A 72089-nucleotide genomic window follows, 5' to 3' on the forward strand; every position below is an offset into this window, starting at 1 on the left:
TAAGATGTCAGTTCTTCCCAACTTTATCTATAGATTCATTGCAATTCCAATCAAAGTCTCAGTGAGTTACTTTGTGAATATTGACAGATTCTAACATTTGTACAGAAACAAAAAAATAGAATGGTCAATACAATATCAACGAAGAAGAACAAAATTGGACTACATACACTACTCAACTTAAAGACTTGTTATAAAGTACAGTAATTAAGACAGTGTAGTATTGGTGAAAGAGTAGACAATAGATTAATAGCCATTTCTGCCTTGTCTCACAGGGGTCCTTGGGGAGGGCTGGCAAAGGAACTGGGAAAATACCACAGGGAGAAGGAAATAGAGAACCTAGAAATAGACACAAATATATTCAACTGATCTTTGATAAAGGATCAAAGGCAATTCAGTGGAGAAAGGATAGGTTTTTTTCCAACAAATGGTGCTGGAATAAGTGGACTGCCACATGTTAAAAAAAAAAAAAAAAGAAAAAAAAATCTAGACATGGAAGATATCTGGAAGAAAATGGTGGATAGGAGGCAGGATCACATTGCAGCTCTCACTTGGACAGACAGAGCAGCCTGTGGAGACTTGCACTGTGAAATTTTGTTCCAAGATCTACTGCAAGAATATACCAGTAAAACTGAGAGAATCCACGGACCTTTTGAAGGAAGTGGATTGCTCTTGCAAGACCTAGGAGAGATCCCAAATACGGCAAGTGCCCATACTGAGAAAATGGGAAAGGGGAATTGTCCACCCACAAACACACAACCTCACTGGGGAACCTGAAGGTCCAGATCACAGAAAAAGGATTTGACTTTATCTGGAGCTGAGACAATTTAGGGAGCCAAACAAAATACAAGGGTAGAGGAAGCAGTAGGAAAAGCCCTGTGGGCTCTCTGGGTCCCAGGGAAGCCATTTCTGCCTTGTCTCACAGGGGTCCTTGGGGAGGACTGCCAGAGGAACTGGGAAAATACCACAGGGAGAAGGAAAACTCCTGCTGAACTTTATAACAATTCCAACCAAACATGAAGTTTCCTGGCCAGAACTTGGGGGAGGGCATAAATCCAGTGTGCAGACTCCACAGGCAGGGAGGCATGAAAGCCCTGTTTGCTTTCTCAGCCAGGAGACTGGTACCCTGGGGCAAGTTCTTAGCCCTGCTCACCCATTTCCTAGAAACAAACTCGGTGCTATTGGAGTGAGGGCATGGTGGGAGTGAGACCAGCCTTTTGGGCTGCACAAGAGCTGGGTGAGGCCTATAACTGCTGGCTTTCCCCTGCTTCCCTGACAACCTGCATGACACAGCAGAGGCAGCCATAATCCTCCTGAGAACATAACTCCATTGACCTGGGAAGCACACCCCCATCTCCCACAGCAGCCACAGCAAGCCTCGTCCAAGGAGAGTCTGAGCTCAGACATGCCTAACCCTACCCTTCCCAATGGGCCTTCCCTCCCAGCCTGGAAGCCAAAGACAAAGGTTATATTCTCTCAGGAGTTCCAGGGCCTCACCCATCACCTGATCCTCCCCTATACTGCCGTAGCTAATGCTCTCTTGAAAGTTCCACCTCCTGGCAGGAGGCCAACCAGCACCAAACTACAACTACCACTAAGGACTCTCAGAGTCCATTTCACTCCCCTGGCACCTCCAATGGAGCAGGTTCTGGTATCCATGGCTGAGAGACCTGAAGGCAGTTCACATCACAGGACTCTGTGCAGACACTCCCAGTACCAGCCCAGAGCCTCGTAGCCCTGCTGGGTGGCTAGATTCAGAAGAGAATAACAATCTCTACAGTTCTGCTCTGAGGAAGCCACATCTCTAGGAAAAGGGGGAGAGTGCTACAGCAAAGGAGCACCCCGTGGGACAAAAGAATCTGAACAGCAGTCTTGAGCCTCAAATCTTCCTTTGACAGAGGCTACCAAAATAAGAAGGAACCAGAAAAACAATTCTGGTAATATGACAAAACAAGGTTCTTTAACACCCCCCTAAAAAAAAATCACACTAGCCCACCAGGTCTCTCAGCTGTGGATACCAGAACCTGCTCCATTGGAGGTGCCAGGGGAGTGAAATGGACTCTGAGAGTCCTTAGTTGTAGTTGTAGTTTTGTGCTGGTTGGCCTCCTGCCAGGAGGTGGAACTTTCAAGAGAGCATTAGCTATGGCAGTATAGGGGAGGATCCAAAACAAGAAGAAATCCCTGAATTGCCAGAAAAAGAATTCAGAAGATTGATTATTAAGCTAATCAAGGAGGCACCAGAGAAAGGTGAAGTCCAACTTAAGAAAATCAAAAGGATGATACAAAATATGAGGGGAGAAATCTTCAGTGAAGTGGATAGCACAAATAAAAAAAATCACAACTTCAGGAAATAAAGGACACACTTAGAGAAATGCCCTGAAGAGCCTCAGCAATAGAATTGAACAAGCAGAAGAAAGAACGTCAGAGCTCAAAGACAATGTTTTCGAAATAACCCAATCCAATGAAGACAAAGCAAAAAAAATGTTAAAAAATGAACAAAGGCCTCCAAGAAGCTTGGGATTATGTTAAATGACCAAATCTGAGAATAATTGACATTCCTGAGGATAAAGAGAAATCTAAAAGTTTTGAGAACATATTTGGGGAAATAATTGAGGAGAACTTCCCTGGCCTTGCTATAGATCTAGACATCCAAATACAAGAAGTTCAAGAACACCTAGGAAATTCATCACAGAAAGATCATTGCAGAGGCACACAGTCATTAGGTTGTCTAAAGTCAAGATGAGGGAAAGAATCTTAAGAGCTGTGAGGCAGAAGCACCAGGTAACCTATAAAGGAAAGCCTATCAGATTAACAGCAGATTTCTCAGCAAAACTCTACAAGCTAGAACGGATTGGGGCCCTATCTTCAGCCTCCTTAAACAAAACAATTATCAGCCAAGAATTTTTGTATCCAGTGAAACTAAGCTTCATAAATTAAGGAAAGAGACAGTCTTTTTCAGACAAACAAATGCTGAGAGAATTCACCACTACCAAGCCAGCACTATAAGAACTGCTAAAAGGAGCTCTAAATATTGAAACAAATCCTGGAAACACATCAAAACAGAACCTCTTTAAAGCATGAATCTCACAGGACTTGTAAAACAAAAATACAATAAATATAAAAATAAATAAACCAAGGTATTCAGGCAACAAATAGCACAATGAATAAAAGAGTAGTTCACATGTCAATACTAACTGAATATAAATGGCCTAAAGGCTCCATTTAAAAGATACAGAATTGCAGAATGGATAAAACTTCATCAACCAAGTATTTGCTGCCTACAAGAGCCTCACGTGCTCATGCCTTAATCCCAACACTTTGGAGGCCGAGGTGGGTGGATCACAGGCCAGGAGTTTGAGACCAGTCTGACCAACATGGTGAAACCTCATCTCTACTAAAAATACAAAAATTAGCCAGTGTAGTGGCAGGCACCTGTAATCCCAGCTACTCAGGAGGCTGAGGCAGGAGAATCACTGGAACCCGGGAGGCAGAGGTTGCAGTGAACTGAGATCGTGCTACTGCACTCCACTCCAGCCTGGATGACAGAGTGAGACTCTGTCTCAAAAAAAAAAAAAAAAAAAAAAAAAAGCCTCACTTAACACATAAGGACTCACATATACTTAAGGTAAAGGGGTGTAAAAAGATATTTCATGCAAATTGACATCAAAAGCAAGCAGGAGTAGCTACTCTTATATCAGACAAAACAAACTTTAAAGCAACAGCAGTTAAAAAAGACAAAGAGGGACATCACATAATGATAAACAGCCTTGTCCAACAAGAAAATATCACAATTCTAAATATATATGCACCTAACACTGGAGCTCCCAAATTTATAGAACAATTACTACTAGACCTAAGAAATGAGATAGACAGCAACACAGTAATAGTGGGGGACTTCAACAAAGAAACAATAGATTTAAACTATATCTTAGAACAAATGGGCTTAACGGATATTTACAGAACATTCTACCCAACAACTGCATAATATACATTCTATTCATCAGCACATGAAACATTCTCCAAGATAGACTATATGAGAGATCACAAAGCAACTTTCAACAAATTTAAGAAAATTGAAATTATATCAAGTACTCTGTCAGACTACAGTGGAATAAAATTGGAAATCAACTTCAAAAGGAACCTTCAAAACCATGCAAATACATGGAAATTAAATAACCTGCTCCTGAATGATCACTGGGTCAACAAGGAAATCAAAATGGAAATTTAAAACTCTTTGAACTGAATGATAATAGTGACACAACCTATTAAAACCTCTGGGATACAGCAAAGGCAGTGGTAAGAGGAAACTTCACAGCCTAAATGCCTACATCAAAGAGTCAGAAAGAGCACAAATAGACACTTTAATCACCCTCAAGGAATTAGAGAAACAAGAACAAACCAAACCCAAACCCAGCAGAAGAAAAGAAATAACCAAGATCAGAGCAGAACTGAATGAAATGGAAACAAAAATACAAAAGATAAATGAAACAAAAAGCTGATTCTTTGACAAGATAAATAAAATTGATAGACCATTAGCAAGATTAACCAAGAAAAGAATAGAGAAGATCCAAATAAGCTCAATTAGAAATGAAATGGGAGATATTACAACTGATACCACAGAAATACAAAACATCATTCAAGGCTACTATGAATACCTTTACATTCATAAACTAGAAAACCTAGAGGAGACATACAAATTCCTGGAAAGCTACAACGCTCCTAGCTTAAATCTGGAAGAATTAGAAACCCTGAACAGACCAATAACAAGAAGGGGGATTGAAATGATAATTTAAAAAAATACCAGCAAAAAAAAAGTCCAGGTCCAAACAGATTCACAGCTGAATTCTACCAGACATTCAAAGAAGAATTGGTACCAATCCTATTGACACTACTCCACAAGATAGAGAAAGAGGGAATAATCCCTAAATCATTCTATGAAGCCAGTATCACCCTAATATCAAAACCAGGAAAGGACATAACAAAAAAGGAAACTACACACCAATGTCCCTGATGAACATAAATGCAAATATCCTTAACAAAATACTAGCTAACCAAATCTAACAGCATATCAAAAAGATAATCCACCATAAACAAGTGGGTATCATACCAGGGATGCAGGGATGGTTTAACATATGCAACTCAATAAATGTCATACACCACATAAATAGAATTAAAAACAAAATCACATGATCATCTCAATAGATGCAGAAAAAGCACTTGACAAAATCTAGCATCGCTTTATGATTAAAACCCTCAGCAAAATCAGCATACAAGGGACATACCTCAATGTAATAAAAGCCATATATGACAAACCCACAGCTAACAAAATACTGAATGGGGGAAAAGTTGAAAGCATTCCTCTGAGAACCGGAACAAGACAAGGATACCCACTCTCACCACTTCTATTCAACATAGTACTGGAAGTCCTAGCCAGAGCAATCAGACAAGAGAAAGAAATAAAGGGTATCCAAATCGGTAAAGAGGAAGTCAAACTGTCACTGTTTGCTGATGATATGATCGTATACCTAGAAAACCCTAAAGACTCCTCCAAAGGCTCCTAAAACTGGTAAGTGAATTCAACAAAGTTTCAGGATACAAAATTAATGTGCACAAATCAGTAGCTCTGCTATACACCAACAGCGACCAAGCTGAGAATCAAATCAAGAACTCAACCCCTTTTACAATAGCTGCAATAAAATAAAATAAAATAAAATAAAATAAAATAAAATAAAATACTTAGGAATATACCTAACCAAGGAGATGAAAGACCTCTACAAGGCAAACCACAAAACACTACTGAAAGAAATCATAGACAGTACAAACAAACGGAAATACAACCCATGCTGATTGATGGGTAGAATCAATATTGTGAAAATGACCATACTGCCAAAAGCAATCTACAAATTCAATGCAAATCCCATCAAAATACCACCATCATTCTTCACAGAACTAGAAAAACCAATCCTAAAATTCATATGGAACCAAATAGGAGCCCACATGTGCAAAGCAAGACCAAGCAAAAAGAACATATCTGGAGGCATCACATTACCTGACTTCAAACTACATTATTATAAGACCATAGTCACCAAAACAGCATGGTACTAGTATAAAAATAGGCACATAGACCAATGAAACAGAATAGAGAACCCAGAAATAAACCCAAATACTTACAGCCAACTGATCTTTGAAAAAGCAAACAAAAACATAAAGTGGGGAAAGGACACCTTATCCAACAAATGGTGCTGGAATAATTGGCAAGTCACATGCAAGAGAATGAAACTGGATCCTCATCTCTCACCTTACACAAAAATCAACTCAAAATGTATCAGGGACTTAAAGACCTGAAACTGAAAATTCTAGAAGATGGCTGGGCGTGGTGGCTGTCGCCTATAATCCCAACACTTTGGGAGGCCCGTGGATCATGAGGTCAGGAGTTCAAGACTAGCCTGGCCGACATGGTGAAACTCCATCTGTACTAAAAATACAAAAATTAGCCGGGTGTGGTGTTGCGTGTCTGTAATCCCAGCTACTCAGGAGGCTGAGGCGGCAGAATCGCTTGAACTCGGGAGGCGGAGGTTGCAGTAAGCCAAGATAACGCCACTGCACTCCAGCCTGGGCAACAGAGCAAGACTCTGTCTTGGGGAAAAAAAAATTCTAGAAGAAAACATCGGAAAAACTCTTCTACATATTGGCTCAGGCAAAGACTTCATGACCAAGAACCCAAAAGCAAATGTGACAAAAACAAAGATAAACAGGTGGGACTTAAAATAAAGAGCTTCTGCACAGCAAAAGGAACACTCAGCAGAGTAAACAGACAACCCACAGAGTGGGAGAAAATCTTCACAATCTATACATCAGACAAAGGACTAATATCCAGAATCTACAACGAACTCAAACAAATTACAAGAAAAAAAATTCCATCAAACAGTGGGCTAAAGACAGGAATAGACAATTCTCAAAAGAAGATATACAAATGGCCAACAAACATATGAAAAAATGCTCAACATCACTAATGACCAGGGAAATGCAAATCAAAACCACAATGCGGGCAGGGCATGGTGGCTCACACCTGTAATCCCAGCACTTTGGGAGGCCAAGGCAGGCAGATCACCTGAGGTTAGGAGTTTGAGACCAGCCTGGCTAACATGGTGAAACCCTGTCTCTACTAAAAATACAAAAATTAGCTGGGCATGATAATGCATACCTGTAATCCCAGCTACTACTTGGGAGGCTAAGGTAGGAGAATCACTTGAACTCAGGAGGCTGAGGTTGCAGTGAGCCAAGATCATGCCACTGCACTCCAGCCTGCATGACAGAGCAAGACTCCATCTCAAAAAACAAAACAAAACAAAAACCCTGGCAGCCAGGCGTGGTGGCTCATGCCTGTAATCCCAGCACTTTGGGAGGCCGAGGCAGGCAGATCACGAGGTCAAGAGATCAAGACCATCTGGCCAACATGGTGAAACCCCATCTCTACTAAAAATACAAAACTTTGCTGGGCATGGTGGCACACGCCTGTAGTCCCAGCTACTCGAGAGGCTGAGGCAGGAGAATGGCTTGAACCCAGGAGGCAGAGGTTGCAGTGAGCTAAGATGGCGCCATTGCACTCCAGCCTGGTGACAGAGCAAGACCTCTGTCTCAAAAAAACCCCAAAACCCCACAATGCAATACCACCTTACTCCTGCAAGAATGAACATTAAAAAAAACCCAAAAAAACAAAAACAAAAACAAAACAAAACAGACAAACAAACAAAATACATAGATATTGGTGTGGATGCAGTGAAAAGGAAACACTTCTACACTGCTGGTGGGAATGTAAATTAGTACAACCACTATGGAAAACAGTGTGGAGATTCCTTAGAGAACTAAAAGTAGAACTACCATTTGATCCAGCAATCCTGCTACTGAATATCTATCCAGAGGAAAAGAAGTCATTAAATGAAAAAGACACTTGTGCACACATGTTTATAGCAGTGCAATTAGCAGTTGCAAAAATGTGAAACCAGCCCAAATGCCCAATAATCAATGAGTGGATAAAGAAACTGTGGCATATATATATACAATGGAATACTACTCAGCCCTAAAAAGGAATGAATTAACGGCATTCACAGCAACCTGGATGGATCTGGAGAATATTATTCTAAGTGAAGTAACTCAGGAATGGAAAACCAAACATTGTATATTCTCGCTCGTAAGTGGGAGCTCAGCTATGAGGATGCAAAGACATAAGAATTTCATAACGGACTTAGAGGACTCGGGGAAAGGGTGGGAGGGAGGTGAGGGATAAAAAGACTACAAATTGGGTTCAGTGTATATTGTTTGGGTGATGGGTGCACTGAAATCCCACAAATTACCACTAAAGAACTTACTCATGTAACCAAATACCACCTGTTCCCCAAAAACCTATGAAAAATTTTTTAAAAATCTAGACAAGGACATTGATTTTTACCCACTGTCAGACATCAAGTTTGCGATGATGCTTGTGATGACAAAATAATATATATGGATAAAATTAAGACTCTGCTATCAAAAGGTCATAGTTTAATGGTCTATTGATCCTTGGCACCACAGTTGTGGTTGGAGCCATTGTGGAAGGCTGGGCTGGGTGTGTTCAGACCACAAAACTTAGACTGTAAAAAAATTTAACTCAAGCTAATTGAGGCTTCCTGTCCATCTAGATTTCTCATCAATCATGAAAATTTCAGTATAGATGGTGGGCAGTCTCCAAAAAGCCTATTGTCATCATCGTAATTAATAAGTAAAGTGCTTTCAGAGTGACACCAGCACCAGCTGGTTTATGGCATTGATAACTCAGCAGGGAAGGAGAGACAGGGAAATGACAAAAAGAGCACATTACAGATGGGCATTAAAAAACCTCGAGATCAAGGAATCTGACCTGAATTAAACGAGCAGATGCAGAACGGGGGTGGTTCCTTTGGAAGCACCCTATAAATACCACAGCCTTCCCGACGGGACTGGTATTAATGGTCTGACTAATGTTTTGTCCCCTCTTTGTTTTATTTGGATGTTCTGACTAATCTGAGTGTTTGGCTCCAGATATGCAGTGGGCCAAGGGGAAAAGGAGCCCCGCAAAGTGGGTTGACAGGAATCGAATTTGGGATCCAAGTCACTGCTACTTGACTCTTGGGATGGGAAGAAAAATTGGAGAGTTCAGCACATTGCTGACTGTTCCCCCAAATTTATTCTTTGTTTTCATCGTGATATAATTTTAGCTAGGTACAAGATGACTCATCGAGAGACTACATTTCTTGGACTCCTCACAGTTATGAGTGACTACGAGGCCAAGTTTCTTGCCAATGAAATGTGAATTGAAGTGATGAGTGCAGCTCCTATGTCACTTGCCTAAATAGAAATTGCTTGCCTTTCATATCTTCTCTGCCTACTGGCAGCCCAACTTTAACCAGGTACACAAAGACCACACCCTGAGAAAGGGCAACAAGACAAAGGGCACTTCGTCCTGGAGGAGATTCCCATCAGCCTGGACCACTCACCTCTAAGCTGTTCCATGACAAAGAAATGCTATTCTATCTTTTTATTGATCTTTCCATGGTTCCATTACAAGCAGCTTAAATTGTAGGCTTGGCAATATAGTGAGTAAAGAAGCAGCTGCATCAGGAACTGAAAAATGGCTCTTCGGGTCATTGTTCCATCAAATTCCTTTCCTTTGCCTTTTTAATTGTCCCTTATCCCCCACCTGGAAAGGACCAGTCCAATGCTGGGAGATTGTGTTTAGGCACTGAGCTCAGAGCCAGAAGCAAACTTGGTGCACTTGTGCAGTCATCCCTCATTGGTTCCAGGACCCCAAGGATTCCAAAATCCATGGATGCTTAAGTCCTTTCATAAAATGGGGTAGTATTTGCATATAACCTTCGCACATTCTTCTGTATACTTGAAATAACCTCGAGATTACTTCTAATATCTAATACAATGTAAATACTAGCAAGTAGTTGTTATACTGTATTAGTTTTTTGAATTTGTGTTCTTTAATTGTTTTTCTATCCCCAGATATTTTTTATCTGTACTTGGTTGAATCTACAGATGTAAAGCCCACGGATGCAGACGGCTGACTGGCTAGAAAATGTGCTGCAGGGAGCACGTGCAAACAGCTGATGAGCACGTGCAAACAGCTGATGAGCACCTGCAGCCACTGTCTGGAGCAGCTCGGTGTGCTGCCTGCAGTTCACCCATCAGTCAGTGAGTGCCTTGTGTGTGGTGTTGGGTTGGCTCTGAGGGCTTGGGGCAAGGGGACATTGGATGGCCATAAGAATATAAGCTGGAGTTAAGTACTGCCTGGTCCTTCCTCTGCTGATGAAATTATTGCCCTGGAGACCCTGCATTGCTGCAGGGAAGGCCATGATGGCTGAGGAATAAAAAGGAGAGTGATAAGAGAGAGAAGGCTGGTATACTTAATAAAGGAAAAGAAGAGTTTTGTCAAAAAATAGTGTTTTTGGCCAGGTGCGGTGGCTCACGCCTGTAATCCCAGCAATTTGGGAGGCTGAGGCAGGCGGATCACCTAAGGTTGGGAGTTGGAGACCAGCCTGACCAACATGGAGAAATCCCATCTCTACTAAAAGTACAAAATTAGCCGAGCCTAGTGGCGCATGCCTGTAATCCCAGCTACTTGGGAGGCTGAGGCAGGAGAATCACTTGAATCCGGCGGGGAAGAGTTTGCGGTAAGCTGAGATCGTGCCATTGCACTCCAGCCTGGGCAACAAGAACAAAACTCTGTCTCAAAAAAAATAAAGTATTTTTAAAAATTGGTCTGGAAGTGTTATAGTTCATTAAGTCAGTCTGGATCCTTAATATGCTCTGATGCTGGCCCTAACTGGTTCTCTCAGGCCTCTTTACAGATCCCTCCTACATCCTTGTCCTATAAAAAGGGCACAGATACTCTCCGCATTAGAGCCATACGTTGTTAGTTGGAAATAACGTTGATTAAGAACATTTACAAGCAGCAAAGTAAGGAAATGTCATGGCTTTCTGAGCTCTCATGATAGCAGTAAGAGGGATGCATGGTTGGCTCGAGCCCAAAGCAGTAAGGGCTCTAAGACAGGGCCCCTCCCCTCAAGGTTCTGCCATAGGAACTTCCGGGTGGAAGAAGTGGCCTTGTTGCAAATGCTCAGCAGCTGGTACCACCTGTCCTGCCATCAAGCTAACTGGGGACCTGCTGAACCAGCTCTCTGCTTAGCTAAGAGAGGGTAGGAAATGCGTGTTTGAGGCCTTCTGGTTTGCTCTCTTTGGTTATGCCCAGGCTCCTGGCTCCTGGAGCTAGCCCAGGATCCTCTAAACAAGAAAGAAAGATATTTTCCAATCTGGGCATTAGGAGCCATGTCCTTTCTACCTCCCCAATTTAATGCTTTATTGTACTGTTCATTTTGATATACTCAGCCCCAGAATATCTCCCTTTAGACAATTTGGTCTTTAAATCAGCAAGTCACTACAACTTAAGTATCTAACCATGCTTAGCTTACATTGACCTCGGGAGACATCACATATTCTGCCTTTATTTCTATATGTTGAATGTTTTTGACATCTATTAATTGAAAGTACATTAAAGGATGATTCATATAAGAGGATATAATCATGACTCTCACATAACTATAAAATGAACAGACATTGAAGATTTTATTTAACTCATTATTTAGTTAAGGGACCAGTAAGATGTTACAACTGGTTCAAATAAGGACTTGATTTATAGAGATTTATACTCTCCACAGCACAAAAGGAATAATTTGCATAGTTATGGACAGGAAAGATATGCGTTACTATCAGTTTTCTACGTGTTAACATCTACTATTAGAGAATTGTAAAATAGCCTAAAGACAATCAAAGGCATACATCCCTATAGGATCAGACAATCCCTGGAGGTCCCGCTGGACAAGGCTCAGCATTCTATTGAAAGAACACCCAGTAATCTATTTTGCTCATTTCAAAGTTTGACAATTTTTCCTGACCATCTTCCCTCTCCTTGTTATCATATATAATTCTAAAGATTATTCTTGATCACAAAAAAAGGCTGGGCTCCTTAGGTTTGGCTAACTACTTCTACAGTGCATCAAGAGAGTTATGCATCATAGAGGCCTCCTTCGAAGTTTGCTTTGCAAAACCTAGAGTCATACAGTGTTGAATGATTCCAAATTAGCTTCTGCCTAGAAGTTATCATAAGGCATCTTAGAGTGGACTTCTAAAAGTGTCTATTCTTTTCTTTTTTGGGGACGGAGTTTCACTCTTTGTTGCCCACACTGGAGTGCAGTGGCGCGATCTCAGCTCTCTGCAACCTCCACTTCCCAGGTTCAAGCGATTCTCCTGTCTCAGCCTCCTGAGTAGCTGGGATTACAGGCATACGCCACCACATCTGGCTAATTTTTGTATTTTTAGTAGGGACAGGGTTTCATCATATTGGCCAGGCTGGTCTTGAACTCCTGACCTCAGGTGATCTTCCCACCCTGGCCTCCCAAAGAGCTAGGATTACAGGCATGAGCTACCATGCCCAGCCATGTCTATTATTTTCTATCCTGCTAAAATTAGGAGACCAAGCCCAAGAAACTCCACCAAATTTTACCTGCAGTGCCTATAGATTTGAGTGAATCCCTTTCTTCTAGACATTTCAGAAAAATATCCCCAAGTACTTGCCTGGAAGTGACTTTCCTTACTAACTGTAAGACTGGACACTATAAACTGGACCTACCTCAGTTTTCCTGAGAGGACATTGTAGGCATTGGTTCCGTAAGTACAGCCAACCTTTATTCCTTAAAATGGCTTGTCACCCTTCACTAAATTAACATTATTCTCAAATAGGGCATTCAATGCAAGGCTTTCGTTGCGTAACTGATGCTTCTGTGTCCGGAATTGGTGGGTTCTTGGTCTCGCTGACTTCAAGAATGCAGCCGCGGACACTTGCGGTGAGAGTTACAGTTCTTAAAGATGGTGTGTCCGGAGTTTGTTCCTTCAAACATTCAGACGTGTCTGGAGCTTCTTCCTTCTGGTGGGTTTGTGGTCTCACTGACAGGGGTGAAGCTGCAGACCTTCGCGGTGAGTGTTACAGCTCTTACAGGCAGCATGGACCCAAAGAGTGAGCAGCAGCAATATTTATTGCAAAGAGTAAAAGAATAAACCCTCCACCTGTGTGGAAGGGGACCCCAGTGGGTTGCCACCTATAGCTGAGGCAGCCTGCTTTTATTCCCTTATCTGACCCCACCCACATCCTGCTGATTGGTCCATTTTACAGAGAGCTGATTGGTCTATTTTACAGAGAGCTGATTGGTCCATTTTACAGAGAGCTGATTGGTCCGTTTTGACAGAGTGCTGATTGGTATGCTTACAATCCTTGAGCTAGATGCAGAGTGCTAGATGGAGAAGTTCTCCAAGTCCCCACCAGGTTAGATAGATACAGAGTACCAATTGGTGTATTTACAAACCTTGAGCTAGACGCAGAGTACTGATTGGTGTATTTACAAATCTTGAGCTAGACACAGAGTACTGATTGGTATATTTACAAACCTTGAGCTAGACACAGAGTGCTGATTGGTGTATTTACAAACCCTGAGCTAGACACAGAGCGCTGATTGGTGTGTTTATGATCCCTTAGCTAGACATAAAAGTTCTCCAAGTCCCCACTAGACTCAGGAGCCCAGCTGGCTTCACCAAGTGGATCCTGCACCAGGGCTGCAGGCAGAGCTGCCCGCCAGTCCTGAGCCGCGCCTGCACTCCTCAGCCCTCGGGCAGTTGATGGGACCGGGCACCATGGAGCAGGGGGCAGCTCGGGCTGTGTGGGAGCCCACTGCAGGGGAGGGCTCAGACATGGCAGGCTGCAGGCTCCGAGCCTGCCCTGCAGGGAGGCAGCTGAGGTCTGGTGAGAACTCTTCCCCTAAGAAGGTGCAGAGTCCTCCTTTCTCAGCAGTGAGGAGGTCTAGGCCTCGGTGGTTTTGGAGAGTCACTGCTGCTAAAGAGTCTATTTGGGATTGTAAAGTAAGGATAGATTTTGTTATTTCTTGCAAACTGTCTGAGAAATCCTTTGAGAGTGTGTGGTAGTAAGATAATGAAGTAGATAAACCAGCTATTCCGGTTCCTGTAGCAGCAGCCATTCCTAACCCTATAAGTAGGGGTATTAGTTGTATGGCTCCGTGTTCAGGGACTTGAGCTTTGAGGGGTACTGATAAGGTCTGATTTCCTTGGGCAATATTAATATTGGGACTTAGAAAGACTAAGATGCAGGTGCCAGTCCAGTTACTGGGAAGGCAGATACAGGCCGACGTTCCACATAAGAAGAACATGCCTTGGCTGGGTAGACATTTAGAAATTTACCTCGGGGGCTTTTTTTTTTTTTTTTTTTTTTTTTTTTTTGAGACAGAGTCTCGCTCTGTAGCCCGGGCTGGAGTGCAGTGGCCGGATCTCAGCTCACTGCAAGCTCCGCCTCCCAGGTTTACGCCATTCTCCTGCCTCAGCCTCCCGAGTAGCTGGGACTACAGGCGCCCGCCACCTCGCCTGGCTAGTTTTTTGTATTTTTTAGTAGAGACGGGGTTTCACGGTGTTCGCCAGGATGGTCTCGATCTCCTGACCTCGTGATCCACCCGTCTCGGCCTCCCAAAGTGCTGGGATTACAGGCTTGAGCCACCGCGCCCGGCCACCTCGGGGGCTTTTAAAGGAATAGGGTACACTGTTTTTTCTTTACTACTTCCATCTCTCTTTCTTTCTCTTTGACTTCTCCTTTGTCTCTCTTTCTCTCTGACTCCCTCTTTGTCTCTTCCTCTCTTTCCTTCTTGCTGGTCTTTCCCTGCCTCTGCCAGCTGCTTATGCCGCTGTTCTCCCCTCTCCTTCCCATTTTGATGGCTTTGGCAGTGTAAGACTGCCACCTCCTTGGGTTTTTGCACTGTGTGCAATAACTCTGTAATTTCCTTGTGGTATTTAATGGGGCTTCCCCCAGAGGTTAGGAACTCCCTTTCTTTCCATATTGCAGCATGGGCATGTAGCATTAGATAAGCATACTTGCTATCTGTATACACATTTATTCTTTTTCCCTTTCCCAGTTCTAAGGCTCGGGTAAGTGCCACTAGTTCTGCTAACTTCGCACTGGTCCCTGGGGGAAGAGGCTTACTTTCAAGTACAGTTATATCACTAACTATGGCATAACATGCCCTTCATATCCCATTCTTCACAAATGAACTTCCATCGGTATATAGGTTAAGGTCAGGATTAGCTAAGGGGACTTCTAAGAGATCATCGCGGGTGGCACAAGTCTGGACTATAATTTGGTGGCAGTCATGCTCGATTGGTTCCCCATCCTCTGGGAGAAAAGTGGCAGGGTTGAGGGCCACGCACATATGTATTTGAAGCACTGGTCCCTCAAGCAGTAGCACCTGGTATCTAAGCAGGTGGTTGTCTGATAGCCATAAACTTCCTTTGGCACCTAGTGTGCCATTTACATCATGAGTAGTCCAGACAGTGAGATCCTTTCCTTGTATTATCTTGATAGCCTCTGACACTAAGACAGCCACTGCCACAACTACCCGTAAACAGTGAGGCCAGCCTTTTGCTGCTACATCAATTTCCTTACTTAGGTATGCCACTGGTTGTGGGGTTGTCCCACGAGTCTAAGTAAGGACTCCAAGAGCTATACCTGCTCTCTCTCTGACATACAGAGAAAAGTTTTGTCCTGTGGGAAGGCTTAAAGCTGGAGCTTGTACTAGGGCTTGCTTTAAAGTTTTGAAGGCTGTTTCTGCCTCTGGTTCCCATTCTACTAGATGAGTATTTGCCTTCTGTGTTTCCTTGATTAGAGTATAGAGGGGCCTGGCTATATTGCTGTATCCGGGGATCCATAGTCGGCAAAAGCCGGTAATTCCAAGGAACCCTCACAACTGTTTTAATGTCTTAGGGCAAAGATAAGTCAGTATAGGCTGTATTCGTTCTTTGCTGAGGGCCCTGGTCCCCCTGGCTAAGATTAGGCCTAGATATTTGACCTGCTGTAGGCAAAGCTGGGCCTTCAACCTAGACACCTTGTATCCTTGATTAGCTAGAAAGTTCAAGAAATCTAGAGTAGCCTGCTGGCATGAGGCTTCCGAACTGGTAGCCAAAAGTAAATCATCCACATACTGAAGGACCAGAGTGCCTGGAATTGAGAAGTGGCCTAGATCTTGGGCCGGTGAATGACCAAACAGATGAGGGCTATCCCTAAACCCTTGGGGCAAGACCATCCATGTAAGTTGGGACGTGTGGTCTGTGGGATCCTCAAAGGCAAAAAGAAACTGAGAGTCAGAGGGCAGGGGAATACAGAAAAAGACATCCTTGAGGTCCAGAACAGTGAACCATTCTGCTTCCTCTGGTATTTGAGAGAGCAAGGTATAGGTGTTGGGTACAACTGGATATAGAGGAATTACTGCCTCATCGATGAGTCTAAGATCTTGCACTAGTCCACTGACCGTTCAGTTTTTGTACTCCTAGAATTGGGGTGTTGCAGGGACTGCTGCATTTCCTTACTAAACTTTGAGCTTTTAAATGTTTAACAATATCCTGTAATCCTTTATGAGCTTCAGGCCTTAAGGGATATTGCCTTTGATAAGGAAAAGTGGTGGGTTCTTTTAAACTGATTTGGACTGGGTGGGCACTTTTTGCCCTTCCAAATTATCCTTCCAATGCCTAGACTTCAGGGTTGATTCCCTCCTCAAGTAGGGGACAACAAATGGGTAACTTGTTCCCCATATTCATGTAGATAATAGCTCCAGCCTTGGCTAATATATCCCTCCCCGATAAGGGTGTGGGACTCTCAGGCATAACTCTCACACAGGGGCTGCAGGCAGGGCTGCCTGCCAGTCCCGAGCCCTGCCTGCACTCCTCAGCCCATGGGCGGTCGATGGGACTGGGCGCCATGGAGCAGGGGGCAGCGCCCATCTGGGAGCCTTGGGCCGTGCAGAAGTCCACCACAGGGAGGGGGGTACTTGGACATGGGGGGCTGCAGGTCCCCAGCCCTGCCCTGCAGGGAGGCAGCTGAGGCCTGGCGAGAACTCCAGTGCAGTAGTGGCCCACTGGCACCCTCTGCAGCTGCTGGCCTGGGTGCTAAGTCCCTTACTGCCCTGGGCCAGCGGCGCCAGCCAAGCCCGCAACCGCGCCCTCTGGAACTCGTGCTCGCCCGCCAGCATCTGGCACAGCCCGGGTTCCTGCCCACGCCTCTCCCTCCACACCTCCCCGCAAGCAGAGGGAGGTGACTCCAGCCTCAGCCAGCCCAGAGAGGGGCTCCCACAGTGCTGTGGCAGGCTGAAGGGCTCCTCAAGCGCCCCCAGAGTGGATGCTGAGGCCGAGGAGGCATTGAGAGCAAGGGCTGCTAGCACGTTGTCACCTCTCGCTTCCAGTTGTATTTTGGCAAAAGAGAGGACAGATTCTTACTAAACCTATGCAAACAACTATATTGCCAAGAAATGTTAAGAGACTGGGTAAGTTTCTGAATTCAAACAAGGAGAATCGTGTCAGTGAGAATCATATATCATTCAAGAATACTTCATTTTGGTTTATAAAAGCAGAATTTAAAAACTTATTGTGAATTACAGATAGCATAAGAAGAGAAAGACAAAGCTTCTTACGATCTGGAAACAGAACCTTAAAACAACTACATTTCAAATAACCCCAACAAAATTTCTCTCATCAATTCGTTCAGTCCTGTGTAATTAATTCTCATTCTGTTGTATCTTGGGTTAGCAGTTGTGTGAAACTGCTTTTCAGCTATAGAGTTCTGGGAATCCTGACTCAGTTTACCGGTACAGTCTGAAAGTTATCAAAACCATATCAGCTCAGCTTTGAAGAGATAATAGTTTGGAGTACCTAGAACAGTCTCTTTCACGAGGCTCTGAGACTGTCTTTTGATGAAGACACAAACTCTGGCCTGTAGATTATAGCAGAGTCTTGAAGTAAGCATCAAAGCAAAAGAAAAACTATCTATAAATAACACAGACTTGAGGCTAAAATTAATTTATTACTGGTATTTTTGAAATGTGGAAAGTGCAGTGAGGTTCATGATAAGAATAATGCAACTGACAAGGAAATTTACTTATTTCTGTGCCAAACAAAGACAAAAAAGCCTCTTCCCCAGTTGCCCTCTCAATCTCAGCCATATACACAGCCCACGCAGGTACCAGGCCCTGGGGTTTCAGGGATTCAGCCACAGGAAGTGGGGGCAGGGAGCTGTTCAAATCCAGCCCTCAGCTAAAGCAAATAATAATGGCTGTAAGCTTAAAATAGATCCAGGGAGGAGCTCATTAATGTGAACATAGAAAGCAGTTCTGCACCTCTGGCCTTATTCCTTTTGGAAACTGCTTTGGTCCATTTTTACTTTCCTTTTATTCAATGCACCAGAAAGTAAGACTTTCACCAACATTTTTACCACATTTGATGATGAACTAATTTAGACTGGCCAAAATAATTGTTCCACTGGGACACAGGAATTCAACCTCAGTTCAGAAAATCCCTGACATCTGACGTAGGAGGATTTATAGGTTTAGTGGAAATTGCTTTCTCCTGCTCTCCAGATTGCATCCTGTGGGTTGATTTTTTTTGCATGAGTAAACATCCTTCTAATAATGAACAGACCAATAATGTCTTAAAGAGAGAAAAAGAACAACATTTTCCTTTTTGCTGTTTCTGGAGAGAGCTGTTTGAATTTGGAAACCCATGTTGACTGTCCCAAATATGAAATTTGGCATCTTTCTTTTGTGGTGGGGATGGGTTTTGGCCACTGAAAGCAGAGTGCACTGGCCTGGAAGAGAAGTCCACGAGATGTCTAAGAAAGGCAGGTGAGTGGACATTTACGGATAGAGGATTTAGGAAAAGAGGGTGCGCAAAGTGAGCTTACAGTATTGTTCTAGAAACTGAGCATCATTTCCAGCATATGGTGTTTTGTGTAGATGCCTTTTTCTTCCCTTTCCCTTTGTTCTCCTGCTGCCCTGCTTTTAGAAGGTTAGAATTACGTTTTCTTTTTAAATGATGCTAGATTAGATTATTTTATCAGTGCATATTTAAAAATTCCTTATGAATTGTCCTAGGTGAAAGGTAGGTTCTGGAAAATAGAATATATGCACATTTAAAAAAAATCAAGGGCAATTATTTGCTGTCTGTGTCCTAGGGTTAGAACAAATCTGTGAATTTTCAAATTACCAATGGGACCTATATTTCATGAGAATGATTCTGCTGTAATTATTTCTGTTAGATTTGTGAATCACTTTTTAATATTTTAAAAGAAAGCAGCTTTCTCCAAGCTGTATGACTAGAAGGATCATTATTAGATGGTCCACTACCTGTAAACTGGGAGGGCCATGGACGGAGGTGCCTGCAGGCAAGTGCTTGCCTGTGGTCAACACCAAAGGTGCATGCTGCCCTGTCTGCCAGCACTTGCAGAGGGAGCTTAGACAGGAAACCAGGTTCCCCACCAGCCCCTTAGCACTCAGCCTCGCCTGGGCCATTCTGATGGCAGCACTGGCAATGTCTAATCTGGGATGCACACCTGCTTGCCCCGCATCAGTCAATAATACAGGAGACTTGGAGACAACCTAATCCAGTGCTGTCTTTGTACTGATGAGGAAATGGAGACAGTAGGGCATTGTTGATTCTTGGTCCTTTATTAGCCTTAACTTCAAATTGAACTTCACCTTTCTTTGAGTGTAAATATAAATAGAGTCTGAGAGATCAGTGAATATGAAAAGAAATCTAGCTTTTGGGAGTTTGGGGTTAGGAGGAGGGCTGTGTGTCTAGCGCCTCAGTGTCCTCCCTCTGGGGCTGGAGGGAGCCCTCCTCACATGGGCTCCCAGACAGCCAGCTGTAGCTCACAGCATTGTTTCAAGCTGTTCTTAACAACATTGCAAAACTAGGAGCTGAAATATCCAGTGGTCATGGTGAGCCCTGGGATACTAAGGGAGGCCACTGTGCCCTATTACCATCAGAGTCAGAAGGTGCTTGGGCAAACACTGGAACTTGTGGAGTGGTACAGCCATAGAGATTATTTGATCCAAATGTGCTTATAGGGATTAAAAGCCACAACAACAACAAACTCTGTTGGTCTTCATCAAAAACTTTTCCCAAGTCAGAGTTAGAGTGGCAACCTATTCACAAATATCGGTGATTAAGAAGTCTAAGAGAGTGAAATAGACTTTCTTTTAAATAATTTATTTTAAACATTTATATTTTAATTGACAAATTATGATTGTATATATTAATGGGGTACATACAAAATGATGTAAGGATATATACATGCAATGTGGAATGATTAAGTTTAATTAATGTATCCATTACCACAAATACTTACTATTTTTTTGTGGTGAGAACATTTGAAATTTACTCAGCACTTCTGCAATATACAATACACTATTTTTAACTATGGTCACCCTGCTGTGCAATATGTCTCAAAAAACTATTCCTCCTGCCTAACTGAAACTACCTCTTGGCCAACATCTCATACCCTCAATCTCCCAGCCTCTGGTAACCATCATTCTGCTCTCTGTTAATATGATTTCTATTGTTTTAGATTTCACATACAAATGAGATTATACGGTATTTGTCTTTGATGCTTGGCTTATTTCATTAAGCCTAATGTCCTCCAGGTTTATCCATGCTGTTGCAAATGACAGAATTTCTTTTTCTAAGGTTGAATAGTATTGCATTGTATACCACATTCTCTTTATCCATTCATCCATTGATGGACACTTAGGTTGTTTCTATAACTTGGCTATTGTGAATAATGTTGCAATGAAAATGAGAGTGCAGATATCTCTTCAACAAACTGATTTTAAGTGCTTTGGATATGTACCTGGACATGGGATTGCTGGATCATATGGTAATTCTGTTTTTAGTTTTTAGAGGAACCTCCGTCTAGTTTTCCATAAAGGCTGTGCTAATTTACATTTCCACCAACGGTGTTACAAGGGTTTTCTTTTCTCCACATCTTCGCCAATTCTCGTTATTGTTCATATTTTTAAGTTTGTTTTGTTTTTTGTTTGTTTTAGAGACAGGGTCTTGCCCTGTTACCTAGGCTGGATTATAATGGTTTCATTAATTTATGAATACCTGGCTAATTTAAAAAATTTTTTTCTATAGACAGGTTCTCACTATGTTGCCCAGGCTGGTCTCAAGCTCCTGGCTTCAAGTGATTCTCCCACCTTGGCCTCCAAAAGTGCCAGGATTACAGGCATGAGCCACCATGCCTGGCCATCTTTTTGATAATAGCTATTCTGACTGGTGTGCGATGATATCTTATTGTGGTTCAGATTTGCATTTCCCTAATGACTAATGATGTTGAGCATTTTTTCATATATCTGTTGGCCACTTGTATGCCTTGTTTTGAAAAATGTCTATTCAAGTCCTTTGCCCATTTTTAATCAGGTTACTCGTTTTCTTGCTACTGAGTTGTTTTTCTTCTATATTTTAGATATGAACCCCTTATCAGATGTGTATGCCTTACAAATATTTTCTTCCAATCTACAGATTGTCTCTTCACTGCATTAGTTATTTATTCTGCTGTGCAGAAACTTTTTAGTTTGATGTAATCTCATTTGTCTATTTGCTTTTGTTGCCCAAGCTTTTGGAGTCAAATGCAAAAAAGTCACTCCCTAGACCAATATTGTGTAACTTTTCTCCTATGTTTTCCTCTATCAGTTTTACAGTTTCAGGTCTTACACTTAAGTCTTTAATCCATTTTGAGTTGATTCTTGTATATGGTGTGAGATAGAAGGTCCGATTTCATTCTTCTGCGTGTGGTTATCCAGTTTTCTCAACATATTTATTGGAGAGACTTTTTTTTTCCATTGTGTGTTTTTAGGACCTTTGTTGAAAATCAATTGATTGTAAATGTATGGGTTTATTATTAGGCTCTCTCTTCTGTTTCACTGGTTAATGTGTTCGTCTATATTCCAGTTCCATGATGTTTTAATTACTATAGCTTTGTAATAGAGCTTGAAATCAGGTAGTGTAATGCCTCTAGCTTTGTTTTTTTTGCTCAAGATCATTTTGGCTATTTGGGATCTTTTGTGGTACCATATGAATTTCAGGGTTTTTTTATGTTTATGAAAAATGACTTGGAGTTTTGACAGGGATTGCATTGAATCTGCAGATCACTTTGGGAGTATGGACATTTTAACAATATCAATTCTTTCAACCCATGAACATACTTTTCCATTTATTTGTGTCTCCTTTAATTTCTTTCACTGGTGTTTTACAATTTTCATTGTACAAATTTTTCACTTCCTCAGTTAAGTTTATTAGTCTTTTTTTTGTAACCACTGTATATTGGATTTTTTAAATTTCTTTTTTTAGATAGTTTGTTGCTAGTGTATAGAAACACTTCTGATTTTTGCATGTTGAATTGAATCTGCAACTTTCTTGTATTTGTTCATTAGTTCCGACAGTTTTCTTGGTGAAGTCTTTGGGTTTTCTATGTATAAGATCATGTCATCAGCAGACAGCAACAATTTCACTTCTTTCTTTCCTATTTCTATGCCTTTTCTTTCTTTCTCTTGTCTAACTGCTTTGGCAAGGACTTCTGGTACTATGGTTGAATAGAAGTGGTGAGAGTGAGTCTTGTTACTGATCTTAGAGAGTGAAATAAAATTTCTTTTTAATTTTACTTTTTTTTTTTTTTTTTGAGACGGAGTCTCGCGCTGTCACCCAGGCTGGAGTGCAGTGGCCGGATCTCAGCTCACTGCAAGCTCCGCCTCCCGGGTTCACACCATTCTCCTGCCTCAGCCTCCCGAGTAGCTGGGACTACAGGCGCCCGCCACCTCACCCGGCTAATTTTTTGTATTTTTTAGTAGAGACGGGGTTTCACCGTGTTAACCAGCATGGTCTTGATCTCCTGACCTCGTGATCCGCCCGTCTCGGCCTCCCAAAGTGCTGGGATTACAGGCTTGAGCCACCGCGCCCGGCCTGTAATTTTACTTTTAAAAACTTTCATTTCTTTAGTTATGAAAGACACATATAACTATTATTTAAATTTACCAAAAAAAGGAGAAAAAAAAATTTTAAACATCCAAGAATTGCCCGTAATCTCCAAACCCAGAAGTAACCATGTTAACATTTTTGTGTATTTTTTTCTTGTCTTTTTTGGTAAGCATATACTGAATACTAAGTAGTTTGGAATTATGCTATACATATAGTTTTATAACCTTATTGTATTTAATATAATATTGTCTGCATGTTTACTTATTTTAAAAGTCAATAGAATTATCATTTGATTGGCTGCATAATAATGCAAATATGTAAATTAATACACAGTGTGCTACCATTTAAGTGTTTGTCTCTATTTACAGACATTTGGTTGCTTCCTCTTTGTTATTACAAATAATCTGTTTGTACGTCTTTGTATATAAGAAGAGTTGTTCACATACATAATTATTTAATTAGGATAGACTCCTTGAAGTGGTATGGATCAAATGGAACAAAAACATTGAAAGCTCCAGATACATGTGGGCAAATTTCTTTCCAGAATATTAGGTGGACCCAACTTATACCCCACCAGTCAGGTTAAACTTCATTTTTATGTAGCCTAAACTTTTAAAGGGCTTACTGAATTTCATCCAGACTCTAAATCCATAAGCTGCTGGTAATTTGTATCCAGGCTTCTTCACATGGTCATGCTAATAAAATAGCTTAGGTAAACATGGGCACACCAGAAGGTGAGTCTAGTGAGGTGCCTAGGGTGCAAAACTGAAGGAGGTGCTTATATGCCCCAGAGAGTGACTGGCTCTTAACATTTTACTCCCTATGTGCCTTACCTACCTCACTATAGTCTCCACCCCAGCAAATAATTCATGTTTTCCCAGAATCTCCATGGGAGGCACATCCAGATAGGACCCATCTTCACCAATCATGCAGAATCAAGATCAGAATGCCAGGGCACTGGGCGATGTTTCTAGAATAAATCAAAACTTACTGTCTCAGGCCGGGCATGGTGGCTCATGCCTGTAATCCCAGCACTTTGGAAGACTGAGACATGAGGATAACTTGAGCCCAGAAGTTCAAGACCAGCCTGGGGAACAAAGTGAGACCCAGTTTCTATAAAAAGTACAAAAAAAGTAGCTGGGCATGGTGAGATGTGCCTGTAGTCCCAGCTACTCAAGAAGCTGAAGTGGGAGAATGGCTTGAGACTGGGATGTCAAGGCTGCAGTGAGCCGTGATCATGCTACTGCACTCCAGCCTGGGCCCATCTGACTCTGTCTCAGAAACAAAACAAAACAAAATTCAAAACTTACTGTCTGTCGTCTCCTCCTCTCTTCCCTGGAAGAATGGAAACATAAGCTGCCTACACTACAGGCCCCTGGACAATGCCAGCTCAGGCTGTGGGAGGCCAAACTGATCCTACCAGAAGCTGGAAGTACATTATCATGCATTCTTTGTCGTGCTAAAGAATTCACATTTATTCTGAAGGTAAAGAGGAGCTGAGTGGTCTCAGCAGATTTCCATTTCGGAGAGACGATGCTTCCTTGCTCAGCAGCATGATGGAACACCAGGAAGGGGGCTAGAGGGGAAACAGAGAAAGTAATCCAGAGTCTATGACCAGAGTCTGAGGCCAGGTAAGAGCTGGTGCAAAGCTCATTCATAGTGCAATGAACAGGATGGGGATGGGGGAGGAATGAATATGAGAGATTTCAAGGAGCTAGAATGGTCAGAATCTGATTGGCTTCAGGGTAAGAGAGAAGTTTAGGGTGAATGTTCAGCAGGTATTTGGATTGTACGACTGAGTAGATGGTGGTGCTAGGAAGGAGAGCAGGCGGAGGAGTAGGTTTGGGGATGAAGGTGGTGAGTTTGGTATGAACATATGGACCTAGATGTGCTTGCAAGATACCAAGAGAAAGCTGTCCAGTCAGCAGGAAGGGATATAAGTCTGCAGCTCAAGAAGGAAACTGGGCTTGGAGAATTAGATTTAAAGGGAGTCCCCATAGGTGGCAATGGATGAGGTGGCCAGAGATAGCATGTGGCATGAAATAAGGACCGGATCAAGGACAGACCTTGGGGAAGAGCAGCATTTGAGGAGAAGATAAAGGAAGGGGACTCAATGACGGAAACTGGAAATGAGTGACCAGAGAAATGGGTATAGAACTGGAACACAGAGGTGTTGCAGATGTTAAGAGGCACATTTTTCCCACAGTTATCAAGTGCTTATTACAGGGCAGGCACTACATTGGGCAGTGAGCTCTTCACCAATCACTCAATGAGATGCAGACTGTGCCATCAGAGGCTTTCTGACTAGGAAGGGGTTCTGGTGAGGTGTCAAGGGTTTTAAGAAGGAGGGAGTGGTCAGATCACTGCAAGGTCAAAATCAACTAGTTAGAGGACTGAGAAGTGAGCCCTAGATATGGTAGCTACATGTCATTAATGGTCATCCCACAAAGAGACAGATGTCAGTGGGTTGAGGAGAGGAGAAGAGAAAATGGAGTGAATATAGACAGTATTTACAAGAAACTTGGTGTGAACTGAAAGACTGAGACGGGATGAAGGTGAAAGAGGAAGACAGGAGAGCTTTAGGGTAGGAGGGACTTTGGAGGTTTCAAAGGATGAAGACAGGCCAGGGGTGGCAACAATGTGGCATGAGGTGTTGCTGTCAAATCCCTGTCATGCGTGACAAAGAGAAAGCTGTGGGATTAGCGACTGATTGCCCTAAACGCCTTAAAATTTGATTTTCTCTGAAGCTAGTAGCATTCTCTTAGTCTTGTCCCTCTGCTCCCCAGAAAGTTTGCTTGAACTTTTGAGTCCCCACTTTGTGCTGCCTGGTCCTTGTCTCCCTGCTGATTACGACCTGCCCCTCCTCCTTGCAGTCTCCTAAGGCCTCTGCACCTTCTGCTCCCATGCTCACAACGCCATTCTCTTTCTTATTTCGCTGACCCGTTTTTTCTCCCTCCAATATTTAGCAGAGGTGTCACCTCCTCTGAGAAGCCTTCCGTGGCCCTCCCTCACCCCCTGCCTCTCAAGTCTCAATTAGGTGGCTTACTTCTGAGCTTCTGCAGCTCTCCACCACTCTTCTGTCTAAGGACTAATCACTCAGCATTGCCTTTTTTATCTCATTTGTCTCTGCTTCTAGACTGTGAGCCCCTTGAGGGCGCATTTATCCTTGTTTCCCCACAATCAAGAACAATGGTGAATGTTCATGAAATGTTGGGCATGAATAAATGAGTGAATCCTGACCCTTGCTATTTCCTGTACTTCATTCATTCATTCAACAAATATGTATTGAGGGAACTATACTCCAGGCACTGTGCCCATGGCTTGGGAGGCAATGGAAAGCAGAAAAGACCTGCTCCTCCCCTCGAGGTGCTGACAGTCTAGTGGGGGAGACAGACCTTAGTCAGACCGTTTTTGTGAATACAAAAATCAAAAATTTTGCAGAAGGCTGGGCATGATGGCTCACACCTGTAATCCCAGCACTTTGGGAGGCCAAGTGAGGAGGATTGCTTGATCCCAGGAGTTCGAGACCAGCCTAGGGAACATAGTGAGGCCCCATTTCTACAAAAACAAGCAAAAGTACCCAGGTGTGGTGGCACACACCTGTGGTCCTAGCTACTCGGGAGGCTGACGTGGGAGGATCACTTGAACCTGGGAAGTCGAGGCTTCTGTGAGCTGAGATTGCGACACTGCATTCCAGCCTGGGTGACAGAGTAAGACCTATCTCCAAAAAAAAAAAAAAAAATATTCTGCAGAATGTCAGACCTTCAAGGACCTTAGAAACCCCCTCACTTTAAAGATGAAAAAAGCAAGGCTTAAAAAGGTACACAAACTTGTGCCATAGTCACATAACATACCCGCAGAGCCCCACAGACCCCACATTTCTACTCTGGTGCTCTCCTCCCGCCATCAGAAAACGAAAGAAAGTTATATTGATGGACATAAAACTCAGGTTGAACCAAGTAAAAATGTTTTTGTACATCACAAACAGTTGAATGTCAGCCATTTCCTGTGGTTCAAATTAACATTTTCTTGCTTAATTCTTACAGCACGCCAGTAAAGTTAGTATTATTCCCCCCATTTTATAGGAAACTGAGACACAGAAAGATCAGAGGTATCACTGCCCAAGGTTAACAGCTAGTTTGTGGCTCCCCTGGGATTCACACTGAAGTCTGACTGATGCCAAGTCTGCACTCCTTCCAATACCGTCAGCTGCCTCATCAAATAAATCTAACCTCAAACAAGCAGTGGTGGCTCTTGGGATTGCGGTGATAGCATTGAGAAGACCTCGTGAGTCTTGACTAACCTCTGTTGAAGGCCTGGTCTCTGCTCCACTCCCCAGGCGAGAGGGCGGGAGGTGAAGCGAGGTAGAGATGTTCCATCCACAGTTTCACATTCTGAAATGCATTGCAGGCTGTCCCCTTGACAAACACTCGTTTTTGTTTGTTTTGTTTCTGTTTTTAAGCACTGAGACATTTAATTGGCTATGGGGATTTCACTCTAAAGGCATTAACAAGAGTCTAAAATGTTGGCATTAGGGTCAAATAGATATCAACAAGTTAGAAAGTAGTACGTTCTATAAGAAATGGGAATAATACAATCTGAGAATTCTAATAAAGCAAATAGGTGGACAAAATTCAGAGCTTTAAATTAAAAATAAATAAATAAATAAAGTAACCTGGCATCTTCAAGTGAGAAGGCATATGGTATTCCCAGGCATAGGAATTCAGACATATGTACAAGGGGAAAAAAGGGATGATCTAGGCTGAGATTTTTTATTTAAGTCCGCAACTTGGACTATAGGCTGAGATCTTATCTAAGAAGCAGTTAGACAAACATATTCTTGATGTGTTCTTTTTACTCTGTGGCAAGGCAGTAGCAGGCCAGGGCTGTCTGTGTGTTAGGGGCCCAAGTTGGTGGGAACAGAAATCAGTAATGGTGGCAAGACAGCTTGATCAAATACCCTGAGACCGGACAGAAGCTGACAGGTTAAAGCTGGGTTGGTACCCCCACCCCAGACAGCCCTCGTGGCCCTTTGGCTGCAGGCAACAGCTCAGGTCTCCCTCAGATGTGCAGGCCTCAGAGGTCAAGGAGTGTTCACACCCTATCCGTCAGGGATCTCCAGAGGAAGAGAACCAATAGGCTGTCCACATCCACATCCTTATGCCTTTCTCTGTCTGGATCACACATTTGTGGGGACTGCCAAGTGTGAGATCTGCAGGGCAGACTAGCAGGCTGGAAGTTCTGGCAGAAGCTGGCGTGTTGCTGTCTTGAGTAGGAAGGCAGTCTGGAAGCAAATTCCTTCTTCTTCGAGAAACCTTAGTCTTTTCTCTGAAGGCCCGCAGCTGACTGGATGGGGGCTCCCCACATGATGGAGGGTAATCTGCTTTACTTAAAGTCCGCTGATCTAACTGTTAATCACCTCTTTTAAAAATATCGTCACAGTAACATTTAGACTGATGTTTGACCAGAACAGTACCATGGTCTAACCAAGTTGACCCATAAAATTAACCATCACACATATTAGAGAACATGATTTGAAAAGCAGAGTAGTAGTTACCAAAAACCCACTTAGGAAGGAATCAAAGGAAATGAACTAGTTAATATTTACAGCCAAGGAAAAATACAAAATGCTCAACTCATTATGTGGAAGAATGCACAGCCCCTATAACAATTCAAGAAATGCAATATAAATAACATGATGAGTGCATGCTCATTAAATTAATGAAAGTTAAACACACACACACCCCCAGTGCTAGTGGGTCTGCGTGGAACCCAGACCCCTATTGGTGCAGCTCTGGCAGGGGACCTACCTTTCTAGCATCGCCTTCAGCCAACAGGACTAGAGCAGTGAAGCGCCTCTCACATCTCAGGGAGCCTGCTGCCTTCTGGAATGAACTTGAAATGTTTTGAAGCCATCTCATTGCCTAAACCCTTACTTCACAGCTGAGGAAACAGACCCGGAGAGAAGCAACTTGCCATCTCCCACCAGTAAGCCAAATGGGTTCAAGGCAGTGTGCTGGCTTCCTGACTGCCTGCTGTCCTCCTATTGTACCAGGTCATGGCCTCAGATAGCTGTGCAAAAGAGCTCCATTTTTAAAATTAGAAATCACAACTTTGGTTGAACATTGGAATCACATGAGATTTGAAAACTATTGATGACTGGCTCCCACTCTTAGAGGTTCTGATTTAATTGGTCTGCTCTGTGGCCTGGGATTTTTAAGCTCCTCAGGTGATTCCAATGTGTGATCAGGGCTGAGCCTTAGATGGTTGTGTGCTACATGTCCGCTATTCTGGTAGCAAATAATTCTTTTCTCTTTTCCCGATTTGAAGACCACTCTCTTTGATGGAGAATAGCAAAGTAAAATTGGATTCTGTTAGCAGAATCTCAGCCTTATTGTAATTGTTTATTAACATTGCCTCATCTCTGCCAGGCGCAGTGGCTCACACTTGTAATCCCAGCATTTGGGAGGCTGAGGCGGGCAGATCACTTGAGCTCGGGGGTTCAAGACCAGCCTGGGCAACATGGCAAAACCCCGACTCCGCAAAAAATACAAAACTTAGCTTGGCGTGGTGGCAAATGCCTGTAATCCCAGTTACTCAGGAGGCTGAGGTGAGAGGATAGCTTGAGCTCAGGAGGTCAAGGCTGCAGTGAGCTGAGCTTGTGCCACTGCATGGTAGCCTGGGCAACAGAGTGAGACCCTGTCTTCAAAAAAAAAAAACCAAAATGAAATCTTGCTTCATCTTCTCCAAGTGGTATACTTCCTTCTACTGACTCTCCTAGCTCAGGATGCAACTGGAAAGAATTCTGCTTGTCTTTACCATGTCTCTTGAGTCTCATTTAGACTCTGGCCTCCCTTGACTCATTTTTATGGGTCCCTTCAATTCTGTGGAATACACCCTTGAGTTTGTGCTACTCCTTCCATATTTTGTACCTGTCTTTGTAAAGTCAATTCTGCACACTGCTAAGGGTTTACAGAGATGTGTAACACAGAGGCCAGGCATGGTGGCTCACAACTATAATCCCAGCACTGTGTGAGTTTGAGGCAGGAGGATCCCTTGAACCTAGGATGTGGAGACCAGCTTGGGCAACATAGTGAGACCCCTTCACTACAATTTTTTTTTTTTTAAATTAGCTGGGCATGATGTCACACACCTGTGGTCCCAGCTACTTGGGCGGCTAAGGCAGGAGAATTGCTTTAACCTAGGAGGTTGAGGCTGCAGTGAGCTATAATTGCACCACTGTACTCCAGCCTTGGGCAACAGAGAGAGATCTTGTTTCAAAAAAAAGAAAAAAAGTAGAGTCTCTCATCTATTGATCCCACGGTGAAATGAATGGGATGGTCAGAAGGCCTATCACCACAACAGCACAGTGTGCACATTCTGATGAAAGCATGTAAAGGAGAGAAGCACTGAATTCAGTGCGAAGGAGAAAAACTCAAGAATGCTTTCAGGAGGAGGTGGTATTTTATCTGGGAATGCATGGAGCTGTCTGGATAACAAAGGGTGTGAAGACTAATGGGAAGGGCATTCCAGAGAGTTGGGACATCGGGAGCAAAGCATAGAGATGTAATTGACAACAGCAAGAAGTTGGGGGCAGAGTGGGAGCTGAGAGTGGGAAAGTGAGTAGGAGCCTTATTATGGGCCTTGTATGCCCAACTGCCACGGATTTTACTTTGAGGATGAAGGGTTTTAAGAGGGGAAGTGACATAATTGTGATTTTCATTCCATGGTATTGGTGGGATGGTTGGATTAGAGAAGGATAAGACCAGAGGCAGGAAAGCCTGCTGCCTCCCATATGCTAAGTAATGACGCCCAAGGCAGCAGGGTGGGGATGGAGAGGGCAAGACAGCCGGGGCAGGGTGGGGGACGTTGAGAAGGAAGTCAGCCAGGACTGGCCACCTGACTGCTGTGGGCAAGGCCCCAGTTGGTCTTTCATGGCCTTTATGCACATCAGAAAAATGGACCCCTATGAGCAGGTACATACATATCTAAGAAGTGGAGCTAGAACTGGATGTACCCTGTTGTTCTCAGTGGCTCTGGAGGAGAATTGAGAGATGGGCGGGGCTTGGGGGGGTGTGCGGGGTGGGGGTGTGCCAAGGACAACATCTGGGTGTTTTGCACTACATACAAGGACTTCTTTTCTTGGCTGTTACAAATGCTGAGAAAGGAAGATCATTTTCATTAGCCGTTTTCTGCTTCTTTGTAAAAATTAAGTTCTCTATCTTGTCAGATGAAATAGTCAGCAAGGTGAAGTGTAACTTATCAGATGCCCGGCCATTAGCTGAATGAGCCTTCCAGCAGAGCTCCCTCATCACAAACCCCCATCCCTGCTCCAGCTCACCCCTGAGAAAGTTCTGACACCTCTTGGGAAAGCATCCACGCACAGACTAAGAACTAGAACAAGCAGACATCAGGAAGTCTCATAGGCTGGAATTTGTCATTTCATCCAAAATAAAAATGGGTGTTCAACAAATGTACACCGTATGTTCAGTTCAAAAAGCTGTCTCGAATGTCATCCTGTATCATCTTAACTTGGTACATGCCTATCCTTTCTTCATAACCTCCTGGGGCTCATTCAATAAATATTTATCGTGCACCAACTTTGTGCAAGGTCCATGTTAACTTGTGTATGAGGAGACGATAAGCTCAGACCTTCCACATCTAAGCCGATTTCCCGGCAGTGGGAGGCAAATCTTCCAACGTGATGCTATGACCAGTCTTGCTTCCAACCCTGGAGCCAGAACCCCTGGCTCTGACTTCTGGCTCCTTCACTTTTACGAGTTATTAAAAGTCTTTGTGTCTCAGTTTCCTGCATATAAAATGGGGATAATGACGAGGCCTACCTCCTAGGGTTGTTTTGAGGAATAACCTGAGTTAACACACGTAACAGGAGTTAGCATATAACTCGCACATAGGAAGTGCTCAAGCAGTGTCAGATTTTCCTATTACTTGTTTTGTGTAATACATCATTTCAATATTCATAATCATACCCTCAGATGGCGAAAAGATGCCAATCACGCAAAAAATATTCCATGATATATTATAATTTGAGTTTAAAAGAAAGTTTCAAACAGTGTAATTCTCCAAGAATTATAAGAAATACAGATGCAGAATGGCAGAGGTTACTTGTGAGTTTATATTCATCTTCTCCTTTATGATTAATCTATTTTCTAAATTTTTTTACACGGGCAGGTAAACAGGAAAAAAGTTATTTAATAATATTAAACAATAATGAAAAAGATCATAACTATATCCTATTCATCTGTCTTCTCTTGGCTAGAATCCAGGCTTCCTGAAGGCAAAGGCAGTGGCATCTCAGAATTTGACAAAACTTCTTTCGTCAGTGTCTGGTTCCATTTCAGTCCGGCCCAAAGCCAAAGTAAGAGCTGGGCCAAGCTTTTTTCCATTCCAACCTCCTCTTTCATTCCCTCCTGTCTCCCTTCTTAAGTGCCCATCTAAGGGGCTGATTCCTTCCTTCATTCGACTAATAGGTATTGAGGGTCCACCGGGGTCCAGCACCGTGCAAGGGACTGAATGCGAAGAGAACTCTGTCCCCGGTGTCCTTCGGCCTCATGCTGCCCATCAACTGTGATGGCCCATTGCCCGGAGTGCATGCCACTCCCCGGTCTTAACTCTGCCCACGCCTGCAGAGCGCACACCTGTCTCTGCTCCATTTTCTACAGATGACATAATCCCTGTGCATCTGTCCTGATGTGTCCCTGTGCATCAGTTGAGTCCTGGCAGAAAACAGCATTGCCTTCAAAAGGGCTTAACTCATGATAATTAAATAAAAGAACAATTCAAAGAGATGTGGGCAGAGTTCAGGGATCCAGTCAGGCGTGTTGATGCCCCCAAGGACTAGGAATAGCAGGAAGCCAGGACTACCCCTTGACTAGAAGGGGAAATATTATTATTGGAGTTTATTGAAGATACTGTGATTATCTGCAATCACAGAGTAACACAGGCATTGCTAGTCCCTGGCATCAAAGCCAGGAGAGAATGAGGAATAAATACCCTGACCTCTTTCTTCCTCCTCCTCCTCTCTCATCTTCTGTCAGTGCCCATTTGGCTGAAATCATGAGCCAAAGAACGAGGATGCTCAAGTGATGCAGTTCACTTAGCAAATGTGTTACTCTCCATAATGATGGTTTTATGGTGGATCAAAGTTAAAATGTATACATCCTTAAGAGCCTTCTAAGAGAATGGTGTCCATTTCAGACCTGGGTAGACCAGTGGGGAAGATTATTTTAGGTCGGACCTCTTCAAATTAGACCTTCTGAGTAATGAATCCTCCAGTTTCTTCTGTAGGTACTTGGAAAATGCTCAAGAAGAGGCTAAATGAATGCATTGAAGCTTCGTAGTTTTTTCTCCTTCTTTCACATTTTATTCTGGTTAGATTTGAAGCAAATCTGGAGGGAGAGGGGTGCTTGGTTGATTTGAGTAACTAGACTGTCTCTACAATGCCTTTACTTTTTTTGTTCATAGTAGGCCTCAAAGACAAAGACGAGAAGTACATGAAGATGCCCACAAGCAAATCAGGTATGACCATAAGCACATGCACACTGTTTTGCAGATGTTTCTTCCCTGAACCTCAACCGCAGTGATTTTCAGCAGAGCCCCTCCCCGACCCCTCACCAAGGATCAGAAACTGGAGGATGGGGACCAGAGGAAGGGGAGCCTGAAAGGAGACGGCAGCAGGGGGTGGGGGGCTGGCTCCTGGATCAAGCTGGTGAGAGAGGATGTCTGTGGCAATGGGAGCTGGTGTTCCTTCTCTTGACAAACCCAGCTTCCTCTCTTATATCTGTAAGCAGCTCGCTGGTTCCAATTCTTTCCCTGGGCCACCTCCTTTGCTGCCAGCACGGTAATTCCTCACTTTAGAAGGACACTTCCTGGTGGGTTCAGAAATGGCAATGGCTCCTCCCATTTGTGTACCACTTTCTAGTTTGAGAAGTACTTCCAGGTTGGGTGTGGTGTCTCACACCTGTAATCCCAGCACTTTGGGAGGTCTAGGTGGGAGGATTGCCTGCAGGCCAGGTCTTTGAGGCTAGCCTGGCAGCATAGTGGGACCCCTGTCTCTACAGAAAATTTTAAAATTAACTGGACTCAGTTGCATGTACCTGTAGTCCCAGCTACTTGGGAGGTTGAGATGGGAGGATCACTTGAGTCCAGGATCACTTGAGCCCTGGAGTTTGAGGCTGAAGTGAGCTCATGATAGATCACTGCACTCCAGCTTGGGTGACAGAGCAAGACCCTGTCTCTAAAAATAAATAAGTAAATAAAAATATAAAATAAAGAGGGAATAACTAGGAATATATATCTGTATATATTTGTATACAAGAAACTCTGCTCAGATAGACAAGAAACCAGTAAGAGAAACACCTGGCCAGGTGCGGTGGTTCATGCCTGTAATTCCAGCACTTTGGGAGGCTGAGGTGGGTGGATCACTTGAGGCCAGGAATTCAAGACTAACATGTCCAACATGGCAAATCCCCTGTCTCTACTAAAAATATAAAACTTAGCTGCGCATGGTGGCAAGCACCTGTAATCCCAGCCACTTGGGAAACTGAGGCATGAGAATCACTTGAACCTGGGAGGTGGAGGTTGCAGTGAGCTGAGATCATACCACTGCACTCCAGCCTGAGTGACACAGTGAGACTCTGTCTCAAAAAAAAAAAAAAAGTGAAACACCTGTGGATGAGGGCTGGGGCGGGTGGAGGCAGAAGTGGGAGGCTGAGTCTTCACTACATTTCTTCTTCTAAAAAATTTTCAAATGCTAAAAGTATGTTACCAATAGAGAAAAAGAGAAAATAAATACAAATGACCCCAGGTGCAGTTCAGAAGCAGCAGCAGGAGTAGCCGCCTTCCATGCAGACGGGATGGTCAGCATTTCCCTCCAGGGCAAGGTCCTGCTCTCTCCACAGTGGGCCAACAGAGATCAGGGGACCAGGCTCGGACCATACTCACTTGCTCTCCCCTCCAGCTCAAAACCCCTCAAAAGGCTGAGACACTTTAAGGGAATTTGGGCTATTAATAACAAGACTAGAACCAGCGATTAATAACAAGACTAAACCAGTGATTTAATGTGTTGGTTACACATTAAAATCATCTGGGAAACTTTAAAAAGACCAATTTTCAGGCCCTATTTCCAGACAGTCCAAATCAGCATCTCTGAGGTGGGGCCTGGGCATCAGTATTTTTAAAGCTCCACAGTCACGGTCAAAGTCAATGTCTTGGACCTTCTGGGTCTGTTCATTTATCCAGAAAGATGGAGAAAGGAAGAGGGGATAGCTTAAAAGAAGAAATAGCATACCCCATCACACCTATCAAGATCAAGTCAGAATGTGAGTTACTTTTTATTTGTCTTGGTTGGAATATATGATCTCACTGGTTTCTTCCCCCTTGGCAGCCCAATTCTGAGACGAAGCCCTGACATCACCAAATCGCCTCTGACAAAGTCGGAACAGCTTCTGAGGATAGATGACCATGATTTCAGCATGAGGCCTGGCTTCGGAGGTATGGGATGTGTGCTCTCGCGGTGCGCTCTTTCTTTTGGTCCTCTGTCTGTGGGCAGGAAATCAGCCAAGGTACAGCACAGCTTTGCTCTCCCCTGACCCAGTCTGCCTCGGTTGTGCTTGGTGGACAAGACATTGAGCCCACAGTACGTTCTGAGCATCCGCCTTGCCCCGCCCTGGGTTCTGCTGAACAGAGTCTGAGGAGGCATCTGCTGCTGGGTGGCTGCTGCCCCTCTAGGATGGCTCACAACGAGGGAGGCCAGCAGCTGGCTGTAGGAAGGGCAGGGGAACACAGGGCAGCTGCAGCCCAATACAGCCTCCTAAAAATACCTGGAAATAACAACCTTGGACTAAATTTGTTGTCATCTGGGAGCTGGCAGATAGAGTTCAGGGTACATATCTTAGGGCAGAATGTGATCTGCTCATTTTAATTAAATGAAAATAGCTTGAGAGAATAATGATTTAGTGCAGAAGAAAGCAAAGCCCTATGAAGCTTGGCCTGCAGCTGCTGGGTTTCAGCCTTCTTAATGTCAAGAAGTTTTCATCCTTATGGGTTTATTTTCCTGGAAAAAAAATATTTTAGAAATCTTTCTCAGCCGGGCATGGTGGAACACACCTGAAATCCTAACACTTTGGGATTTCATCTGCCCTGGCTGAGGCGGGCAGATTGCCTGAACTCAGGAGTTCGAGACCAGCCTGGGCAACATGGTAAAACCATGTCTCTACTAAAAATACAGAGCTGTGGTGGCGGGCACCTGTAGTCCCAGCTATTCAGGAGGCTGAGGCAGGAGAATCGCTTGACCCCAGGAGGCGGAGGTTGCAGTGAACTGAGATCACACCACTGCACTCCAGCCTGAGCAACAGAATGAGACTCTGTCTCCAAAAAAAAAGAAATAATTATCTTGCCATTTATTTCTTCCGGTCACGTTTATCCAAAGAGTAAATAGGCTGTAGAAGAGAGTCTCTATCCAGTCCATAATCCACCATTGTTGAATCCAAACCCACCTTTTTAATACTCTATAATGATTCAGTGTGCTCCATGCCTGCCCTTCACCCTGAGAGCAGGGAAGAAAGGGGGCAGGAATTGATTTCCTTCATTATCTTCCTTACTCTTTATCAATATTGAGTCCGTAAGGCCCAGAAATAACAAAAAATCTAATGTTTTAAGGCCACTTCATCACGTTGCAAAGATGCAGATCTGTGGGTTTGGCTAATGACCTGAATATGACTTTGGTTCTGAGTGCCTATTACCAAACAATGCCTTTCTCATGGCCAGACAAGAGACACTGGCTTCCAGAGTGAAAGAGGGTGCAAAACTAGAAGGTAAATATAGGGAATCATGTGGGTGACCTCATGCTAAGAAGTCAGTTACTCTTAGATCAGACCCAGCCTTTGACCTAGGTCTTCATCATACCTTCAGATGAGCATATATAACCAAGAAAGGAGCTTTCAAACTTTTGTTGGAATATTTCAGAAAGCCAGCCTATGGTTCCATGCTTTTGTCTCTGGTTTGACTTCAGGTTGGCATGACCAAACCTCCAAATCTGACATGACGTTGAGGTTCCAGGGGAAATGCTTCTTTTGCCTATTTCCTCCACAGTAAAATTTCAAGTAAAAACAGTGAATGCTCTTATCATGCTCTGTCCCCAGGCCCTGCCATTCCTGTTGGTGTGGATGTGCAGGTGGAGAGTTTGGATAGCATCTCAGAGGTTGACATGGTAAGTGCTTCTCTGACCAGGGCCGTGGCAGGGGGATTCACAAAGCCTGTCCAGGGCCAGGAGCTCCATGCACCTGAATTCACTTAGTCTCACAACTGACCTGAGTGGTGGGAATCCCCACACTCCTTTTACAGATGGCTCAAGAAGATTTGCCCAAAGCCACCCAATTGGTATGAAACAGAGCCAGATAACAAGCTTGGCTTTTCCCACTCCAGTGGTCAGGCTCTTGCCACTGGGATGCATTTTCTGGACAAATGTTCTCAAATGTGAGCAGCAGGGCCCAAGTTTGCAGCTGCCAAGTAGTTAAACACATCTTATTCCTGTGGATTCTGTACCTGGCTGTGGAAATGCAAAAGAAGCAAAAGAGTGTCCTTTTCTCCCCACTTTTTGGTGGGTTCAGATAAAAAGTGCAACATTCTCTAACTCCTTGACTTACAGGACGTTTTAGGGACCTAGCTTAGTTTGGGTCCCCCAAGAAGCAGACCTGAGACAAGCAGTCACAAGCATAAGTATAAGCAGTTTATTTGGGAGGTGATCCTGGGAAACACCAGAACAAAGTGGGGAAGAGAGGAGTAAAAGGAAGCAAAGACGGCTGTGCTATCAAACCAGTTACTTTGGAACTGGTGTAGAACTCAGTTATAGAACCACAGAACTCAGTGCCACTGGAGTACTCTGGGAGTCAGCGAAGAACACACTTCAGGGTTATCCTGACTCAGGGGTGCAGGAGCTGGGGTATTTATCCACTGCCTTCTCTCTGGTTGAGTGCTGTTTGCAGACATTAACTTTCTGGCACTTGTGGCTTGAGTCACACATGGTGGCAGTAGCAGCCCCTAAAGTGTAGAGCGAATGCCAGTTGCTTGAGGCAGGGCCAGGCACGCTCACACTGTCTGCTCCAGGCTTCTCACTGAGTTCCCTGCCATTGCAGCATTCTTTTCCTCCTACTGCAGCAAACTCCGGGGACTAGAAGCAAGACCTCCCTTGGCTCGGTTTCATTCCCCAGCTAAATGAGGCTCCACAGGGGCTACAGAATCCACACCTCAGTGGGTTTGTGTGTGTCTGGGGTTCCCTCTCTGCCCCTCTGCCCCAGGACTTTACGATGACACTCTACCTGAGGCACTACTGGAAGGACGAGAGGCTGTCTTTTCCAAGCACCAACAACCTCAGCATGACATTTGATGGCAGGCTGGTCAAGAAGATCTGGGTCCCTGACATGTTTTTCGTGCACTCCAAACGCTCCTTCATCCATGACACCACCACAGACAACGTCATGTTGCGGGTCCAGCCCGACGGGAAAGTGCTCTACAGTCTCAGGTAGGAAGAAAAGCAGATTGTTCATATTAACCAAGAAAAGCATTGGTTTCACAACAGCAGTTTGGGTTTTTGGCTCTGAATGTCTACTTTCTAACTTTTCAGTAGCTGCCAGCTTCTCAACATCAAGGAAATCTAACTTTATATGTGAGTAGAAATTTTAAAGAATTAATCTTGAAAATACATTTGGGGCAATTTCTCAAGCTGATACTATTCTATATGTTATCTTTCAATAATAAACAAGTTTTTTTCTCTAGTAGGAGTCAGAGAAATAGATAGTGTGTTCTCAAGGACTTACCTCCTACAATCTCTGATTCCCGTTTTTCAGGAACGTTTTAGAACTTTTATTTAAAAAAAGTTATTTTGCTTCATCTGGCCACCGCAGGCATGTTTTTTCTCCTTTCTCTCCATAGTGTTCTACTTGAGAAACTATGGGGACCCCCGGCAACTTCATGACTTGACGTGCCATTCCGAACATCACGTTTTAAATATAATAAATAAAATCTTCTTACCAGTTCAGACACTTTAAAAACATTTAATTGCTCATTAAACGCTGGCCTGAGGAAGCTTTCCTTAAACCCAGCTCCACAGTGTGGTTTTCAGGCTGCACAGGAGCTTTAGAAACTCATGGTACTCTAGGCATGTGGAGATGAGCAGCAGGCCTTCACAGAGAAGGGATGTGGTCACTTGCTGTGGTCTGCTCCTATTTTGCTGTGTGGACGGTGCATTCCAGTTTCACGGACTTTGCTTTGGCCTCCATGTTGATGAATGGTAAAGATGAATCCACACATCAGTGTATAAGTAGAAGGTTCATGGATAGTTGCACAGTAGACCTATAGATCTATAGAGTCAGAGATTGCAATGTTGAAGCTGACTTTCTGTCCCCATTCCCCAAAGGAATATTTATGATGATCCCTCCATACTCATTCTGGCTTGGAACTTAAGTAATTAGGTACCTGACACGGAGTGGGGATTATGGGGTTTTCATCTTTGAGGCTTAAAATGCTTCCTCCCATAAGAAGTACTCAGGCGGATGCAGGATGTGCAACCCCTTCCCCAACCCATGTTGAGCTGGTTCTCCCTGAAGTCCTCATTTCTGAAGCAGGTTTTCTTTTTTTTTTTTCATTCTTTTCTTTATTTCTTTTCTTCTTTTATTTACAGAGTTTTGCTCTATTGCCCAGGCTGGAGTGCAGTGGCATGATCATGGCTTACTGCAGCCTCAACCTCTCAGACCCAAGCAATAATCTGACCTCAGTCTCCCAAGTGGCTGGGACCAAAGGCATGTGCCACTATGCCCAGATAAATTTTTTAAAATTATTTTTGTAAAGACAGAATGTCCCTATATTGGCTTAGGCTAGTCTTGAACTCCTGAGCTCAAGCTGTCCTCTCACATTGGCCTCCCAAAGTACTGGGATTACAGGTGTGAGCCACCACACCTGGCCCACTGAGACAGGTTTTCAAGGCATCTTAAGGCTCAGAAACTACCAACACAACAACACAACTCAATGGCATCACTAGGGCTACAGAGTTCTAGACCATAACATATGTGACCATTGGTATGCCAGTAAATGTTTAACAATTGGTTACCTGGGGGGAAAGTATGCATATCTATGTGTATATAAGTTTATTGTAAACATCACTGACATAAAGGATGTATAATGCTCTTTATTATAAATTCTATGTATTTATAACTTAAGCATGATTTCCTAGTTCTTGGAAAAACCACTGTAAGTTTTTTATAATTCTGTCATCAACAAATGAATGTAGAGCTGATGAATGTTGGTTGATATTTTCTTTTCCATTAGTGAGACAAAAGTGAAACAATGAAGAACTGTGTAGGAACTTTACTCATTCATCAAAGAAAAAGCAAGTTCTTTGCTGAATTGGATGATAGCTTTCAAATATTGAAATATATCCTCAATATTTTGTACTACTCACAATGTAATGGTAATAGGCATAACACCCTTTTAGGCTTAGTCTGCCTTAAGTCTAGACAATCAACAAAACAATAAATCAAGCCCTGATTTGTCGTGTTTGCTGATTTATGTAGTGTAAATACTCCCATCCTGGCTGATTTCAGGCTCCCAACCTGATGTCACTAAATGCAGAATTAGGAAGAAATTCATGGCAGCACACCATTATGCAGTATTTCCACTATACAGATGCAATAAGTGTAAATGGTTTCAAGAATATAGATAATAATAAAATGTAGTTAAATAATTAGGAAGTGATGAGTATTTTTTACTTTTGTTTTTACAAGATAAGTCTGGTAATAGTGAATTCTCTCAGCTTTTGTTTGTCTGGAAAAAGACTATCTCTCCTTTACATTCAAAGGATAATTTTGCTGGATATAATATTCTTGGATGACAGTTTTTTTTCTTTGAGCACTTTGAAAATGTTCTTCTACTTCCTTGTGGTCGGCATAATTTCCACTGGGAAGTCTGTTGTCAGACAAATTGGAGCTTTTTTTTTTTTTTTTTTGGAGATGGAGTCTCACTCTGTCACCTGGGCTAGAGTGCAGTGGTGCAATCTCGGCTCACTGCAACCTCCACCTCTCAGGTTTAAGTTATTCTCCTGCCTCAGCCTGTCAAGTAGCTGGGACTACAGGTGCATACCACCACCCCCGGCTGATTTTTTTGTATTTTAGTAGAGACGAGGTTTCACTGTGTTGCCCAGGCTGGTCTTAAACTCCTGAGCTCAGGCAACCTGCCCACCTCAGCCTCCCAAAGTGCTAGGATTACAGGCATAAGCCACTGTGCCTAGCCCAAATTGGAGCTTTTTAATGTGTTATTTGCCTTATTTATCTTGCTGCTTTTAGGATCTTCTCTTTGTTCTTGACCTTTCAGATGGATTGCTATATGCCTGGAGGTAGTCTTATTTGCATTGATTCTGTTTGGTGTCCTCAGACCTTCCTATACCTGTATATTTATCTCTTTCTTGAGTTTTGGAAAGTTTCCTGTTATTATTCCTTTGAATGCACTTTCCACCCCTTGCTCTTGCTCAGCTCTGTCTTGAACACCAATAATTCTTAGATTTGGTCCTTTGAGGTAATTTTCCATATCTTATAGGCAGCCTTTGTTCCTTTTCATTCTTTCTTCTTTTTTTCTCCTCTGACTATATTTTCAAATAGCCAGTCTTCTAGCTCACAGATTCTTTCCTCTGCTTGGTTCATTCTGCTGTTGAGAGCCTCTAAAGAGTTCATCAGTTCAGCAAATGTATTTCACAGTTCCCACATTTCTGTTCGATTTTTGTTGTTGTTATTTCAATCTCTTTGCTAAATTTCTCTGATAAATTTCTGAATTGCTTTTTTATGTTATTTTAGATATCACTGCATTTCCTTAAAATTGCTATTTTGGATTCTTGGTCAGAGAGACTACAAATTATGGTCTTGTTAGGATCCCCTTTTGGGGAGGTCCTAATTCCCTGTTTGCTGTTGTTTCTTGTTGGTATACATCTACGTCTTTGCATTGAAGGATTAGTTATTTATTCCAGTTTTCTCTGTCCAGTTAGTTTTGTTTTTTATTGACTGTATCTGTTTAGTGAATCTGTTACTAGGTTGCTGCCTCCTTTTCAGCTCTAGGTGGCACCTTAAGCCCAGGTTCGCCTCACTCCAGTAACCTGTCTGTCTGTGCACTGCCAGTCCCAAATCAGGGAGGTCCCGAGGGGATTATCCTAGCAGTGTGGGAAGGCTGGCTAGGAGTTCGTGCCTAGGGGACCTACAGAATGTTCTTCCTACAGTACTACTGAACAGCCACTCTGATTTGGCATCTCCTTTGGTCAGGTTACACAGCATAATTTCCAGGATGAGGGTGGTAGTCCTGCCTCCCCTTTGTCTCTGCCTGTTCTCAGGGCTATTTCACCCTTCAGGCAATGATGATGCTTCTCGTTGGTTGAGGTAAGGAGAAATCTCCTGCCAGGGAACCCAAGAAGGTAGGGAATCTGACTGATCACCTCAATTTCACTTTTTCCAGTGTAGAAGTCATGAGTTGGGGGGAGATTTTCCATGCATTTGGTGGCAGGTAGAATGGGAGAGAGGAGCATCAGGGATGTGTAAGTCCAGTTCTCCTACTGTCATCTCAGTTTTTCTACTTCTCTGTGGCCCAGGGAACTGTCTCATCCTCATCCTTGAGCTCTGGGTTGTTGCTGGTGAAAATCTTAGCGTGATATATTTGTTTTTGGTTTTCAGTGGTGGAGAGTGAAGCAGCTTGCCTCTATGCCACGATTTTGGAACTGGAAGCTATTATTTATGTTTTTTAATGTGACATTCAATTTTAATGTTTAATAGTGACTGTGTTTAACAACTGGCTCACAAGCTTCCTAAAAATCTAGCAATCAGCTCCCGAAAGCCTATAGAAGTCTAGTCCAGTGCACCACTGGATGTGAGTGCAAGAAGGGAGTAGAAAATCTTTGGTATGTTCAGAATAAAAAATCCTCAGTGAGCCTCACCCACCAGGAAAACACCTCCTTTCCCTCTCTGTGCGTGAAAACAGATGAGTTAATTTCTCATTGCAAATAGAGTTATGAGTTTGTTCAATTTAAATGAAAAGAAAAAAAGAGATCTGAGTTACTGAAGACCACCACTTTGAAATTTATTTTAAGGAAAACATGTCAGCTCTGTCAGCCACTGGCCAGTTCCTAAAATACATCTAATTAACCATCTCCTCACTTCATTCACTCATTGATTACTCCACCAGATTCTTATTAACAGCCTCCTGGGTGCCACGGTGGCCTGTGGAGTTGTACGAGTGAAAGTCATGCCAGGTTCTAGATCAAGCTCTGGGGACATAAAGACAGGAATAGAGGTCACTGTCCTTCCCGGGACTGTAGGCTAGTGGAGGAGACAGGCACAGAACCCAATGCTTAGTACGCAAATGAGGAATGCAGCAGTGCAGTGGGAGGAGGAGCAGGGAGCCACAGATAACAGGATGATGAGAACAGTTTCCTAGGCATCAGCATACAATAAAAACCGAAATCCACAAGTAAGATGCTCTGTTATGCTTGGTAAATATTACTAAGGTAATATTGAAAAACCAGTTCCATGACTTTTGAATCCCTAGTCAACTTCAAGATATAAAAGAGTCAGTGAGGCCGGGCGTGGTGGCTCAGGCCTGTAATCCCAGCCCTTTGGAAGGCTGAGACAGCTGGATCATCTGAAGTCAGGAGTTTGATACCAGCCTGGCCAATATGGCAAGATCCCATCTCTACTAAAAATACAAAAATTAGCCGGGCATGGTGGCACATGTCTGTAGTCCCAGCTACTCCGGAGGCTGAGGCTGGAGAATTGTTTGAACCAGGGAGGTGGAGGTTGCAGTGAGCTGAGATCGCACCACTGCACTCCAGCCTGGGAGACAGAGCGACGATTTAAAAAAAAAAAAAAAGAAGAAGAAGAAGAAGAGGAGTCAATGACAGCAGGAGAAAGGAAAGATTTATGAAATTTTCCCGGGAGAGCACTGTGGGCATGCCATGAGTGGGCCTTCACTGGGACCTCTCAGAAAGGTTGGTGTGTGTGTGCCTGCAGTTTGGGACACGGTGCAGTTAGGTGGGAGAGAAGAGCTGTCTGACCACCCTGGGGGGCAGAACCAGAAGTTTTTGCTGCAGTGGGATCAGCCTGTACTTATCTGTGAGTGTACGTGGAGAGGACGGTGGGTGAACCAAGAGCTGGAGAACAGAAGCCTGCAGTGTGGAGGCACCCAGTCGTGGGAGTGAGGAAGCCAGGAAAAAAGTATCAGCTTCCACCAGGTAGCAGGCCCAGAGAGCAGGAAACTGCCCAGCCACAGAACTACCCTGCGCCCACCTCCCTGTCTCCTTGCACTTCCACCTGTGCGGGAGGAGATCAGAGATGAGCAGAAACTGATCACTCAAATGCCAACTTGTTTTTTTATTTTTTTTATTTTTTCGATGGAGTCTCGCTCTGTCGCCCAGGCTGGAGTGCAGTGGTGCGATCTTGGCTCGCTGCAACCACTGCCTCCCAGGTTCAAGTAATTTTCCTGCCTCAGCCTCCTGAGTAGCTGGGACTACAGGCACCCGCCACTACACCCGTCAAATGCCAACTTTTTATCTTAGCTGAGGAGGGACAGCAGAAATCTTCATTTGAATGAACTTTGAAGCTAATGAATACCTCAGACCAAAACTCTTAATTTCTGAATTAAGGTGTTGTTTGTAACTTAAGAGGGTTTTGACTATTACATGAGAGTGAACAGAAGAGCCACGGGACCTGCCAAGTTTCCATCCAGGGCAGGGAAGAGCCCCTCCAATGAATGCTTTAAAGGGACTTGTGGAAATGACAATAAACATGGGCTTTGATTACATCACAAATAGTTGTTTTATGTATAGGTTATACGGAGAGAAGCATCAACTCAGGGTGGGAAGACCCATTCTGATTATGTCTGTAAATCTGAAAACAGCTATTCCTGTACCAACTAACAGAAAGAGAAGGAGTATTCAGTCCCCTTGTTCGTAGCAAAACATTTCCTTCATTGGGCATTCTACGTCCCTAAAGTTAGCTCCAAGTGTCCCTGAAGTTAGTTCTTAGCTTATTTCATGTTGATGATGCCATTGGGCATCGTTATGTGATGATGTACCCACAGAAATGGAAACCCATCCATTACACATCCAAGTCAGCTGCCAGCCTGACCCCCACCTCGACCCCTGCACTCTAACATTCCCTGTTTATCAGGATTTCCAGGAGATATAAGACCACCCAGCTGCTGGCAATCAAAAATGCCTCATAGATAGAATACATCCTCAAAGCAGTGGGAAAAAATGAGGCAAATGTTTGAAAAATTCCATTTCAAGAATGCTCTTTTCCTTGAAATTTCCATTTAAATTAAAAGTGATTTTTCTTTTTGACCATGAAATTATTCATATAATTTCCACAACTTTTACATAGCAAATATTGCGTGGTCGAAGGAAAAGTAGTCCACTCGGCACCAGCAAAGAAGAGTTAATAGTGTCCTGCTGCGAAATTTCCCAATGGATAGGAGCCTTTTCACCTGTGAAGAATGATCTGTATGTGTTTGGCTTTTGATGCAGAGGCCTCTTTCCCAGTGTAAACTCTGAAATAAAATCACTCAATGTCAGCAAGTGCTTGCCTGTTAACACGATAAGACCTTTCAGTGTTTTTCCATTACTTTGATCTCCAAGGAATTATCCACTAACAACACATATGTCCACTATACTATTATCAATATAAAAATATCAACATTGTTAAAGAAAAAGTGCCAGGCTTGGCAACTGGGGTAAGTGTACACCGTATTGTATACGATATTGAATATCAATAAAATCAATAAAAGAACAAAAGAACTGGAATTTATCTGAAACAGGAGACAATATATGGTCCTAGGGCTTCTTTTAAGAAACCACACCATGTAAGTTTTTATTTCACATTATTATATTGATTGAGACCATTGCTTCTTTAAAATGCTTGAATGTGGTAAGAGTTAGCAGAGACATTCTATTTGCCTCACACTGACCTTTGGGTTAAACATAAATGCCAAAGAGTACTCCAGTGAGGGTATCTCTCTTAAGCTACTTATGTAAACCCTGACACGTTGCTTATGAAGTATGAGAAGAGGCATTTATGATACTGGAAGGAAGCAGAGGCTTTTCTGTCTGTTTTATCATTTTGCACTTGTCTTTTGCAGGCTCTGAATAAATCAATTTTGTCTTTTTCGCCCTAGGGTTACAGTAACTGCAATGTGCAACATGGACTTCAGCCGATTTCCCTTGGACACACAAACGTGCTCTCTTGAAATTGAAAGCTGTGAGTAGACTTGTGCCCAGGCATCAGCACACAGCTCCCGATAATTCTCAACACCTCTAACTCTCAGCTGCAGGAACAGTGTGTGTTCCTTATTCATGAGTAGACTTTTTTTTTTTTTTTTTTTTTTGAGTCTGAGTCTCACACTGTCCCCTGGGCAGGAATGCAGTGGTGCGGTCTCTCTGCTCACTGCAACCTCTGCCTCCCAGGTTCAAGTGATTCTCCTGCCTCAGCCCCCCAAGTAGCTGGGATTACAGGTGTCTGCCACCACACCTGGCTAATTTTTTGTATTTTTGGTAGAGACGGAGTTTCACTATATTGGCCAGGCTGGTCTCGAATGGCTGACCTTGTGATCCACCTGCCTTGGCTTCCCAAAGTGCTGGGATTACAGGCGTGAGCCACCGCGCCCAGTCTTCATGACTATACTTTTAAAGTAATGTGTTAGATTGAAGCTAGGTCTAGGGTAATTTTAAATATCAGGAACAAATTTGAAACTAAAATCTTCATTGCCATAACTGGCCTTTTTAATGCCCTGTGGCAATGGTTTTAAACTTTGTTCTATTGAGTCAGGGTAACTGGTTGGGGAGGGGAAGGAGAGGGATACGCGAATGTGGGTCTCCTTCCAGGCCCTTTGCCCAACACACACACACACACACACACACACACACACACATGAGTTCATCCAGAGAGCTCATTTTTGATATGTTTTATTGCTCTTCTGAATGTAATTTCTGCTGAAGAAAGGATTTCCTGGCCAAAACAAGTTTGACAACAGTTGCCCTAGGGAACTGCCACTGCGAGTTCGTGTGGTGGATGAAATTCTCAAGCACAACAAGCGACTTCAAGAAGCTTGCACACACACAGACATCCTGGAAAAGCTAAAAACCAGGCCCCGTGACACCATAGGCGCAGGTGACAAAAGAAAAAATACGCAAATTGGACTATATGAAAATTGTTTATTTTGAGCATCGACATTATCAACAGAGTAAAAAGACAACCCACAAATGGGAGAATATATTGATAAATCATCTATCTGATTAAGATTGATATCCGGAATATAAAGAGAACAACTAAAACTCAACAACAACAACAAAACAATCTGCTTAAAAAAAATGGACAAAAGACTTGAATAGACATTTCTCCAAAGAAGGTATACAAATGGCCAAGAAGCACATGAAAAGATGTTCAACATCGCTAATCATTAGGAAAATGCAAACCAAAACTACAATGAGTTACATTTACTGGGATGAATACTGTCAACAAAACAGAAAACAATGCTGGGGAGGATGTGAATAAATTAGAACCCTTATGCTTTGTGGGTAGTAATGTATAATGGTGCAGCCACTGGGGAAAACAGCTCCTCAAAAAATTAAAACAATGGCTGGGCACGGTTGCTCACCCCTGTAATCCCAGCACTGTGGGTGGCCGGGGTTAGAGGATCACTTGAGTCCAGAAGTTGAAGACCAGCCCGGGGAACATAGTAAGACCCTGTCTCTACAAAAAATACAAAAATGTGCCGGGCGTGGTGGCTGGTACTTGTGGTCCCAGCTACTTGGGAGGCTGAAGCAGGAGAATCACTGGAGCCCAAGAGCCTGAGCCTGCAGTGAGCTATGATTGTACCACTGCACTCCAGCCTGGGTGAGAAAGCAAGAGCCCTGTCTCAAAAAAAAAAAAAAAAAAAAAAAAAAAAAATTAAGAACATATGATCCAACAAATCCATTTCTGGGTATATAACCAAAATAATTGAAAGCAGGGTCTTGAAAAGGTACTTGTATACTCATATTTATAGCAGTTAATTCACAATTGCTAAAACATGAAAACAACCCAAGTGTCCATCACTGGATGAATGGATACACAGAATGTAGTATCTGCATACAGTGGAAGAATGTTCAGCCTTAAAACACAAGGGTTTCCGATACATGCTACAGCACGAATGAAACTTGAGGGCAGTGTGCTAAGTGAAATCCGCCAATCGCAAAAGACAAATACTGTATGATTTCACTTTTAAGAGGTACTTTGCAGAGTCAAAATTATAGAGACAGAAAGTAGAATGGTGGTTGCCAGAGGCTGGGGGGAGGGGAAACAGGGATGAGGGGTTATTGTTAAATGGGTATGGAGCTTCAGTTTGGGAAGATGAAAAGAGTTCCGGAGATGGATGGTGGTATGACCATCATAATGGTTGTATTTATGTGGTAATGTAGTACAACATAAATACTACATGAAAATTTAAAAATGCTGTGCATCACATGTACACCATGGAATACTATGCAGCCATAAAAAAGGATGAGTTTGTGTCCTTTGTAGGGACATGGATGCAGCTGGAATCCATCATTCTTAGCAAACTATCACAAGAACAGAAAACCAAACACCGCATGTTCTCACTCATAGGTGGGAACTGAACAATGAGATCACTTGGACTCAGGAAGGGGAACATCACACACCGGGGCCTATCATGGGGAGGGGGGAGGGGGGAGGGATTGCATTGGGAGTTATACCTGATGTAAATGACGAGTTGATGGGTGCAGCACACCAACATGGCACAAGTATACATATGTAACAAACCTGCACATTATGCACATGTACCCTACAACTTAAAGTATAATAATAATAAATAAATTTAAAAAAAAATCTGAATCCTCCTTAAAGGCCTGGAATAATCTAGTAAATATGCTATTCAATGTAAAAAAAAAAAAATGCTGTGCATCAAAACATTATCAACAGAGTAAATGCAACCCACGAATGGGAGAATATACATTGGCAAATGGTATGTCCAACCATAAGAATGGTTGTATTTATGTAGTAATTTTCATGTAGTATAATTTTCATTATATTTATCATGCATCATAAATACAACACTAAGAATGTAGTGCAATACCACTGAAGTTACACTAAAGAATGGTTAAGATGGTAAATTTTATGTTATGTGTATTTTAACACAACACACACACACACACACACCCCTCCCAGAAACCAGGCCACAGAAAGAGCCAGGCTGAAGCTGTGTAAAATGATCCACATCCACATGCATCTCTGTCCCTCTACATGTCCGCTCCTTTTTCCTCCCTGCCAAAACACTTTCTCTGACAGCACAGGGGACACCCTTGTGACTCCTACACTCCCCCTGAACGCTGGCACTCCCTGGCAGTGTCAAAGCCCGAGTGAGGGTTTTCACTGGTCCAGGGCACTTTGTAAGCCAGCCTGGGCTTGTGGCAGTGGATCAGGTGTTTGTCCCCTGGCTCCAATCACCTGGGACCAAGGAATGCAGGGATGTTGACATCACACACCACTGGGGCCAAAGGGACAGCTGCCTAGGGCATTGGATGTGGGGAAAGGGTGTAATAAAACCCAGGACCAAGGGAGCGGCTGCTTATTGCACAATGGCTTTACCTCTGCCTTGTCATGCAACCCTCACAAGAGCCTGATGAGCAGGTTATCATCATTTTACAAAGGAGGGACAGAGCTCGGTGGCAGAGCCAGACTGAAATACTGAGTTCATTGTCTCCAGAACTTAGTTTTCCCTACTATGCCTGGGCAGCTTCTGCCTCCATCTGGAATGTAGCCTTTTTTCAGGTTGTATCGGTCATGGCTCCACCAAATAAACAGAACCAGTAGGATATACAGAGTAGAGATTTATTGCACGGAAGTGGCTAGCGGGATTGTGGGGGCTGGCTAAGAGTCCCACATCTGCGGGGCAGGCCATCGGGAGTGCAGGAGGGGCGCTCTGGGGCAGGAGCGGATGCCACAGTCCACAGGTGGGATTTCTTCTTCCAGGAAGCCTCAGCTCTGCCCCTAAGGCCTTTCACCTGATGGAATCAGGCCCACCCAGATTATCCAGGAAAATCCCCTTTAAAGTCCACTGGTTGTAGATGTTAGTCACACCTGCAAAACACTGTTACAGATTACTGTTTGATTGCATAATTGGGTACCATAGCCAAGCCGAGTTGACTCATGAAACTGACCATCACACAGGTCAAGTGTTAGAAAACAGGAATAAAATAGTGCCAGGGAATCCTGGAAGGAATTGTTTACACATGAGCAGACTGGACTGGCAGTGCCATGCGGCTTTTCCTCAGTTATGCTCAGGCTGGAGGTAGGTTTGTTCACTCGGAGTTCACCGGAAGCAGGTGAGGGAAGGGGAAATGGTAGCACCAGAAAGGGTGATGATCATGGAGACACTTCGACTTTACCCTGAGTAGGAGTAACTGGAGTCCTACAGAGGAGGGACTTGTTCCACTCCCATGTCTTTGTGGGTCTTTTCTTGCTAAAATGCAGCCTTTATTACCTGATAGTGTTTACAGATACTTGCCATCAATTGATGAGTCGCCACACTTTGAAAGAAGAAAGGAAAAGGCTAAATTACTCCCTGTTTGTAAGGCTGAGCCATGTGAAATTTTGCCAATATTTAACCATTTCTAACTTACAAAAATAGCAATTTCACTTGATTGAACCTAATAAATGGCAGAATTTTAGGGTGAAACTTTTGCAGAAGTATGAGCATTTGGGCTTGAGAACTTTGCTCTGATGACTTTTGAAAGAGTGGAGATAATTAAATTTGTCTTTTTGGATATTGTTTTGCTTTATTTAGACTGTGGTTTGTTTTTCAAACTATCATATCACAATCCCAGTATCAGTGTGGGAGGTCAGGGCACAGCTTCCACGTAGCCCCACAGACCATCCTGTCTTGCCACCACCTTGTGTCTGACGCTGGCCCCTGTCTTTTCAGATGCCTATACAGAAGATGACCTCATGCTGTACTGGAAAAAAGGCAACGACTCCTTAAAGACAGATGAACGGATCTCACTCTCCCAGTTCCTCATTCAAGAATTCCACACTACCACCAAACTGGCTTTCTACAGCAGCACAGGTAAGTGTGGGGTGAGGGCTGAGAGTCAGGGCGGCTTCAGCTTGGTCTCAGAGGTTCGCCCTCTATTACAGGAAAGGTTTGAATTGGTCATCAATTGAGCAGTGTCACTTATATTTGAAACTAAAGACAGAGGCAGGGTGCAGTGGCTCATGTCCCAGCACTTTGGGAGGCCAAGGTGGATGCATCGCTTGAGCTTAGGAGTTCAAGACCAGCCTGGCCAACATGGCGAAACTCAGTCTCTACTAAAAATACAAAAATTAGCCAAGCATGGTGGCACATACCTGTAGTCCCAGCTACCCGGAAGACTAAGGTGGGAGATCCCTTGAGCCCTGGAGTTCGAGGTTACAGTGAGCCGAGATCACGCCACTGCACTCCAGCCTGGGCGACAGAGTGAGACCCTGTCTCAAAAGAAAAGAAAAGAAAAGAAACTAAAGACAGAAATCCTAAGTGAAATCTAGTGGGTAGCAAGCAGTGGGTGGAAGTGATTTTTCTGATACCACCAATGCATCAGAGTAATAACCTAAAAAATTAGTAAGGACTGAAAACATAAGCCGCGTGAGCGGGTTTATTTGAGACAATCGCATTGCCAGCTTAGTAGGCATCTCAGCCATGATATGCCGATCTGAGCCTCCTCCTTGACAGCAAGAAACAAGTATAATTCAGGTCTGTTGTTTTCAATTTACGTTCTCCCTGCTCCAGCCAGCCCCATGGGGTCACTCGACTCTTGACCAGTCTGCTCTTGCTATGCTGCTTGCACGGCCCCTCCTGGTGACTCCCTTCTAAGTCTCAGTGCAGTCCCCTGTGGACCCAGCTGTTCCTTTTTGAACCAAGGGTCGGGACAGGCTCACCCTCTCCTGTTGCCTGAGGGCATGCTCTGTGACCTCTCTCCTGGGAGTTTGCCTGCACTAAATAGCTGAGGTTAACTCGCTCCATTTCTTGCCTTTAAAAAAAAAAAAAATTCAATAGTTTTAGGGATACTAATGGGAATACTAGTGGGTTTTGATTACATCAATGAATTGTATAGTGGTGAAGTCTAGGATTTGTTTTGTTTTGTTTTGAGATGGAGTCTCACTCTGTTGCCCAGGCTGGAGTGCAATGGCCAGGTCTGGACTCACTGCAAACTCTGCCTCCCGGATTCAAGCAATTCTCCTGCCTCAGCCTCCCGAGTAGCTGGGATTACAGGCGCCCACTGTCAAGGCTGGCTAATTTTTGTATTTTTAATAGGGATGGGGTTTCACCATGTTGGCCAGGCTGGTCTCGAACTTTTGACCTCAAATGATTCGCCCGTCTCGGCCTCCCAAAGTACTGGGATTACAGGTGTGAACCACTGTGCCCGGCCAAAGTCTAGGATTTTAGTACATCTGTCACCTGAGTGGTGTACATTGTACCCAATAGGTAGTTTTTCATCCCTCACTCTCCTCCCACCCTCCCTGCTTCTGAGTCTCCAGTGTCCACTATACCACTCTGTATGCCTTTGTGTTCCCATAGCTTAGCTCCCACTTATAAGTGAAAACATATGGTATCTGCTTTTCAATTCTTGAGTTATTTCACCTAGAATAATGGCCTCCAGTTCCATCCAAGTTACTGCAAAAGACATTATTTCATCTTTTTTTTTATGGGAAAGTGGTATTCCATGGTGTGTATATACCGTATTCTCTTTATCCATTCATCTGTTGATGGACACTCAGGTTGATTCCATATCTTTGTAACTGTGAATTGTGCTTCTTGCCTCTTTTTTGACCAGTCACCTTTCAGGATGATTTTGCTCAAATCTTCATGCAGTTTCTATGGCTAAAATTTGCGCAACTGACTGCACAGGGAAGCACATTCTTATTAAATACTCCATGGTCTTTCTAATCTGTAAGAGGGAGAACCAACATAGCACTGCAACCTAGCACATACTATCTCCTGTATCCATCACCCCAAAAGTATTGGTTCCTTGGGGGAACCCTGTTCTTTTGACCCTCAGCATTCTGACAATCCCTCTGCAGTAGCTTGCTGGTAACCAGAGGCGTGTCCCATGCATTATAATGACCTGGGATGCCAAGTTTCCAAGTTCATATTACCAAGTCCGCATCCATTTTATTTTCAGTCCTAGGCATCTCACTCATATAAGGCCTTTTCCTTTTTTTTTCCATCATCCTCCCTTTGTCTTCAACTCCTCCATGCATATGTTTTCCTTGTTAAGGATACAAAAGAAGAGCTAAAATGTAGCTGGACCTGTGATTGTTCACTGTGTTCCTAAATACAACGTTGTATGTAACTTTCTTTTTTAACTTAAAGCACATTTCTCCCCTTAAGGAATCTAAAGAGATTGTTTAAATCAGTGCTTCTCAAACTTTGACGTGCATATGAATTATGAACAAATAATAAATATACATATACATATATATATATATATATACACACATATACATATTTGTTTTTTTCCTAATAGAGACAGGGTCTCACTCTGTGGCTCAAGCTGGAGTGCAGTGGGGCGATCATAGCTCACTGTAAACTCAAACTCCTGAGCTCAAGTGATCCTCCCACCTCGGCCTCCCAAAGTGCTGGGATTATAGGCATGAGCCACCGTGCCTAGCTGAGAATACTGTTCAATGGACGTCCAATTAAGTAGGTTTGGGTTGGGGCCCAGGTATCTGCATTTATAACAAGCTCCCAGGTGATAGTGAGGTTGCTGAACCCTAGACCAGGTAATGGGAGTAACAGGAGTTTAAATGACCCAGGCATGATGGTGGTTCATACCTGTAATGTCAGCATTTTGGGAGGCTGAAGTGGGTGGATCACTCGAAGCCGGGAGTTCGAGACCAGCCTGGTGAACATAGCAAGACCCAGTCTCTACCAGAAAAATTTAAAAATTCATTCGGTGTAGTGGTACCAGCTACTTGGGAGGCTGAGGTGGGAGGATTGCTTGCACCCAGGAGTTCGAGGCTGCTGTGAGCCAAGATTGCACCACTGCACTCCAGCCTGGTGACAGAGCAAGACCCTGTCTTAAAAAAAGAAAAAAAATTTAAATGATCTTTTCAAGGGGTTCCCTTTGTAAATAGGACAAGGGCCAAAGGTTTCTCGAAACAGATGCACCTAGGTGGTATGTGTTGCTGTATAATCACTTTGTTCCATGATTTCTCTCACTTTCACCTTATAAAGACATGGTCCAAGAGTCCATTGGAGTGTCTAAGGCACTTACGATTTCCTGAATAAAATGTGTTTTATGAAGGAGCCATGATGTGTACTGTCTTTTATTCCTGTGTCCCCCAGGCTGGTACAACCGTCTGTACATTAACTTCACGTTGCGTCGCCACATCTTCTTCTTCTTGCTCCAAACTTATTTCCCCGCCACCCTAATGGTCATGCTGTCCTGGGTGTCCTTCTGGATCGACCGCAGAGCTGTGCCTGCCAGAGTCCCCTTAGGTAAGGAATATCTCAAGTGCATATTCCAAGCATCTGCAAATATAGGTATTAACAATTCCTTCCAGATAAAACCATTCTTTTCAAATTGATTCTGTACCCCTTTTGGCGTTATGACTTGGAAAAACTCAAGAGTTATTTATTTATAGGTAAAATCCCATAATTAGGAATCTATGTAGCAAAATGCTTTCCAGGACTCTGCAGGTGCCCATCCAAACAGACCCCCTTTAGTCTTGTCGAAGCCATGTTCCAGGGTGCGTGAGCCTGGTCTTTAGGTGCCTTCTTTGCTCACCTGCAAAATGAATCATGTCCTACAACAGTGTTTCTCAAATGGTAGCTCAAGGGCTCTTTGTGATAGAATCTTTGTGGGAAATTGTTAAAAACGAAGGGTCCTGGGTCTCATCTGCATCTATAGAATGAGAATCTCTGAGGGAGGATCAGGAACCTGCATTTTTTACAGGCTCTCCCAGTAATTATTCTATGCACTCAAGTCTGAGAATCCCTTCTCTATAAGCATTCCACTTATGGCTATTTGCCATCAGCTCTTTTTCTCACCTTAAGTATTGTACCCATTTATACACACCACCATTGCTCAGACAGTTCAGGGGCTGCAGGGGAGAATGCGACCCACCAGGTTTTAGTGAAACTGGATTGGAGCTGGCCCTTAAGATGACCCCAATCCCCTGTGATTTGATGTTTGCCAAACAAATGTTCTGAGCTTAATTTGAAATCCTGGGCAAATTTCCATGGACAGATGCCTTGTCCTCTAACAGTTGTTCCATAGCTTGAACAGTTACTGTGCTAAATAGATAAACACTCTAGTTTTAAAATCTGTTTCCTATAAATGAAGTTAATGTTGTCATCCTTAGTGAAATTGACCCATGAATCCTCAAGTGAACAATGCTGAATGGGCAGCTAGGGCCAGCATGGTGGTGGCTGCTGGGGGTGCCCTGGCAGCTGTCAACACAGGCCCGGGACAACAGGACTGCACACCAAGAGCCAGGACATGATATTAAAATAAACCTTATGGGCTTTTTCCCCTTGATGGAGCAGTAGTTATAAGAAACATATATACCTGTTCATACATGCAACCTCTTATTTTGTAAAACTTGAATTGAAACAAATGTTTTAATGTCAAAATGTCTAGGGTTCTTTGCAGAAGAGTAGTGACACAGATGCTATGATGAATACACAGGGTATGCAGAGGGGTGAAAGGGTAGGGATGCAGGGGGAGAGGAACAGGAAAAGCTTCATGAAAAGCTAAATCTTGAAAGATGTGTAGGTGTTTGCTAGACAGTGGAGCAGGGATGGCGACATTCTAGGTTGAGGGAGCAGCAGGGACAAATGAGCAGAGGCATGAAACCATCCCGTGTTTGTTGAAAGGCAAGCAAACACTTGTTTCTCATTCTTGTGCTTGCAGGTATCACGACGGTGCTGACAATGTCCACCATCATCACGGGCGTGAACGCCTCCATGCCACGTGTCTCCTACATCAAGGCCGTGGACATCTACCTCTGGGTCAGCTTTGTGTTCGTGTTCCTCTCGGTGCTGGAGTACGCGGCCGTCAACTACCTGACCACCGTGCAGGAGAGGAAGGAACAGAAGCTGCGGGAGAAGGTGACTTTGCCATGCGCTTATAGTGTCTGGTCAGGATGGAGCCTGATCTAGTTCTGGAACCTCAGACAGGGCAGACCTCCCCTGTAAAGCAGGGTCATGAAACCCTCTCCTGTGCCTACTTCACAGGGTTGTTGTGAAGAGCAAACAAATTGGTGTATTTCAAGTCATTGTGAAATTTACTTTGGGTGACATCTTTCATTCATTGAAACATTTCTTTTCCACTTACCACATACTTGGACCACGTCTTAGTTAAGTGTTAGGGAACTTCTTGGTGTTGTTCATAGTTTAGTGAGGGAATCCCAGGAGAAAAATAAATGACAATTTAACATGGTGGAACAAATTATTTATGAACATAAAGGTGTAATAAAAGAATTGTCCAGGGAAGAACTTTCTCATTCTAGGAAATCTTTTTTCATATGTAACCTCATGCATCCTCCACCTTTCCCCAGGTTATCTTCCCTCCCACCTGACTCTCCTTTCCTCCTGCAGTGTGCAGCTCAGGGGTTATCTCCCCCAGCAAACTCTAACCATATTGCAGTAATCTATCCCCACAATGCCAATCCCCATCCCCATGGCAAATGCACATGTTCATGCACACACTTGTAATAATGTGATCTGTAAACATTTTCATCAAGGGCTCATAACAGCTTATGATCTCATGGAGAACAGGGTGATCTATGAATCATGAGCATTCTTCTTGGTCTTTGGTATGGCATTGTGATATTTCCTAAGAGTCAGTATGCAGATTTTAGATCAGCAAAAATGGATACCAGGCTGGGCTCAGTGACTCACGCCTGTAATACCAGCACTTTGGGAGGTTGAGGTGGGTGGATCACCTGAGAGCAGGAGTTTGAGACCAGCCTGGCCAACATGATGAAACCCCGTCTCTACTAAAAGTACAAAAAATCCGCCTGGCGTGGTGGTGTGTGTCTGTAATCCTAGCTACTTGGGAGGCGGAGGCAGGAGAATCGCTTGAACCCCGGAGGCAGAGGTTGCAGTGAGCTGAGACTGATTGTGCCATTGCACTCCAGCCTGGGCAATGAGAGCGAAACTCAAGTCTCAAAAAAAAAAAAAAAAAAAAAAAAAAAAAAGATACTTACCCTCTTCCCAAACTGGGAATACCAGAAACCAGAAAAAGGTAACACCCTCCACTATGCAGTTCCTTTTGAAGGGCTTCTGAGAGGTGATGCTGAGCTCACACCCCAGTGTGTTTGCTGTGTTTGCAGCTTCCCTGCACCAGTGGATTACCTCCGCCCCGCACTGTGATGCTGGATGGCAACTACAGTGACGGGGAGGTGAACGACCTGGACAACTACATGCCAGAGAATGGAGAGAAGCCTGACAGGATGATGGTGCAGCTGACCCTGGCCTCAGAGAGGAGCTCCCCACAGAGGAAAAGTCAGAAAAGTAGCTACGTGAGCATGAGAATCGACACCCACGCCATTGATAAATACTCCAGGATCATCTTTCCAGCGGCATACATTTTATTCAATTTAATATACTGGTCTATTTTCTCCTAGATGTTTGTAATTCTATAAATTTCACATTTCCATGGCATGCACTACAGAAATAACTGTATAATGAAAAAGAATTTAAGGGTATGGTTAAAAAAAAGTCCCAGGACCCACCCATGTTTTCACTATCCCTTCTGCAGTTTTGCAAAGCTACATTGACAAGACACTTACTGGTTTAATTTGTACTTATTAACCATCTATTGAATATACAGTATTATATTAGGTGCTGCAGGATTATGACTCTGTAGCGATTGATGTTAGTTGTCACCCAGATCCCCTGGAAAAGCACACTACCAGTGTTGTGGGCACATTTAGTTCCACCCATTAGACCCTTGATGCTATTCACATGAATAATTTATTTTCCTCAAGTGTCATTACATTCTTCAGGCTAGGTGGACTTGGAAGCACCTAAAGGCCATTTGCATGAAATTCACATGCACCTAAATCCTCACTTTGACAGAAACTCATGCTTCAGTTTATAACCTATTACCTATTTTGTATGCGACTCTGCCTCTGCATGTTTATTTTAATAAAAGGCAATGATAATATTCACATTATTTTTCTTTATATGCTGTGGTTCACAAGTTTTACTCCTTCACAAGAAAAACTCTTTAGATTGGTGCAATTGCTTCTGATTTTGGTAAAAGTTTCCCTGGTAGGGAAACTTTGAAGATAAGAGTACACACATGCATTTTGTCTGTTGTGTCATAGAGGTAACTAGGCTAGAAAATTTGTGTTTAAATGGTCCCTTTTTATATAATCACCACTTCGTGTATCTTCTTCTTGGAGCATGTCCTTGTTCAAAGAGAAGTCCTTTCTCAGTGATATGATGTCTTCACTGAGGAACTTGGGTAGAGAATGATTTCTTCTGCATAAACATTTCAAGGAAATACATTATTTGGGACTACTTGTAACTCATTAGAATGAGAAATACTCACACGGTTTCTTAAGAGAAAAAGAAAATCAGAAAGCAAAATAAATGGGAAGACGTCACTGGACATCTGCATTTATACTCGAAATGCCAGCATTTTCTATGAACCAGAAAACTGACATCACCTAGACCACACAGCCCAGATACCAGGCAAAAGGATGGCCCAATGGCAACTGATGTTAGGGCATGGGGTAAAGGAGAGGGTTCTAATTTGATGTATCATTGAAAAACAGTTATTTATATTATATATCTACTATATAGATCAACCCCCACCAAACTTACCCAAACAGCATTTGTTTTATTTGAAACTCACTTTAATAAAGTGAATTATATACACAATAATGTCATTTTCATTTCAAAGTTAATTTGACTCATCACCAGTACTAAATATTATATTTCTACATATGCAGGACTGTATACTAATTTGAAAAAGCCTATTTGCCTAAACCCTAATTATAATGTAATCTCCCATTATCTCCAATGAAAACTCGCCAAAAGAAAGTTTTTTGGCAAACTTGAATAAACTTAAAGGGATTTCGATGAAATAGTTAAATTTTAACTGTTTAAATATTGTATTCTCATTTTACTTTTTTGAGACAGGGTCTCACTCTGTCACCCAGGCTGGAGTGCAGTGGTGCCATCTCAGCTCACTGCAACCTCTACCTCCCAGGCTCAAGTGGTTCTCCCACCTCAGCCTCCTGCATAGCTGGGCTACAGGCGTGTTCCACCACACTCAGCTAATTTTTTAAAGTTTTTGTAGAGACAAGGTCTCATTATATCGCTCAGGCTGGTCTCAAACTCCTGAGCTCAATCAGTCCTCCCACCTCAGCTTCCCAAAGTGCTGGGATTATAGGCGTGAGCCATCGCACCTACCCCTAAATGTTAACTTTTGATATTTAAAAATATTATTTTAAAAACACTGCTTTTTCCCATGATTATTTTATAGAACAATTGCAATCAAACTCTTTACGGACATCTTTGCTGCTGTCTTCTTCCTCATGATCACTAGGGCCACTGTGAGTCAGCTGGAATGTATTGAGGGCACACCATCTGAACTTCCGTCTGTTTGTACGGGATACTCCACCATTTGAAGCAGCCTATGGGATACTCTATCAGTGTGCTAAAGTTGCCATAGCGAAGTACCACAGACTGGGTGGCTTAAACAACAGAAATTTATTTTCTCATAGTTTTGGAGGCTGAAGTCCAAGACCAAGGTGTCGGCAGGCTTGGTTTCCCTGGAAGCCTCTCTCCCTGGCTTGTAGATGACTGTTCTCTCACTGTGTCTTCACATGGTCTTTCCTCTGTATATGTGTGTGTGTCCTAATTTCTTCTTCTTATAAAGACAGTGGTCATATTGGAATAGAGCCCATGCTAATGACCTGATTTAACCTTTGTAAAGGTTAAACCTTTGTAATTAAACCTTTGTAAAGGCCTATCTTCAAATACAGCTATGTTGGGAGTTAGGGCTTCAATATATGAATTTGGGGGCCACAGGGAGACCCAGTTCATTCAATAACAGATGCCAGTGGAAACTGTCAATTTGCTTAATAGTATAATGCATCTTTTAGATGTTTATTCTTGATGATTTTTACGACATAATCACATGCAGCATTGTTTTTTAAAGTGAGATTTAAAAGACTTATTTACACTGATAGTCACACCAGTGATTGTGAGGAATCAGTGATTAAATTCATGTTAAATGTCTTTGCTATCTTTTCTGGCAATTCCCGGTGACCACTTTGAGTATCTAAAACTAGCATTAATTTAATAATTTCCATGCTAATGTGTTTTTTTAAGGCATTACTTTTTCTGTCAAAGTTATGTAATTGACAGAGAGCTCTGTAGTATGACTTAGTAAGGACCCAAATATAAAGCAACTCCCTCTTTTTTGAAGGATAAGTTTGGAGAAAACCATATAATATATCTGAGCATCTGTAGTACTTAATACATTTTACTGGCATGAATAGGAAGATTTGGTTAATAATATTGTCTGGTTAATGGGCAGATACCATGTGGCCATACTGAATATATTTTTTTAATTTTTAAAATTTTTTGAAGAGACAAAATCTCACTATATTGCCCAGTCTGGTCTCAAGTAAAATTCCTGACCTCAAGCAATCTTTCTCTGCCTCGGCCTCCCAAAGTGCTGGAATTACAGGCATGAGCCACTGTGCCTGGCTTGAATAATTAATTTTTGAAGAGTTAAAATATATTTGACTAAAACCATATCAAACCTAATGTATTCTCTGCCTGGTATTCAGAAGGCGCTGTAGGATTCTGAAGGATTTTTATCGCTGTGATGCAGTGTGGGCATCATCCAGATGTGCAGAGGGGTTAGGCAGTAGAGAACTGGAGTTTCACTCTTCTCTAGTTGCCTTCATAATTCATACTTTATAGGGAAGGGTGGTGATGCTAGATCTTAGAATAAAAAATGGCTTATATTTTAGTGACAATGAAACCTCACATTTGTAAATCCAGTTTTACAAAAAATACTTCCACATTCTGTTTCATTTGAACCTGAATGAGGAAATTCTAAAAGCCAATAGAGGCTGATGGAACAACATGCAGATAACATGGTTAATAAGTGAAAGACACTTTTTTTTTTTTGAGACAGAGTGTTGCTCTGTCACCCAGGCTGGAGTGCAGTGGTGCAATCTCAGCTCACTGCAACCTCTGCCTCCCAGGTTCAAGCGATTCTCCTGCCTCAGCCTCCCGTGTAGCTGCGATTATAGGCGCCTGCCACCACGCTTGGCTAATTTTTTTTTTTTTTTGTATTTTTAGTAGACATGGGGTTTCATCATGTTGGCCACACTGGTCTCAAACTCCTGACCTCACGTGATATGCCCGCCTCAGCCTCCCAAAGTGCTGGGATCACAGGCGTGAGTCATCGTGCCCAGCCTTAAGTGAAAGACTCTTGACTCAATGTTCATTCACCTTATTACAGATAATAAATACTGGACAACCAAACTGTCATACACAATACATAAACATTGCTATAAGGAAATATTTTAACTAATCATTGGTATATTTTAATTAATTCATTCATTTATTCATATATTCATCAAGTAATACAGAGCACCTATTATATTGTAGGAAACATTTTAGACCAGAGCTTCTCAAACTATCTGTGGTGAAGGTTCAGCTTGTTTTATTTTTTAAAATGTCAGTCCATCAGCTATTTGTATGATGAGTTTTTTGAACATGGAGAGTCCCTGACATAACCCAGTCCTGTGCCTGCATCTCCTCCTTCAGAACCATGGAGCCCAGTACCGTGTGTGGCTAAAATAACAATCACAATAATCCATGTAGAGAAAGAACAATTTCATTTTGACGTTATCAAGAAAATTGCTACAACTGAATTTCAGGGCTTGCTATGTATGGGAAATTTCAGTACCTGCAGTAATAAGAAAGTACATTCTCCAATGCACACGTCAACAATGTTAAAAGTAAAACCATTTAGCTCACTTCAGTATTATCACAACTCTTAAAATAAGTGGATGTGTTTTCAATTCCATATTCTAAATTTAATTTCAATCTATTTCCTTTCAATTATTTCAAGTATTAGTATTTGTGTAGAAGGAAATATCCTTACTTTTCTTGAGACCAGAGTATTTTACGAAAGCCCTCTAGTTTACTTCAAAAACAATGAACAGATCCTTATTGGTGAGTTTAGTGGGTTTCTTCAAGTAGCATTTATAGCTCTGTACACACTCGGTGCCTATTGTGATGAAATGCAGGCATTTGTAGGGTACTTGGCTGGCAGGGAGGCCTTGGCCATGAGAACTGAACGAAGATAATGGAATCTCTTTGAGAATCAAAGCCATGGCTAAGTGAGGTTAACTTATATGAAGTGTTCAACCATACAACTATACCTTATATCTATAATGGGGAGTGGAAAATAGGGAAGTGTTCAGCTTTTTCATTTTTCTTGATTTGCAAGCTTCAATACTCTGTTTAAAACAGCATAATTTTAGCCGGGCACAGTGGCTCCCACCTGCAATCCCAGCACTTTGGGAGGCGGAGGTGGGAGGATCACTTGAGCCCAGGAGTTCAAGACCAGACTGGACAATACTGTGAGACCCTGTCTCTACAAAGAATAAAAAAATTAGCTTCAGCCGGGCATGGGGGCACATGCCTGTAGTCCCAGCTACTTTGGACACTGAGGCAGGAGGACTACTTGAGCCCAGGAGGTCAAGGCTGCATTGAGCCGTGATCACACCACTGCACTCCAGGCAGGGCGACAGAGCAAAACCCTGTCTCTAAAAAAATAAATAAAATATTGTGAAAGTAATTAAGGAAATTTTTTAAAATAGGAAATTTAAAATCTAGTTAGCAGGACAAAACAAAAAGTGAAAAACTTCCATTTCAGTCCAAATGGAGTTAAACACAATCCCACTGACTGACAGATAAAAATTTAGGCAATATGTTTTGAGTCTATACAACGTTAGACAGTTTGACTGGTATGCTGAGTTGAATAATTGCTTTGGCATTTTGTAGACTGAACCCTCATGTACCTATCTAAACTTTGTGATTCTCCAATAAACAAAAGTCCTTTAAACATTTTAAAAATCTAATTTGTTTTGAAAATTTGTTTTGAAAGGACAGCCGGGCACAGTGGCTCATATCTGTGATCCCAGCATGTCGGGAGGCTGAGGTGCAAGGATGGCTTGAGCCTGGGAGTCTGAGACCAGCCTGGGCAATATAGTGAGCCTCATCTCCACCAAAAAAAAAAAAAAAAAAAACTTAAAAAAAAAATTAGCTGAGTGTGGTGGGGTGCACTGGTGGGAGAATCACTTGAGCCCAGGAGGTGGAGGTTGCAGTGACCTGAGATTACGCCACTGCACTCCAGCCTGGGCAACAAGCAAGTCCTTGTCTCAAAATCAATCAATCAATCAATTAGTAAAAATAAGCAAACATAAGACAGGGAACCACATGCCATAAAGAGGTGCAAAAAGTAAATCCTCTCAAATTCCCACCATTTTCATGGCTTAAAATTTTAATTGGCATTTCTAAAAGTGGTCACTAACACTGATGAAAATCCACTGGAGCAAGAAAAAAAGTCCAGCAACAAATAAAAAACATAACCTCAAATTTAATTTTTTGTTGCAATGTACCTAGATGAATGTCATTCCAAAACACTGTTCCTAAAAATGATAGATTCTAAAGAAAAAGACATTAGTTGCAGGGTGAGAGGTGAGTGGAATTATTTGAGAATTAAAGAGGTAGAAGTTGCTTTAGGAATTTTTACTGGCTGCAGTGCCAAGATTTCTGTTGTTCAAAGGCCTTTTAAATCTCTTTAGACAAAGTCTCGCTCTTGTCCCTCAGACTGGAGTACAATGGTGCGATCTCGGCTCACTGAAACCTCCTACTCCCGAGTTCAAGCGAGTCTTCTGCCTCAGCCTCTTGAGTAGCTGGGATTACAGGTTCCTGCCATCATACTCGGCCAATTTTTGGGTTTTTTGAAGTAGAGACAGGGTTTCACCATGTTGGCCAGGCTGGTCTCGAACTCCTGACCTCAGGTGGTCTGCCTGCCTTGGCCTCCCAAAGTGCTGGGATTACAGGCGTGAGCCACTGTGCCCGGCCCTCTTAGACTTTCTATTGGAAAGCAATCAACTTTATATTGCCCAGTTAACGACATGTGCAGAGAAACAGATCAAGCATGATGAGAGAAGAAAAAATCTTTGAAAATTTCTCAGTCTTCACCCGAAATTGGTACCGTTTCTCATGTTATGCCTCTGCACATAACTATCCTTATTTTAAAATCAATTTTAATGTTCTGGCTTGTCTCCAAAACACTGTAATTACAACTTAATATGAACCTAGCTATAAAGTTGCTGGCTTTGCCATCCCAAATAGTTAACAGTCTTTGCAAAATGGTCTTTAGTTATGATATACGGTATGATTATACTCATATATATTGGGTAGATTTACCTAAAAACTAAAAACTTAAGGTACAGCATTAGAACTATTTTCCCATTTTGTAATATTTTTCCGTAACACAATTTAATTACCATGGCATTCCTCAAGTTGGATTTCCACTTTTGGGTAATTACTGCACCTATTTTTTTTTTTTTTTTGAGATGGAGTCTTGCTCTGTCACCCAGGCTGGAGTGCAATGGCATTATCTTGGCTTACTGCATCCTCTGCCTCCTGGGTTCAAGTGATTCTCCTGCCTCAGCCTCCCAAGTAGCTGGGATTATAGGCACCTGCCATTATGCCTGGCTAATTTTTTTATTTTTAGTAGAGATGGGGGTTTCACCATGTTGGCCAGGCTGGTCTTGAACTCCTGACCTCAAGTGATCCACCTGCCTCGGCCTCCCAAAGTGCTGGGATTACAGGCACGAGCCACCACGCCCGGCCTCAATGCATCTATTTTTAATTGAGATAAATACAATTAGGTTCTTGTAACTCATAGTATCCCCAGAGCAGCACTGGCATCACCTTGGAACATGTCAGGGAATCAGACTCTCAGGCCCCATCCCAGACCCACTCTGTTAGAACCTGTAGTTTAACAAGATCCCCAGTTAATTCATATACACATTCAAGTTAGCAAAGCTGTAAACTAGGTTCTCATAACCATACACCTTTGTCATTCACAGAAAGTGATGAGTGTTGCATCTGTATATTCAACAAATTATTCCATACTGAGTGATTTTTTTGTTTGTTTTTGTTTTTTGAGTTGGAGTCTCACTTTGTAGCCCAGGCTGGAGTGCAGTGGTGTGATCTCAGCTCACTGCAAGCTCCGCCTCCCGGGTTCACGACATTCTCTTGCCTCAGCCTCCCGAGTAGCGGGGACTACAGGTGCCCACCACCACGCCTGGCTGATTTTTTGTATTTAGTAGAGATGGGGTTTCACCCTGTTAGCCAGGATGGTCTCAATCTCTTGACCTCGTGATCCACCTGCCTCGGCCTCCCAAAGTGCTAGGATTATAGGCGTGAGCCACCGCGCCCAGCCACTGAGCATTTATTGTATGTGCTAAGCACTGTGTTAAGAACTATAGCTTATCTGTTGATCTCAAAGAAATTGGTAAACTATCCCCCTAGGGTCTGCACCTTCAAACGCCAAGCTTTTTTTTTTTTTGTCTTCTTTTTTTTTTTTTTTTTTGAGACGGAGTCTCGCTCTGTCGCCCAGGCTGGAGTATAGTGGCTTGATCTTGGCTCACTGCAAGCTCCGCCTCCCAGGTTCACGCCATTCTCCTGCCTCAGCCTCCCGAGTAGCTGGGACTACAGGCACCCGCCACCACGCCCGGCTAATTTTTTGTATTTTTAGTAGAGACGGGGTTTCACTGTGGTCTCGATCTCCTGACCTCATGATCCGCCCGCCTCGGCCTCCCAAAGTGCTGGTTTTTTTCTTCTTAATTTTTAATTTTAATTTTTCTTGAGACAGAGTCTTGTTCTGTCACCCAGGTTGTAGTGCAGTGGTACCATCTTGGCTCATTGCAACCTCCACCTTCTGGGTTCAAGCGATTCTTCTGTCTCAGGCCCCTGAGTAGCTGAGATTACAGGTGCGTGCTACCACGCCCAGCTAATTTTTGTATTTTTTAGTATAGATGGGGTTTCACTATGTTGGCCAGGCTGGTCTCAAACTCCTGACCTCAGATGATCCCCGCTGTCTTGGCCTCCCAAAGTGCTGGGATTATAGGCGTGAGCCACTGTGCCGGGCAGAAGCCCAGCTTTAAAGAACACAGTTGCCTCTTCAAAATAGGAAGAATGTTTGTTCAGGAATATTTCTTTAAAATATTCCTGTACCACAAAGCTCAGTTAGTTTTTTTTTTTTTAATTCTGATGGAGTATGAATCTGAGTTACCTGGGATTTAAGTGTTGATTATTTTTTTTTTCCTTTTTTTTTGGCAGTGGGGTAACCTGTAAAGTTCATCAAGTTTTAGAAGGCAGAAAAGATTGATTTTTTTCTTTTCCAAAACATAGCATTATCATTTTTCTACTAAAAACTCTCCACATTTTGCAGCCATTATAATAATTCCACACTATGGATATTGAATCTTTTCCCTAGTATTGAAAGAAAAAATAAAATTGTGATGAATACTTCTTATATTCCTATCACAGACTATTTCCTCACATTAACAATGAGCATATAGAATGAGGTTGATTTGAGATCAATTTTCTTTATTATATCACGGTAGTACAACTCTAGGTCCCTAGCTTTTTAAGACTTAAAAAAATCAGGAAAGGGTATCAAACTATACCTTAGTGACATTTGATTTTATGAACAGTAACCCACTCAAACTAGCCTAAGAAAGAAATAGAATACAGGGGAATCTCACAGGCAGGAAATAAAATGAAGTGCAGCTGGGGCTCACTGGAAAGATTTCAGACAGCTGCTCTTTCTAAGCAATACACTACTTTACTTCTTGCTGGACTATTGCTTTATTCGTAAGATTGGACTTCTCACAGCCATAAAAAAGAATGAAATCATGTCCTCTGCAGCAACATGGATGGAGCTGGAGGCCATTATCCTCACAGAAACAGAACACATAAACAGAAAATAAGTATCTCGTGTTCTCACTTACAAGTAGGAGCTAAACAAAAGGTACACATGGACATAAAGATGAGACAATAGACTCTGGGAACTCCAAAAGTGGGGTGGGGAGGGAGGAGGGTGACAGTTGAAAAGTTACCTATTGGATACAATGTCCATTGGACATTGTAGGTAGTATGTATCGCATGTATACATGTATGTATGTTACCTGTAATACCTGTGTAACAAGCATATGTACCCCCTGAATCTAAAAAAAAAACAAAGTCCCACTTCCCTGGATTGTGTTATTGAAATCATCTTTGCAAGAATTATAAGTGAGAAAATTACGACAGTGAAAGAGATCTGACCAAACTGACTTCATCTTGCTTCTACCCTCCAAACTGCCCTTGTTCATTCCTGGGTGTAGGCCGGACTAACTTTGGGAGGAACTTAAAAGTTTAACTTTGGGCCGGGCGCGGTGGCTCAAGCCTGTAATCCCAGCACTTTGGGAGGCCAAGGAGGGCGGATCACGAGGTCAGCAGATCGAGACCATCCTGGCTAACACGGTGAAACCCCGTCTCTACTAAAAAAAATACAAAAAACTAGCTGGGCGAGGTAGCGGGCGCCTGTAGTCCCATCTACTTGGGATGCTGAGGCAGGAGAATGGCGTAAACCCGGGAGGCGGAGCTTGCGGTGAGCTGAGATCCGGCCACTGCACTCCAGCCTGGGCCACAGAGCGAGACTCCGTCTCAAAAAAAAAAAAAAAAAAAAGTTTAACTTTGAAACAAAGATAACAACCCTTTCCCAAACAAACCCCCTTCTTGCCTGAGGACCAGGCTGCCTTTGTTAAGACTAACCAACTAGCCACAAGTTTAGAAATTATGGTTTAGGAGTCATTGTAACCAGAGGCCACAAGATCCTGAACCTCCCTAATTGTTCCTAGGGATAACATCACTATAGCAAAACCTAAGATCAGTGCTTGAGGTATTCTCCAGAGCCTCACTCTGATGCACCAGCCGGAGCCACCCAGACCCATAATCTGGCTCAACCAGCTCTGTGATCCCACCCAGGAACAGGATTCAGCAAGAACCCACTCGGGCCCCACTGTGATAGTATCTCCGACCTGACCAATCAGCACTCACTTCCCTGACCCCCCCAGCCTGCCAAATCAGCCTGAAAAAACCCCAGTCTCCAGATTTGTAGAGAGGCTAATGTGAGTATTAAATCTCTGTTCACCTGTTTAGCCTAGCTCTGTGTAAATTAAACTATTTCTCTATTGCAACTCCCATCTTGATAAATCAGCTCTATCTGGGCAATGGGCAAGGAGAACCCATTGGGCGATTACATTATCAGCTACTTGATTTAAATGATGTAATTATATTATTAAAATTATTCTGTTAAAACATTAGACTCCTCTGACATTCAGCTGCAGGATTATTGACCTCAAATTCCAGGGCTCATCATCATCAGTGGAACTTCAGGCCAGGAGAATTTAGAAAATGCAGAGGGGGCCAGGCACAGTGGCTCACATCTGAAATCCCAGCACTTTGGGAGGCTGAGGCAGGAGGACTGCTTGAGCCCAGGAGTTCGAGACCAGCCTGGGCAATATCGTAAGATCCCTATCTCTACAAAATTTGTTTAAAAATTAGCCAGGTGTGGTAGTGCACACCTGGAGCCCCAGCTACTCCAGAGTCTGAGGTGGGAGGATCACTTGAGCCCAGGAGGTTGAAGCTGCACTGAGCCCTGCTTATGCCACAGCACTCCAGCCCAGATGACCTAGTGAGACCCTTTCTCAAAATAAACAAACAAAAAATAAGAAACATTATAAAAAAGGAAAGTACCAGAGGATAGGTCGGGGGGTAGTGGCAACATCAGAAGCTGGGAAACAGACTCAAATCTGCTTGGAGAAAATGCTTAATCATGGTTGTAATCTCTTTCTGCCTGGGATTTCTTCTTTTTGAGATGGAGTCTTGCTCTGTCACCCAGGCTGGAGTGCAGTGGCACAATCTCGGCTCACTGCAACCTCTGTCTCCCAGGTTTAAGAGATTCTCCTGCCTCAGCCTCCTAAGTAGCTGGGACTACTGCACCACTACGCCTGGCTAATTTTTGTATTTTTAGTAGAGACAGGGCTTCAGCCTGTTGGCCAAGCTGGTCTCAAACTCCTGACCAAAGGTGATCCGCCCACCTTGGCCTCCCAAAGTTCTGGGATTACAGGTGTGAGCCACCGCGCCCAGCCCGGATTTTCTACTATAAACTATTCTTATATATTTTTACAAGGGACCTTTTCTTAAAGAACACACAACCCACCTATAAGCCTTCAAAAACTATGGCAAACACAGCAAATAGCTGCTGTGAGTAACTGCTCCATATCTGAAGAACGCCATGGCTCCACAATCATTTACCACCACACAACGTTCAGAGATAACGGGACTCGGATATTAGTTTAAAGCATTAGGTTTCAACTGCATCTGAGTTCACTTCTTCCTGGCATCCTATCGTGCTCTCAGGCAATGAGCAAACTTTCATTCATTCATTCATTCATTCATTCATTCATTCATTGAGACGGAGTCTCGCTGTTGTCAGCCCGGGCAGGGGTGCAATGGCGCGATCTCGGCTCACTGCAACCTCTGCCACCTGGATTCCAGCAATTCTCCTGCCTCAGCCTCCCGAGTAGCTGAGATTACAGGTGCCCACCACCACACCCAGCTAATTTGTGTATTTTTTTTTTACTAGAAACGGGGTTTCACCATGTTGGCCAGGTGGTCTCAAACTCCTGACCTCAGGTGATCCACCCACCTTGGCCTCCCAAAGTGCTGATTACAGGTGTGAGCCACCGTGCCCGGCCCAATGAGCAAACTCTTAACTATTTATACGCAAGGATTTTTACTCAGCTTCTAATCAAACTCTTTAAGGTTCCGTACTCTAACACATTATCTTTCTTCAAGGAAAGTGTCAGACCAGATGACATGCCATGAGGCTACTGTTAATCCTGAATCCTTATCATTTCAGGCAATAACCAGTGAGTCAATTTAGAAGCTTTGGTTTATCTTAAATAAATGCAAATGGAAAAGATGCAGGTTTTTAACTCTTTTCCATTCTCTTGAGCTAAATATGTTGTCAGTGGCCAACAACACAACAAACAGAAAAAAAATTCAAACTCCCAAATGCGACTGTTCATCAAGGGAGGCAATGTCTACTGTCTCTGACCTCAACAAGATTATTGTCCACTTAAGACCCTGACCTGATAATCTCTATTTTATATTTCTGAGGTTTCTTTTATAAGGTGGTTAGGTGCTTTGATCTATTGAACTAACAAAAGCTAATCTTACATATTAATCTCTTTAAAAAAAGAACAGATTTGGGCTCTATTTTGAAAGCCAGTCTAAGGCTGGGTTCAGTGGCTCATGCCCTAATCCTAGTCTTTTGGGAGGCCAAAGCAGGAGGATCGCTTGAGCTCAGGAGTTTGAGATCCCATCTGTATAAAAAGTTTAAAAATTAGCTGGGCACATGCCTATAGTTCCAGCTACTCAGGAGGCTGAGGCAGGAGGATTGCTTGAGCCTAGAAGGTGAGGCTGCAGTGGGTCGTGATCACAACACTGACTGTACTCCAGCCTGGTTGACAGCGAGACACTGTCTCCAAAAGTAAGAATAAAAATAAAAAACCAGTTTAAACAAAGAAACATGGACATTTGTGACTTTTCTCATATGAGGCACTTATACTTTAACCAGGATCTAAAAACCTGTTCCATTGCATTTGTGTTATTACATGGAATTACTCTGTATTGAAGGTGGAAACTTTTTTTAAAAAAGGACTCAATACTATAACTCTGTATTTACCTCCTGTCATGTACAATTTGCACTGCAATTTTTTAGCTTCTGAGACTAGTGAAACATTCATTTTTCAACAAAAGAACTTAATTGTTCTTTTAAAATATATGACACATAATAGAAAAGCAAGTCAACATCTATGATACTGATGCATAAGAAAAAGTATAGTGTATCACAATGGATTTGGGTAATTGTGCTTTATCTCCATATATATCTTCATGTCATTAAAAAAGCAAGACAATTGCTATCAGATAAACATGTTTATTATAGATTTTTCATACATATTTTATGTACCTATTAAAATATTACAAAAAAGCTTATAATCTGATGGTAGTAGACTGCTTACTTGAAAATATTTTCATATATACCAAAATACACCATCCTCAACTATATAATTGGACTGCAAAATGCTTGCTATGAAGTATGTAATAAAGAAGCAGTTTATCATACCTTACAACCTTATAAAGGGTTGCTATCTAGTACAAAGATAACATTTATCTTACAACAAAAATCTGATAGTTTTAAAGGTTAGTCTTATGTAGGATATTTTCCAAAAGACTAAAGAGGTAATTCAGGTAAAAAGTTAGAAATGTATAAAACACCATCAGACAGGTTTTTAAAAAAGAACATATTACAAAATTAGACAATCATCCTTAAAAAAAAAACTTTTTGCATCAATTTCTGCTTTTCAAAATGACTAAAGTGACTGAAGTATTTTTAAATATTTCAGAAACACTTCCTCAAAAATTTTCAAGATGGTAGCTTTCAGATGTTCCCTCAGTCCCAGCGTTGCTCAGATGAATAAATCTCGTGAGAACTTACTACCCACCACAAGCTTTCTGGGGCACACACAGTGTCTTTTCTTTTTTTTTTTTTTTTAACAGGCACAGAGACTCATCATTTTTATTTGGATAACCAAGGGTCTCCAAATTATATTGAAAAACAAATCCTAATTAATATCACTCTTGTAAAAAAGTTGAGCACACTTTTCACAAATGATTTATGTAAAAGAGAAGAAAATACACGTAATTTTACATAATATCTTAAACTCTTTAATTCCCTACCACACACATTTTGTCTTTTGTTTTCTTTCAGTTTTCTACAATTTCCAATTTGTACCTGTGTTTAACACTGCTTTAGTGTGCTAAAGACATTAACTGATTGCTTTTCTAAATCTAAGGATTATATAGTTTTAGTATAAATATATATCACATATTTTCATAAAATT

At 42.8% G+C, this 72089-nt stretch overlaps 1 protein-coding gene across 1 annotated transcript; it reads left to right on the forward strand.

Moving 5' to 3' along the window:
- The first annotated feature begins 18557 nt into the window (after window positions 1-18557).
- GABRR1 (gamma-aminobutyric acid type A receptor subunit rho1) lies at window positions 18558-58896 on the forward strand. The gene is made up of 10 exons (XM_005552376.5): window positions 18558-18794; window positions 33412-33465; window positions 35333-35439; window positions 37089-37156; window positions 38244-38467; window positions 46144-46226; window positions 50947-51087; window positions 54346-54498; window positions 55916-56112; window positions 57339-58896. Exons 1-10 carry the CDS (start codon window positions 18673-18675, stop codon window positions 57630-57632), a joined length of 1443 nt encoding a protein of 480 aa, XP_005552433.2. The 5' UTR covers window positions 18558-18672; the 3' UTR covers window positions 57633-58896.
- The last annotated feature ends 13193 nt before the right edge of the window (window positions 58897-72089 follow it).

Source organism: Macaca fascicularis, chromosome 4 (assembly GCF_037993035.2).
Source record: "Macaca fascicularis isolate 582-1 chromosome 4, T2T-MFA8v1.1".
Taxonomy (NCBI): Eukaryota; Metazoa; Chordata; class Mammalia; order Primates; family Cercopithecidae; genus Macaca; species Macaca fascicularis.

Bases quoted from the DNA above. Each gene is read 5' to 3' on its own strand.
- GABRR1 (XM_005552376.5), top strand. From the start codon at position 18,673: ATGTTGACTGTCCCAAATATGAAATTTGGCATCTTTCTTTTGTGGTGG. The intron at 38,468-46,143 runs GTAGGAAGAAAA...TTTTCGCCCTAG, and splicing joins AAAGTGCTCTACAGTCTCAG to GGTTACAGTAACTGCAATGT. The intron at 46,227-50,946 runs GTGAGTAGACTT...CTGTCTTTTCAG, and splicing joins CTCTCTTGAAATTGAAAGCT to ATGCCTATACAGAAGATGAC.